Source organism: Hibiscus syriacus, unplaced genomic scaffold (genome assembly GCF_006381635.1).
Source record: "Hibiscus syriacus cultivar Baekdansim isolate YM2019G1 unplaced genomic scaffold, ASM638163v2 tig00111582_pilon, whole genome shotgun sequence".
NCBI classification, from domain to species: domain Eukaryota; kingdom Viridiplantae; phylum Streptophyta; class Magnoliopsida; order Malvales; family Malvaceae; genus Hibiscus; species Hibiscus syriacus.
In genome coordinates, this window is record NW_024063126.1 from 151,834 (window position 1) to 223,922 (window position 72,089).

General features: G+C 35.6%; 1 protein-coding gene and 3 pseudogenes across 2 annotated transcripts; 1 reads left to right on the forward strand and 3 right to left on the reverse strand.

The window, feature by feature from the left end:
* Positions 1-8,868: 8,868 nt before the first annotated feature.
* Positions 8,869-11,358, forward strand: LOC120165139. 2 transcript variants are annotated; one of them, XM_039174724.1, is made up of 3 exons: positions 8,869-9,332; positions 9,447-9,527; positions 10,727-10,861. In XM_039174724.1, the coding sequence occupies exons 1-3, from the start codon at positions 9,038-9,040 to the stop codon at positions 10,756-10,758; spliced, it is 408 nt and encodes a 135-aa protein (XP_039030655.1). In that variant the 5' UTR covers positions 8,869-9,037; the 3' UTR covers positions 10,759-10,861. The 2 variants fall into 2 exon arrangements, with proteins under 2 accessions (XP_039030655.1, XP_039030653.1); XM_039174722.1 differs by lacking the exons at positions 8,869-9,332; positions 9,447-9,527 and adding exons at positions 9,670-9,755; positions 10,994-11,358 and having other exon boundaries at positions 10,727-10,898.
* A 67-nt stretch (positions 11,359-11,425) lies between these two features.
* Positions 11,426-13,042, reverse strand: LOC120165194 (annotated as a pseudogene).
* A 2,292-nt stretch (positions 13,043-15,334) lies between these two features.
* Positions 15,335-30,222, reverse strand: LOC120165195 (annotated as a pseudogene).
* Positions 30,223-31,338: 1,116 nt separating this feature from the next.
* Positions 31,339-49,906, reverse strand: LOC120165502 (annotated as a pseudogene).
* Positions 49,907-72,089: the final 22,183 nt, after the last annotated feature.

Below are 72,089 nucleotides of genomic sequence, written 5' to 3' on the forward strand. Positions count from 1 at the left end.
TCAAAGGACTACCCCTACCAAATTTTCTATCTGATGATTCTCCGGTGGCACAAACATCTGCTTCCCAAGAATCTTGAATTTCTTCGTAAAATTCCAACTCCTTTCGATCCATCATGAGCTGGACTAACAATTTGAACTCTGGGCAATCTTGCACTTTATGCCCTTCTTTGTTGTGGTAACAACAATGGTTACCATCTTCATTTTCTGTCGTATCTGGATATTGTGCAAGAAGCCCTGCCTTCACCATTTGGCTCCATACCCAAGCCAAAGGAGACTTGATCTCTGAAACACTTGATTTAATTCTCCTTCCCCTTCAGTAGTAATGGCATTGATTCCTGTCTCCTGATGATTGGGCAAGGGATTCTGAGCGACGTTTGGTGCTCCGGAGTTGAAAGTGATCCAATTCTTGTTTCTCATTCTTTGCACAAGTCTCTTGAATGCAAGACAACTTTCAATCGAATGCCCCTGCACACCGCCATGGTATTCGCAGTGAGCGCTCTTGTCATACCATTTCGGGTAAGGGGGATTTATTGGATTCATAGGATAAGGCGACACTGCATGAGTGTCGAAGAGCTGTTGGTATAATTCTTTATACGTCATGGGAATGGGGTCAAACTGCTCCCTTTCCCTTTCTCTTCTCGGTTCTCTCTGGTTCTGTCTAGAAGTACCGGATGGTACAGCTGCTGTGGAATTTGAGCTTGAGATTGTAACCCCCTTGTTGACGTTGTAGGTGTTCACATTGTTGATCTCTCGCTCCTTGTTTTTCGTGGGAGGCCTTTTACTGGAGTCTCCTCCCTCAATCTTTCCTTGTTTAATGGCCAACTCGATCATTTCGCCGGCCATGACTAAATCTGAAAAACTCCCCGACGTGATTGCTACCAAATGCCCGAAGTAAGGTGCCCTCAGGGTCTGTACAAACAGCTTTCTAGTTTCCTTTTCATCCAAAGGTGGATGAACTTGCACAGATAAATCCCTCCATCTCTGTGCGTACTGTCGGAAACTCTCATTGTGTTTCTTCTCTAGGCTTTGTAACATGACCCGGTCTGGTCTCATATCGTTGATATGCTTATACTGTTCCAAGAAAGATTTGGCTAAGTCTTTCCACGTCTTGATATGAGTCCGGCTAAGCTGGTTGTACCACCGAATAGCTGAACCGGACATGCTCTCTTGAAAACAATGGATAAGGAGTTGGTCATTCCCGCCATATCCTGTCATCTTTCGACAGAACATAGTAATATGGGCTGAAGGGCAACTGTTCCCGTCGAACTTCTCAAACTCAGGAATTTAAACTTTGGTGGAAGCACCAAGTCTGGAACTAGGCTTAGCTCCATTGCGTCCACTCCATAATAATCATGGTCTCCCTGGACCATCTTTATTTGATCTTCTAATATTTTTATCTTTTCTTCCATCTTTTTGGCTTTATCTTCCTCGTCAAAGTCTGGGACATTATAATCATCCGGATGATCATCAGGGATGATTGTAGAAGTTTGTATCTTCACAGCAGGTGCAACTTTCGCTTTGGTAGCGAATGAGTCCCCGGGTAGTGCTGCTTTCCCTTTAGTAGCAGATGCGTCCCCGGGTAATATTCCAGGTGAGAGAACCACTTGCGGGGTTGGTGGTATGGCCACCCCTCGGAAGAGATGCCCCCTGATGCACTAGCTTGCTGTAGACCTGACAACTTGGCTACGATTTGGTCGACCAAGGACTCCTGATTTTTCTTGATGGACTCAAGAGTACTTTCACTGTTCTGAGCCATCTTATCTTCTAGCTCCTTTTGAAGTCTTGCCATGTGTTCTTCGATCTTCTCCATTCTGGCTTCCATTTGTCTCTTTTTTGCTCGAGTGTTGTGCGGGTGATGTGTATCTGACGCTTGTGGTGGTAAGCTCGGTGTCTGAGACATGTTCTGTTAGTTAATACGAATGTAAAAACATGGAAAAACATAAATAAACAAACATGAAATATAAAATGCAAGAAATGCAATGCATGATGTATGCAATTGGAGGCATTGATCCAGAAAAGTGTCCATTATTATAAATAACCCTTGTTCAGACAAAAATGTCTTATCTTTTAAGAGACATAAAAACAGATTAAAGGTACATTGGACTAAATCCTCTAGACCCCGAACAGCTTCCAGTAGGTTGACAAGTCTTCTGCCTTCATCTGTCACTGGTTGAATGCCCTGTCGAACCACACCCGCTTCCCTTGCTAGGCCGTGAAGATGACGGGCTGCTTTTTGCACTTGATCTAGGAAATCTCGGATGGTTGCGTCTCGGGCCCTCACCCTCCGCTGTGCTTGTTCCCAACGGAAACGCCATTGTAATCCTCCGTCGAAAGGCACTATCTGAAGCTCGTTTGCTTGCCTCTTGAACCCCTCTATAATAGCTTCTAACTCAGCTATTGTCTTGCCATCTTTCTCATGTTGTTTTTCTAAGTCAGCTACCCGAACTCTTAAGCGTTGGTTCTGATATTGACTATCTGCCAAGCGTCTTTGGGCATTCTTCATCTGTTCCTTCCAAGCTTTCTCATCAGACCCCTCAAACTTCCTTTTCAGGCTATGAGCTTCGTCTTTCCAGTATTCAGAGGTTACCTTCAACTTGGAATTATCCTTGACCTTATCCTGATACCCTTTTCTCAAGTCTTCGAGCTCAAAACGGACTCTTTTTTGTTCTTTTTCCAGTTTCTCTGCCCGATCTTTCTGAGAGTCAGCATCGAGCTTCCACTGATAACGTTCAGCTTCAAGTTCCTTTATTCTTTGCTTCAGCTCATTATTCACGGCTTCAAACTTGGTCTTGGCTATCTCGAGTTCAGAAGGGACATGCATGAGGTGTTCTTCCATGGTCCGGGTGTCATCACGGTCGGGCACAGGGATGTTGTCATTCTTTCTTGACCTTCGCCACTCCACATAATCCGGAGTGAGCATGCTTCTGGCAGCTACAACATCCATCCGGAATACTTTCCTCCACGAATCGGCTGCTTCTTTGATCATCTTCTTATAGCTGTCGCCGTGATACTCAAACTCTGACTTAGCCAACCCGCATGTTGCTGGGACAAACTGACGTGCTCCGTACTGTCTAATGCTAATAGCGGAGCATACCCGACTGCTCCCCAAAGTCCAAGTAAGGTCACAGTGTCAGAGTCACCACATCGGAAAAGAACGTCACTGAGAAATAGCCAGGGGGCTCTCCAGACAATATCCTGATCCTGAAGATGCGTAAAAACCTTCATCCATTTTTCTTTCGAAGCGCCTTCATGCCATTTCAAGGTGATGAATTCACCTAGAGGTGAATAGGTGGTGCTGAAACGGCGGTAGGCAACCCCGTTAGTCTTCCAGAAATGGCTGTGAATCCAGACCTGAAGGAGCTGAATACACCCGGTAAATCTTCCTCCGCCAGTTCTTCGACAATGGTTGAGCGATCGAAAGGTCTCGGCCAAGATGGCTGGTGCTGGGTTAACTCGTTTAGAAAGTTGCTCAAATAGTTCCACCACGGCAGCGTCAATGCACCCCAAAGCTTTCGGAAAGATAATCAAACCGTACAGACTCAGTGCAAAAAGGTCTATGGTCTTCCACTCATCAGGGTGGTTTTTCATTAGTTGCTTTATGTGGATCCATTCAATTCCTTCTCCACTGCCTCTACGCTGAGTCCGATCGATTACCCATTTCTCATCTACTCCTGCAACTTTGGCTAGTGCATTCTTGAAGGGCTGGCTTTTGATGTGTTTAATGTAGGCTCGCTCAAGCTTGATACTTTCGCAGTGTAGTAGAGTAGTATACTCTTCGATAGTAGGCATCATGTCTTCCTGGTTAAAGGTGAAACAACTATATCCCGGATTCCAGAATTGAATTAATGCTCGGAGTAAGGGCTCATCAGTCTTGACATGGAGTAAGAGGGCGATATCACCATATCGTTGGCTGAACTTCTGCTTTCTGTCATTCTTCCAACTGTCCCAATGTTTCGCAGCTCCTGGACATTATTCTGTTCAGGCTGACAGCGGCATAACTAACCATTCTGACACATAGTTTCCCTGAAGACTGTCTCCCTTCTCTTTCTGAGCCTTCTCGGACCATAGTCGTGCCTCAGCGTTTTCAATCTCTTGTATTACAACACCTTTGTCCATTAACTCGAATTATTTTGTGTATAACGAACGCTTTTTAGGGATCAATAGCCTCTTGTAATGATGCAAATGCTAGAAAACAAACATAAAAGCAAAAACGTTAGTAAAATAGAAATAGATAAAAATAAATAAAAATAAATGGTAAACATAAAAAATAAAAAGGTTAGGAAAGAAATGTCCTAGGTTTTGGAATGTGGTTTTGGGGTAGGCTCTATTTATTCAAAGCCTCCCGGTTTGGGTTCTAAAAACGGTACTCGAGTTCTCCTTGCTGGCGCCCCCTTGGACCGACCAGACCCTTAGTCCGAACCCATCACAGGCTTGTGTGGACTAAGTTAAACTCGAGAGGACACATTCCCTTATGCCCATACGGAGAATAAATTCACACGAAGGCATAAGGTATATGAATCCCGAAGGCTACTTGCTAGGCCCATACGGTGAATAAATTCACACGAAGGCGTCGCTTTCACCCCCACTTAAAACGGGTTCGGAGCTCGGGTTTAGAGCCTTAGATGAAAATGTTTGGAAAGCTGAAATCATTAGAAAACGGTCAGTCCAACTATTTACTCGAAAAATATAATCAAAAATAAGTAATAAGGATCGAAATATTACCTTAAACTTTAAACTTACCCTTTTCGTTAAAAAGACAACTGGAAATTACCTTAGCCTGACTCACTTACCTGTGGTCCCCAGCGGAGTCGCCAAGCTGTCGGAACCGTCTTTCGGTTGGGCCCCGGAATTGGGCTACGACTTGAAAATGTGGATTGGAGTCGCCACCGATCATTTATTTAAAAATAAATGGGTTGATCGGATACCCTATTTCTTACCTGATCTGCGTCTTACCAGAGATGTGTCGGATTCGGGAGTCGGTTACAGTCAAGGAAGGGCTAGCACCCTTGAACTGCCCTTTCGGTACTGTAATTTCCAGTTGTCTTTAATTAAGAAATTGAAAGTTAAATTAAAAGGTAAATGTTGATCCAAATTGCTTACCACTGATTGTTTGAAGTTCTCTCAAAAAGCCAAGGAAAGGGTTAGGTAATGGAAGTAATAAAATAGAAAATAGGGCGAACAAACGAAACAATATAAAAAAAAAATAATGTAAAAAAAACGAAATATGACTAAATAAAAATAAAATATGCAAAGGAAAAAAAACGAAAATACAAATAAAGAAAAAGAAGAAAATATAATAAAATATAAATGGATAAAAAAATACACATAATAAAATAAAATATAAAGCAATGAAAATGAAAAAAAAGAAAGAAAAAAACATGCGTAATATACATATAATAAAATAACAATTATAATAGTAAAATAGTAATGAAATAATAATGATGAAAATAATAAATAAAATATATATGTAGAATATAAAAAATACATAAAAGATATATAGAAATAAAGAGTAAAAAATGAGTAATACATATACGTATATAATAATAAAATATAATATGATAGCATAAATAAATAAATAATAATAATAGTAAAAAGTAAAAGGGGAAATAAATAAAATAAAAATGGAATAAATAATTAATGAATGAAACAAGAAATATATATATATTAAAGTATTAAAAAGGAAAAATATCAATAATAGGTAAAATGAATATATATATATATATATATGTATATACATATGTAAATACCAAAAAGAAAAAAAAAATATTAATAGAAATATAATTATAAGATAAAATGAGTAAGATTGGTAAATAATAAAAAATACATAATGTATAAAATTATAAGATGTAGTAGCTAGATAAAAAAGGTTAATTAAAAATATATATGTATTAACACTAAGTATATAGATGAAATATATAGAAAATACGTACATATATATATATAATTACATGATATGGGATAAATAAAAAAGGTTAGTATAAGTATTAAATTGAATCAAAAAACAAGTTAAGTGGCTAAAGTGAAAGAAAATCAGAATTAGAGACCAATTCAAAAGCAAATTCGGGGTCAAAATAACTCTTTAAAAGCTACGAGGGACCAAAAGGGTAGTTTACCCTAATTTATTGCAAACGCGGATCTGATATAAACGGATCAAATGCTTTTTAATTTCATTTTCTCTTCTTCTCTCGCCCGAGAGCAACCCCATCTCTTCTTCTCTGGTTTTCATCTGTGTTCTTCATAATGAAGAACACAGTCGCCCCACACCCAGAAATCCGATGGCACCGCCTCACCGACCGCCTCTGATTGGCGCCGGCTGCCAGTCATCGGCGGCAAAACCCAAAAATTTTACTTTTCCAAAAGCTTTTTGAATTCCCTCTTCAAAAATAAACATTGTTTTTGCAAAATGGCCTCAGAGGAGAATAGATCTGGGTTTTAAAACCCCGAACCTTCCTCTAGAGTTCATCGGCCGAGCCTCCTTGAAGGTGTTTTCCTTGGTTTCAAATGAAATGAAAACATCAAGCATGCAACGAAAGCCAACTAAAAAACGAAGGTAAAAAAAATACCTTTCTCTTTTATTTATCGTTTCAACGAGTACAAATACTTTAGCCTTTTGGTCGATTTGTTTGCTTGTATTCCTGTGCCTAATCCTCTCTGGTATTTCTCCTATAATCCCTCTACCATTCTGTGTTGATTTCCACATTTATTATAGTACAATATAGGGCTCTATTTTTTAAGAGTTTAACTCCTAATGAAACACTAATGTTATTGTGTTTGTTGGTGATGACCGAAACTCTCGCGCCGGATGGTTCGGTGGGTTGAAGCGTGTTGGTTGGAGTCCCACACGTCCACGATCTTGGCTGTTGCCGAGAAGCACGGGGGATAGAGGCGTGTATGGCGAAGACTCGTGGGGGCTGTGGATCAAGGAATTTGGTCATGGTATCCTTGAGCAGAACGGCGCTGGATGAGATCGAGGGAGGGCATGCGGCGCTTAGGGTTTCTGGAAACCCTAAGTCTACACGGGTTTGACGTGGGTTTGGACCTGGTGCTGTTGGGCCCTGAAAAGAAAAGAAAAATGTAATAAATATATAATATAATTTATAATATAAATATATATATATAAGGACGAAATTTAGTGTATTCAATATATTTTAAGACATTTTCGGTAATATTATTATTTGAATTGCAGCGTGCTGTGATGGATTCGTCCTTTTGGCAGCCTTCTGCTTTTGATCCCAGATCAGTCCTGCTTTTGGAACTGCACTTTATAGTGGAACTGTGTAAATGAGGAAATGATTAAAAAAATGTATTATCAGTTTTAATATACGATTAAAAAAATATATTATCAATTTTATTATTTAAATAATAAAATTAATAAAAATTTATCGAAAATATTATTATTTTTATTATTTTTGTTATTATTAGAAATTTTATTGGTTTTGTTAATAAAATTAGTAAATCGCTATAGATTTTATTATTTTTTCTATCAATTTTTTTATTACTGGATAATTTATCGAAAATGTTAAAAAATATTAATGATTTAAATAGAATTAATCATGTTTTAAATAATTTTTTTTTATCAATTTTATTATTTAAATAATAATAAAACTGATAACATATTTTTTTAATTATATATTAAAAGTATTAGTATTCTCGTGGAAGTGCGCATGCCTAACTATTTCAATATACGTAGGCTCCCAATGAAACAAAAACGATCACGTTATAATATCACGGTGCTACCAAAACTCATATTCAGAACCAAGTTATAAAATCGTACATGTTTAGATCAGACTTTACTGTCCACATTTGAAATTAAGGTATATTACGTGTTTAGTATTTAAATTATTAGTTTTAATATATTTTAGTATCTAAGCTTTTAATTCTTTTTAAAATAATACATAAAATTTAGTTTTTATTTCATTTAATATCCTGTTCAAAATTTAACTTTAAGTTTTGGAAAAAAATTAAAAGTTAAATGTATTAAAACGGATCAAAACTGATAGTTTATGTATTAAACACGTTAAATTTTTAAAGGAAGGGTGCGAAAATGAAATAAAAAGTAAACGTTAAATATGATTTAAAAAAAATTAAAAATTTAAATACTAGAACGGACTAAAATTAATAATTTAGGTACTAATCACGTAGTTTATCCTTGAATTTAACACAAATTGATGGTTTGTTTCTACTTTCCTATGTGCAGATTGACTGCTGTCCGTGTTCCCTTCTCTTTGTGGTGGCCTCTTGGTTTTAGTGGTCACCGCCAGTTTTGCTACTCTTCGACTATTATAGTCCTATTTATAAATATAATCTAATTTAAGTCAACACATTCAGTAATGTTTACACTATAGTATTATATTGAGGTCTCCAAACTATTATCAAATGAAATTTTTAAATTTTAAAAATTATAAAATAATTATTCAATTTTATTATAATATTTAATTTTACAAAATAATTAAATAAGTGTTTTGACCATTAAACTTTTTAAAAAAAATATAAAATATTTATTACAATATTATAAATAATCATTAGATTTATCATAGTATTATAACTAAAATTTTGTATTATTTTAAAAATTAGATGGCATTATTTTTTATGAAGATTTGTAATGCTTTTATTTAGCTATTATAATTTTTGAAATTAAAATTTATAATATATTAATTAAAAACATACTTATAAATTTAAATAATTTTATTTGAAGCGTCATCTATCAACAGGTGGATTTGTTTGGGCTCAGCCGAGATATTATTATGGGAGTGGAGGATAAGGTGGTGCGTCAATTCCTTTCATCGGGCTGCTAACGGCATTAGCAAAGCCCGTTTGTTTTGTCCTTCACTGCATAACGTATCTATCTCTATCCACAACGCTCCAATACTGAAAGCCAACACAATGCTCCTTCTCCATTCCCAAATCCTTCCCATTTAACGAAATCCCATCCCCATTTCCCACTTTGATTCAGTCATACAGTGAAACCCCAAAATTCGGAGCTCCATTGTTGTTATACAAATATAAGGTCAAAACCCCCACCAAAACAAATCGAGAAATGTTACCCTCTCTCGTTCAAAGCAGCTTCCTTTCACCTTCAACAACCTTCTCCAAAATCCACTCCAACTTAAACCCCCTAAAGCCCTCCCTTTTACTCCCCAAAGACCTTTTCCCCATCTTCTCTATCGTACCTTCCCACAGAACATCACCGCTCTGTCTCTCGCCCGGGTATGCTACTTCCATTCGTGCTTCCATGCTTGAGGCTCCCGTCCTCTGGGCCGGTCGCCTTTGCATTTACTACGCTCTTTTGAAGTCTGGGTTAGCTGGATCTCAGGCTAACCCACTTATCTCAGGTTATCATTCTACATTTTGTATCGAGATCGACTTTTTCTTTGTTTTTTTTAACTACTTTCTGGTTATTCTTTTTTGGGTTTTAATTTCATTGCTTTTATGTTTTCATTGGTTAGGGATGGAGGGTGGTGAAACTGTTGGGGAGAGTGCTGATTTGGGTTTCTCTAAGTGGTTGGAGAATATACGAGGGAGACCAGGTTAATTTATGGCTTTTTTTCTTTATTTTTCTACCAATTTTATCAATTGTTTCAAGCATGTTGATAAAGATGTTTTTGCAAATGTAAGATCAAGATCAAAGGTTAATTGTTTAATTGCCTCCACGTTTGAGACGTGCAAGTTCAATGAAACAGATAAATGAATCCTGTTAGAGGTTTGAGTTTAGTTTGGATGAACAAAACATTTCTCCAAGATTTGAACCATTGGAGGTAAAAATCCCATCCCCTTATATGAAGTCTTAAGCTCTACTAACGTTTGCTCAACCCTTTAAATGAATGCAGCATTGCGATCATCAATGCACCAATGGTTTAGTGTTTTTCCATTTTGTGGTCAATCAAATTATAAGATAAAGGAGTACCGATAACTATGAAATTGTTGGAAGGATAAGCAGTGATTTTAATTGAGTTTACAAACCTGTGGAATGGCTTTATTCGGCCATTTGTTGTTGTTGTTTCCATGTGCATCTCTACTGAGAAGTTGCAGGACACTTATTCTTGTGTTAAAATAGTTTATCACCCGAACCTTTTAGACATTGTACCTCTTGCGGCTGATAAGAGAACCAATTACAACACATAGGTGTTCTACTTTGATTTTAAAATGTTAGAATTGCTTTGCATTGCAGTTGTGAATGATATCTTAAAACTTAACAAATTTGAGAGTGCCAGAGTTCTTTTTTGTGTCGATGTATGACAAGAATATTGATGTTAATAAGAAGAAAAACAACAATAATCAAAAGAAATAAGGCTGAACACACTGGTAGGAAAGATGGAACTCAAGTAGAACTTAGCGTTAAGGGAAACCTCTTGTGTTCTTTTAATTCAAAGAAATAAAAATGATAAGTTGTGGCTGTAATATTTTTACAGCTTATTTATACTAGGGTTACAAAGATGGAATTCAAAACTATTGGAGCACCGAGTCTATGGAGTTTGTATTGCATAGATTCTTGGTTTAAACAAGTAATTATTTTGTGCTTGTTCCTTCATGTAGCAGACTGCATGCTGATATTAAACTGTTAATGCACATGATAATTTGAGGTAAATCTAATTGTAGTACAGCTTCTTAGGGATTGCTATTGGCACAGCTTTTGAGCTTTAAAAGCTGAATGGGCAAAAAAAATATTGGTTGCTTCAATTAAATCTACTTCAAATCGTTGTAACAATTAACTTTGTTTTCCTTGTAGACAAGGAGCAGCTGATAAAAGAAAGTTGGTGAGCAAATGGCATCCAACCACAAAAGGGACACTTAAAAGAAACTACAGGGTCCCTTCCAAATCTGAAGGCCGACGACTACTTAAAGCAGTTGCATCCCTTCTCTCTGATGATGATCATTTCACTGACGCCAGTTCCCACAAGGTGATAGAAGTCTAGAACAATAGCTTTATCACTATCCTTTCGATCTTGGATACAACATGGAACCACTTAGTTTGAAACATTGTATTTGTCTGCAGGGTTGCCAGATAAGGAGGGAGAGTGCACACGGCGAAAGTGTATGTTGCAACAACGTTAGAGCTCTATTTGACGAGCTTCCAACCCCTCATCTTACTGTCGAAATCACCCCTTTTCCGGCAGGCCCTCTCACTGAAATAGATTATATCAAGGCTGAGAAATTGGAAAGGGTTCTAAGGTCTGGCCCTTCTGTTTAAAAATTTGTAATCGTTCATTTTGAATGTATTATGTACATATTTAGAATCGTGATGCTCAAACTGCTTTTGCCTCTTTGTATTTTCACAACTTGACAATGAGGAAATGAGAAAAAAACAATGCACTGAATTTTTAGAGGCATTGTTGGTAATCTAAGAAGTATTATCTTTGATATCCAGGTTTTTTTTTTTTTTGCATGTTGAAATTATATCAAGTATCCAAATTCACTATCCATTACATGACCCAACTTATGTTTCATTACTTGATGACCACCATAACTACATTGACAAAAGGTTGTGAAAGCATACGCATGAAATACCACGGAAAACAAAAGTATTGAAACATTTATCTAAAACTTGATTAGGGTTATTCAATGATTGACCATAAGCTCCCCATTTTTCTTCCTGGTACTGCTCCAATCTTGGTTGTGCCTGAAAATCCATCTCCATCCCTTGAAACTTTTTCTACTCCTTTTGATCCCTCTTTCATTCACTGTTACCCTACATGAACCACCACCACAAAATATCCCATTATCACCAACCAAGCCATTCTGAATAGAATTCGAACCGCCATCCACAGCACTCCTCATGCTGCCAAAAGCAGGGGTATCGATATCTCCTTTGGATTCCAATGGGAACTCGAATTTCAAGTCGATGAAGCCCGAATCATCCCCACCGGTGAAATAACTCTCTCTCAGAGAAAACACACGCCTGTTGCTGTACTGAAACCAGCAGCATCAAGATCCAGCACACCCCCGGTTTTCTCATTGGTTTGATATCAGCAGCAACAACGTCCGACTCCACGAAAGTACCGTCTCTTCTGTCACTGTCGAACCCGCTTTTCCTCGGCTCTGCTTCGCTGAACCCGCTTTTCCTTTCGGGGTCAACACACAGACCACCGTTCACACTGGAACTCCGAGCAGCCGAAATCGAAGAACTCCGAGCAGCCGAAAAGCTCATCGAGTCACCTCCATCTTCCGAACCGAAGAACCCACTTCCCCTGAAACTACAGAGAGACCTTGACCTTGACACCCCATTGTAATCAACGACCCACACATCGTTCTTCTCGTTGATCATCCCTTTGTCCCTCTTCTTCCTAAACAGCCTTCCGAATCTCCAGAACCCTGTCTTCCTTTGATCTCAACGCAGCTACTGCTACTTTTTGAGAAAGATAACATCTTCATATTTGTCTCCACTATTGCTTTTGTGCTTCGGGTTGAGAAGAGATTGGTCCCTGTTCTCATTCTCTATCAAGAACGAGACACGACCAACACTGCCCACTTCACCGGTGCATAATGTACGAGGGTTGGAGGAGATTTCAGAGCAGGAACATGAAGACAGCCGCTGCTCTCCACAATCGGAGCAAACCAGCTTCACTAAACGCTCCTTGAGACAATAAGCACATATACCGATCGAGATGATTGTGGATGTTTCTTACAAGGAAGATCCGATGGAACGCTATAATCTTGGACGAAACCGTTGCTATATACTTCCACGGCTTTGCCTTTCATGGTTAGAAACAGCGATTTTGTAACAAAAGGATACAAAAATCAAAAGCTAAGCTTCTTCAATGAAGCGAAAGATTAAAACTTGAAGGCAAACATATAAAAGGTGGGATTTTTCAAGCATGCAAGTTAGGTAGACGCAAAGACATGGAGAAGACGTTACCTTTACGTTTTCTTTGCAAAGAACAGTGATGGAGCAGAAAAAAAAAGAAAGCAGTGATGTCACTTGTTTCTGTAGGTATGATTGTGTAGGGGAAACTGGGAAAGTGACTGCAACACCAAATGTTGAGTAAAAGCAGTGAATCGATGGATTGCCAAAAAAAAGAGCTAAGTTGAGCCTAAAGAGCTTGCTTCCATTGATGTATAAATTTCTGCTTTCTACAATTTTCCACTGCCATTTTTATATAACTCAACAGTGATCGTATGCGCAAATCCCATCAATCTGTCATCAGTTTTCGTCTACCTTTTTGCTATAGATTATATTTTCTTCACGCTTCTCTCGTGTTTGACTTCTGTCCTTGCTTACTGATATTTGGAAATCAACAAATTTAATTACAAACGACAAAGGGTCAAAGACACTAAACTGAGCCAGGTGTGGTCGTATTGATTTGTCGACATTCATGTGCAATGTAGCATGGTTCATGCAAGATAGTTGAGACATATTATTATAACAACCGTTTTCTTTGTAGATCTTGAGCTGCATGGACATGGAGATGGAGGCCTAAATTGTTTGGCATTTTACTTTAGGAATTTTGTGTTGGAGATAAAAGAGATCGTGATATACCAGGTTATATGGGAAATGGGATACATATTATTAATAATTGGATATTATATGATTTTCGTTAATATTAATTGTTTGTATAAAGAATTAAGGTGAAATTGTATTAGAGGCCATTATATTAAAAAAACTAATGTGATTATTTGATTAATTTTTTTCGTCTTTGAGTAACTGACGTTCTAGTTCACAGTGCCGATGTGACAGTTCACGATATTGATGTGACAATCTACAATAATTGATAACGTGGTGGATAACATAATAGATGAGTTAAATTGATATCTCAAATACGACAGATGAACTACCACGTTTGCATCGAAAATCATCACGTCAATACCATAAATTATTATATCATCACCGCAACGATGAATGACGAAAAAAACATTGATTAAAGGACCATATTAAAATTATTTTTTGAGTTTGAAGATTACATCAACAAAAAAAAAATACAACAACTACATTGGATTTTTTAAAAGTAAAGAAAACTCTAATGATTTTTTTATTTGTCAAGAATTAATTTGTTTTGAAAAAAAATAAAATTTTAAATAGGAATGATTTAGACTATATATAAATAGAAGAAGATAATGATTGTTGGTGGACTTTACAAGTGTCACGTTTCATCAAGTGTTTGTTCCCTCTTATAACGTGTCGTGCTTAATCACTCATTCTCTTCGTACTGTCATTTCATCACTCTATCCATAAGTATCAAAACATTTTATTCATTTGTTTTTATTTTGGATAAAATACACTTAAGGTCATTAAATTAGTAATGACAGTTAAAAATGAAATATGGATATAATATGATCAAACAAAATAGCAGTTTTAACTTTTAAAATCTATATATTCCAAGAATTTAATTCTTTTTATAATACTAACAAATAAAACAAGTTAATTCTTTCACGTATTTGCAAGCATATTTATACTTAATCTATCAAAAGCACTCTTAATATAATTATAAATATTTTTATGTAAAATCGCGCACATATAACAAGAATCCCCTGAGGATATAAGTTGACGACTTGAAATAAATAAATATCAACCTTTTAAGAGTAAAGAATCAATGTCTAACTAGTCGAAGTCAAAATGATTCAAATTAAATTATAATTAATAAATTTTGATTTTATAGTTTATAAGTTGATTAAGATTAAATAATAATTTTATGATTACTAGAAGTTTAAACATAGATGTCTTCTGGCTCTCTCCATGACGACCGATGGCAGACTAATGGGGGAAGGCGGCACGCTCAGCGCATGCATCATTGATGAATTTTCAGACAAAAACAATTGACCTATGTTTTTTCATTTGATTTCCAACAGTAACAGTGATTAAAGAGGCTAATAATGATTATGCCCGAGACATTTGTTGTATCTTCCGCTAATCAATTATTAACGTGTTTCCAACACTAGTTAATAACATCTTAATCCTCGAAAGACATTGAACTTTAGGGTTGTTCAAAGATTAAATTTAAGATCAGTGTCTAAAGGCTCTAATACAAGTACCCCCGCCACTTCACTCAAAGATTATATGCTACAAAAAGTCTTAAACCCCAAATCACCAACATTTACAAGAATTTGCTCCCTCATGAATGTAAAGAACTAACCTCATCAATGGCGAACCACCTCACCTGCACTGCAATGCACCATGGGATGACATCCACGCCGGTCTTCAACATCTGTAAACTTCCCTTGGACGACGACTTCATTGTTCCACTTCTTCGAGTCAATCACGAGCATTCTTAATCAATTCCCTCCCCTGGTTGGTCACCGTCGATATTAATGAATGGACATTTGAAATCCGAACACCGAGGCATGACGATTCTAAACGAGGAAGGAAATTTCAACATGGATAAATAAATCTTAATCCCCCTCCTCATACTTGAAGCACCTGAAAATGAACAACATGACTTCTCACGCCACTTCGGCCTGCTATACTTGACCATATATTTGTAAAAAGTCCTCAAATGAACAAGGGCATCAGCCTCCAAGGCTCGAGAACTTCCTAAATGAAGCTTACTATCAATAAATTTATTCCATGAATCTGTGGCTCCATCGTACAACCTAAGCTTGCATCCATCACGCCAATATAGGGCGTAGAACTGTCCATTTAAAGACACACTAGGGTTGCGCCAACCAGAAATCATTCCACTACTAACAGGAGACCAGGAATTAGTGTAACACCCCCAACCCGTACCCGACCCGGATACGAGTCCGAGATGTCACATTGACTTTTTAAACAATATTCTTAACAAAATATCAAAACATTTGGACTTATATTACTAAAATATGATAATATACATAGGTTTATACAAAGTTCACCAAAATGCTCAGAGCATACACAACTTAACTATTTGATTACATGCCAACATTTATTTACATAACAAAATGACCTACTGATTAAGTTGCTTCTGATCTGGTAGTTACAGGAGTGATACTGTCCCAGTTGCTTAACCTTGCTCGTTTACTTTCTCGGATCCTACGTGTGAAACACTCACACGCTAAGTCATCGACTTAGTGAGGCAATATAATAATAACAATGGAATATAATAAAAATGCCAGAATGATATGGAGTGCAATGAGATCACATATATATATTTAACCAATGCAATATACATTACCATGTCTCTTACCCATAAGCTTATCAAATTAACAATCATGAATTCTTCTTAATAAGTTCACTAGCCCATGATACCATACTGAGAATCTAAGGTATGTGAGTATAGTGAGGTTGTGCACTATGCTATCACCACAGCTCGTATAACTGCACCGAAGTACCACGTAGAATTGCACCGAAGTGCCATGTAGAAATGCACCGTAGTGTCATATAAGATGTCCCTAAGGACCACATAGAAATTCCTTAAGAATCATATATATATACACCAAGGATCAAGTATGTGTCTCAAAAGACCTCACACATATTCCAAAGAATACATATATGTTCCGAAGGACTGCGTAGACCCTCTACTCTTGGCATTCCAACTATACCTATAGTTCTCATCTACTTAACATGGGTTTTTCTCAATTTACATAGTATATCACATAAACATATCATTTCCTTATCTTCATCACATAGCTCATATAACTTTTCAAACATATTCATTTAAAACATGTTACACAATGAACATAGTATGATTTCATATAATGTTTCATGATATAAAATGAGTCATGCCTCAAGGTATTAAATCTAGACTTATCATAAGTCTAGAATTGAATATGCTCCTAAAATAATGCTATGCACATGCACTCACCTAGATCTCTTTACTTTTCCCTCGATCGTTCTTACTTCCCAAATGTTCTGGAATTACTTTAGGCTTAGAATCTACATAAATATACATTTTCAGGCAAATATCAGATGCCTAAACATTGTAATTTGATGCTAATAACTTAAACGAATTTAAATTCACTTTTTCCTTTAGAGGGTATCGATACACTATGTGTGTATCGGTACCCAAAATAGCTTCAAAATTTCCATGTATCGATGCATGCCTGTGTGGATCGATACACATGTATCGATACACCCCTGAATATATCGATACACTATGTAGTTGTTCTTCAAAATTTAGTCTTAGTGTATCGGTACCCATTTATAGTGTATCGGTACCTATTTATAGTGTACCGATATACATGCTCAGAATAGCCTGTTTTCACCCGAAATTCATCAATACTTCACCCAAATTTTCATGTATAAAACCCTTATTATGCTATCAAACTAATCTATAACCACTTTAACTAATTTCTATCATTCCAACACCTTATAATCTCCCATATTCATTCAAACTCTTAATGCTAAGAATCGTACTAAATTTTCCATGTTATCCAAACTTAATTCTAACACTTATAACTTCTTATTCTCATACATAACAAGTCAAATTCAATTCATAAACTCATTTAAACCTTCCTATTCAAGTTTTCACTTAAATGCTTAGTATCTTAAATCCTCCATAACTTGCTATTCTTTAAGTTTCCAAGTCTTTTTTTTCCTTCCATAATCTTTCCTAAAGCTTTATTAATCAAAACCATGCTTAACTCTTAAGAATTAACCAAAAGAAATCCATCTTACCTTTGCTTTAATGCTTCATGGTGGAGAAGAAAAATGAGGAAGAAGAGAAGTCTGGAACTTTATTTCCCGTAATTGCTTTCCACGTGGGTTATAAGAGAACCTCAAATAATATTTAATTATCTTCCTTGCTAAAAGACCCATTTTCCCTCTTAACTTTTCCTTATTTGCTAATCCATCATACATGAAATATTTCCATTAAGTCCTTTAACTTTTAAATTTAACTACTTTGGTCACTGAATTTTGGAATCTTTTAATATGACCACTAACCCGGTATAGAGGATGTTACAAATCTCCCCCTTAAGAAAATTCATCCTCGAATTTTCATTGCACGAACAGATGAGGGTATTGAAGTCGCATATCTTCTTCACGTTCCCACGTGGCTTCTTCTACCTTATGATTTCTCCATAGCACTTTTACCAACGAAACCGTTTTATTCCTTAACTTTTTGACTTCATAAGCTAATATTCTCACTGTTTCTTCTTCATAGGTCAAATCAGGTTGGACTTCTACTTGTTCTGGTGTAACGATATAAGAGGGATCAAACCTATACCTCCGCAACATGGACACATGGAAGACATTATGAATTTTCTCCATTTCTGGTGGAAAATATAACTGATATACCACTGGTCCTATCCTCTTAACAACCTCATATGGCCCGATGAATCTAGGACTTAACTTCCCTTTCCGACCAAACCGTAATACTTTCTTCCAGTGAGATACCTTCAAAAACACTTTATCTCCCACTTCAAATTCAATCTCTTTTCTTTTAAGGTCAAAATAGAACTTTTGTCGATCAAATGCCACTTTGAGGTTATTCTGAATTTCTCAAACTTTCTCTTCCACATCTTGAATCAAATCCGGACCAAGAACGCTTCGATCTTTGAGCACATACCAGTTAATGGCGTACGACATTCCTCCCATATAATGCCTCATAGGGTGCCATCTTGATACTGAAATGATAACTATTATTGTAAGCGAATTCTGCCAATGGTAGGTACTTCTCCCACGACCCTTTGAACTCGATTATACATGCTCTCAACATATCTTCCAAGATTTGAATTGTCATCTCTGATTGCCCGTCAGTCTGAGGGTGAATGGTCGTACTAAAATTTAAGCGAGTCCCCAATGCTCAATGCAAGTATTTCTAGAATCTCGAGGTGAATCGAGGGTCTCGATCAGAAACTATAGAAATAGGTACTCCATGCAATCTAATAATTTCTCTAATATACAATTCTGCGTATGTTTCCATAGATAAATCAGTTCTGTCAGGAAGAAAATGTGTTGACTTAGTCAATCGATCAACAATTACCCAGACTGAATCTCTTTTGTTCGGAGTCAAGGGTAACCCCGAAACAAAATCCATAGTCACATTTTCCCATTTCCATTGAGGAATGAAAAGTGGTTGCAATAATACTGACGGAACTTGATGTTCGACTTGAACTTGTTGATATGTTAAGCACTTAGACACAAATTTGGTGATGCTTCATTTCATCCCTGGCCACCAATACCGATCCTTCAAATCCATATACATCTTGGTTCCACCCGAGTGCATTGTCAAGGGAATACAATGAGCCTCTGTCAATAAATCTTTCTTCAACTCTTCATTGTCAGGTATCACAATTCTTCCCTTATAATACAAATTCTCATCTGACTTAACCTCAAAATCTTTGTCCTTTCCATTCTTCAATTGCTCTATTCTTTTCAAACACATTTCATCTTTACTTTGTAGTTCTCCAATTTTATCTAGCCATGTTGGTTTAAGCTTTAACTCTGTACATAGACCACCATCTTCAGTCAAAGATAATCTTGCATCCATAGCTCGTAAATCTACAAACGTCTTCCTACTCAAAGCATCTACTACCACGTTAACCTTTCCAGGATGAAAATCAATGACAACGTCATAATCCTTTAAGAATTCTACCCATATTCTCTGCCTCAAATTAAGTTCTTTTTGAGTCATCAGATACTTCAAGCCCTTATGATCCGTATACAAGTAACAACATTCTCCATATAGGTAGTGACACCAAATCTTGAGAGCGAACACTACATCAGCCATTTCTAAATCATGGGTGGGGTAATTCTTTTCATGTGGTTTCAACTGTCTCGATGCATACGCTACCACCTTCCCTTCTTGCATTAATACACACCCCAACCCATTATGAGACGCGTCATTGTACATTACAAAATTCTTACCTGTTTCAGGTTGAACCAATACGGGAGCTTCTGTCAAAATTTTATTTAAAGCATTGAAACTTTCTTAACACTCCAACGTCCAAACAAATGGTACGTTCTTTCTTATCAGCTTTTTTAAAGGCAGCACTATCATTGAAAAATTCTTAACGAATCTTCGATAATAACCGACAAGTCCAAGGAAACTCCGAACTTCCGATACATTCTTTGGGACCTCCCATTCCAGAATAGCTTTTATCTTTTCAGGATCCACCTGAATCCCATATGCCAAGATCACATGCCCAAGGAAAATCACTTCATTAAGCCAAAACTCACATTTGGACAATTTGGCCTAAAGTTTCTTATCTCTGAGGATTTGTAAGACTATCCTCAGATGAGTACTATGTCCTTCATGAGATTTCGAGTATACCAATATGTCATCAATAAAAACAAATACAAACTGATCCAAATAGGGTTGAAATATCCTATTCATGTGATCCATGAAAGAAACAAGTGCATTCGTTACTCCAAATGGCATTACGATGAATTCATAGTGGACATATCTCGTTCTAAAAGCGGTCTTCGGAATGTCTTTTTCATGAATCTTCAATTGATGATAACCAGAACGTAAGTCAATCTTCGAGAATACCGAAACTCCCTTTAACTGATCAAACAAGTCGTCAATGCAAGGAAGGGGATATTTATTCTTGATGGTCACCTTATTAAGCTATCGATAATCAATACAGAGACGCATTGACCCATCATTCTTCTTAACAAATAAAACTGGAGCTCCCTAAGGCGACACACTTGGTCGAATAAATCTCTTCTCTAACAACTCTTGCAATTGATTATTAAGCTATGGAAGTACATAGGACAATTTTTGATATAGACACATTGAAAAAGATTTAAAGTTGTATTTTGGTCAAATGATGACGAAATACAAGTTTGGTATGGTTATAAGGTAATTAAAGATTGATAAAGAATTTGATTGATTAAGGATTTTGAGTGATAAGAACTGATGCTATTGGTTATAGGATAAGTAACATGATAAAGATGTATAAAGGAAAAAGGTAGTTGAAGAACTAAGAGAAAGAAGGATTAAGTAAAAGAAGTAACATAAGAACATTAGAAGATATGTTCTTACTAAGTTGTTTAGTGAAAAATTCGAGGACGAATTTTTTTAGAAGGAGGGGAGATTTGTAACATCCGCAATACCGGGTTAGTGACCAAATTGTAAAGTTTCAGAATTTGGTGACTAAAGTAGAAGAATGAAAGAATTCAATGATTATTTGAATATATATTGAAGGTTATTTGGTAATTATTAAAGGAAATTAAGGGTATTATGGTCATTTGACCAGAAAGATTTTTTATAATTTTTTTTAAGGGTAATAAGCACGTATGAAGAAGAGTCCAGAGCATTCTTCAGTCTTCTTCTTCCTCCTCTCCACCGTGAAGCTTGGTATAAGGTAAGTGAGTCTTTAGTTGGTTAATTCTTTCGTTTTAAAGCTTGTTTTGATTCTTGGGATATTAAGAAAGATTAAGGAAAGCTTTAGGGGGCTTAAACATCAAAGATTAACAAGTTATGAGAAATTAAGAAAATGAGTTTTTAAGTGAATTTTGATATGGAAGGAGTTAATAGATTGTGAAGTTGAATTTGACTTGTCAAGGATTAAATTAAGAGGTAGGAAGTGTTAGAATTGGAATTAGAACACATTGGAAATTTGGTATGATTTTTGAATCTTATATGGAAGATAGAATTTTGAGGTTTAAGATGAAATAAATGAATATAGATTGGTTTAAGTATGTGTACTAGAGTTAAGGATGAAAAGGGATGATATATGAAGTGTTTGAGAGGAAATGAAGTAATTTTCGGGTTGAAAATATGATTTCTGGGCAAGGGGAATCGGTACCCATTCAAGGGGAACCGATACCCCTTCAAACGAACAAGAATTTCCAGTATGTCATAGGGGAACCGATACCCCATGGGGGGGAACCGATTCCCCCTAAAGGAAATTGGGGATATGGATTTAATAAGTTCGTTTAAATTGATAGTATCCAATTACAAGGTGTAAGTATCTAATGATGGTCTCGAAATGTACATTTATGTAGATTCTACGCATAAAGCAATTCCGGAACGTTTAGCAAGTAAGATCGATCAAGGGAAAGATAAGAGATTGGAATTGGCTAGTGAGGCCAGGTGAGTGCATATTAGTTAGTTTATGGTGCTAAATGGAAACAAGACTTGCGACAAGTCTATTTCCTATGTTGGAATGCATGAATATATGATTATACGTATATGAATGACATGAATGTATGTATGCATGAATATATGTGTTGACATGCTTTTGAATGTAATGTTATGAGAAGTATGTGCTATATAAGGTATATATATATACATATGTGAAACTGAACTATGTGACTGCATGAGAAAGATATGAGCCATATGACATGATATAGGTGAACATGAGAAAGCAAAGTATGAGATATAAACTATGTGATCATAGTAAAATATAATTATATTTTATATGATAAGTGAAATAAACTGGATAATATGATCTATAGATGAAGTGAAAATAGTACACCAACTAGGGGATTTGAACATAAATGATAAGATGAACGTATAAGATAAGCTAGATGGGAAAGATTCATAGGTTAAATAAAACTATAACACATGGGTTGAATGATAGAAATTTGTGAAGTTATATGAGAAGATTATAAGAGCTATAAGAAATTGAATTAAGTAACAGATTAGATTATATATAGAAATAATAGAAGTGAGATATGTTTATAAGTCTGCCCTAGATGAATACGAAATATAAGAGTGCTATATGATTTATATTAGGATAATCTTGAGGATATATATATAGATAGATATGAAATGAAATGAAATGAGTTATATGAATACCCAATTATGTGATGAAATGGTGAATTACCTGAACATGTGAATATATATGTTTAAGAGAAGGCATACGATTAAGATATAAGCAATGTGACTATAAGTATATGTGCTTTAAGTGATATGACTTATAAGTATTTCTATTATAATGTTACATGATATGTTATGTATGTTAAAGGAATTATGTGATGGCATAAGAATTGATAGGAAATATATATGTGAAAACAAGTATATGATACGAGACAAAACTTATGACTATAAGCTACGTGAAAGTGTTCTAGGTGTTTCGATATATTATATGAAGTATATGATTTTAGGTGAACAAGATATGATAAGTATGTTTATATGAATAAAGGTGATTGGGTGAGAAATGATAGAAATTATAGGAAAACATGACATATGTGACATGTGAATTATATGGAAATGATCTACGGGTAAGTGAACTACGTGACTATGTGATCATATGAAAAGAAGCTATGTGATACGTGATATGTGAAAGTGAATTACAAGTTTATGTGTATATTTGAAATGAAATAAATGATAACGCCCATGTTATGTGTCATGAGAGCTAGGGGTATAGTTGGCATGCCAAGAGTCGAGGGTTTATTCGGTTCTTTAGGACATATGTATATCCTTTGGAACCTGTGTGAAGTCTTGAAAGACACATACTTGATCCATAGTATATATATGATTCTTAAGGAATTCTACGTGGTCCTTATGGACATCAATCTACGGCACTACGGTGCAATTCTACGGGCACTTCGGTGCAATTCTACGGGGCACTTCGGTGCATTTATACGAGCTGTGGTGACAGCATAGTGCACAACCTCTATAGACTCACATATCGATAGTTCTCACATATGTACATGGGCTAATCCAGAGATATGAACAAATATAAGTTAGTGGTATGATAAATGCTATAGAAATATATGATATTGTGTGTGTATAGTGTTTGATTGAAATAGTATGTGATTATATGATAAACTGTTAATGATGAATTATGTGTATGCATGTATTTACTGCAATTATTCTGATATGATTTTATACGATATGAAAAATGCATGAACTTGCTGTAACATGATAGAACAAACCATGCATGTATCAATATAGGTTTTAAAGTGCATTATAAGTGGTTATGCCTCACTAAGTCTTCGACTTAGCGTGTGATTGTTTCACACGTAGGTTTCGAGAAGAGTAAGGAGTGATGCGGAGCAAGACAGGTCAGTTTTCCTTACCAAAAGATCAGATCAGAAATATTTGATAAAGTATGTTTTTGGTTATGTATAAAGTGTTGGCATGTAATAAGTCATTAAGTACGAGCACTCTGATAAAGTCTGTATTTTGTTTTAAATAAAGTTTTAAATTTCCCGGGATTTTTCTGAAGAGTCAAGGTTTGAAAAGTCCATGTGACACTTCGGACTCGTATTCGGGTCGGATACGGGTTGGGGGGTTACACATCCAATAAGGTGCCATTGCGATCGGAGCTGTTCCCGATATTACTTCAATTTGAAATTCTACCTCTCTATCTGGAGGTAATCCCGACAACTTCGCAGGAAAAACATCAGGAAATTCTCTGACTATCAGAATCTCATCTAACCCTTTCTATTTAGCTCTCGTATCTACCACATTTGCAAGAAAACCTTAACATCCTTGTAGCATCAACTTCTTTGCGGACATTACTGATATTACATTTACTAAAGGATTACTTCTCTCACTGATCACATTTACTTCTATTCCTTCGGAACTTCTCAGAGTTACCTTTTTCAATCAACAATCAACATTCCCATAATAACGAAACAACCAATCCATTCCCAGAATCACTTCGAACTCATCAAAGGGTAGTTCCATCATATTAGCAGGGAATTCAATTCCCTGAATCCTTATGGGACACCCCTTACAGACCTTGTTTACCCGAGCACTATGCCCTAAAAGATTAGTTACTACCACCTCATTACTTGTAGCTTCTAATGAGATTCTCAATTGCTTTAGTAATTTACTGGTAATATAAGAATAAGTGGAACCCGGATCAATCAATACCAGTACTAATTTGTCATACAGTTGGACAATACCTGCTATAATATCGGGATCATCACGGTCTTCTCTTATCTTTAAATTGTATACCCGTGCGGTTGAGCGAACTTCAGGTTGTGCAGAGGATTCAGATTGGTTCCTTCCTCTGCCTCTTCCTCGTCCTCTCTGTGAGGCAGAACCAACTCTCTCAGATGGTGCATACTCACTAACCATCAAAAGACAATCCTGAGTAAAATGTACGGCATCACCACAACGAAAACAAGTTCTAGAAGCCATCCGACATGTCCCAAAATGATTTTTCCCACAATGCTGACACTGTCTCGCTTGACCCTAATTAGATCTCCCAGCACCAGATCCCACTGATTGTGTCTGTCTAACTCTCGCCTTACTTGCTCCTCTAGCAGATGATGCAACAGATTCAGATATAGTTTGAGGTCGAAATCCTGAATCTTTTTCTTTTTTTGGGGGTGCTGAGTTAGAAGAAGCACCCGTCCTCTTAGATGTCTGAACTCTTGAATCCTCGAATCTCTCATTTTGAGCTCTTTCAAGAGTTTTTGCACGATTGATAACCTCCTGAAACGAGGACAAGTTCAGTATTATCAGCATTTCCTTAAACCTAGGGCGCAAGCCCTCCACGAACCATTCGCAAGCATCTTTTTCAGTAGGCACAAGCTCAGTTGCAAACCGACTCAGCTTGTTGAACTCGCATTCATACTCATATACAGAGCGGTTCGTCTGTTTCAAATTCATAAACTCGTGCTTTATTTACCGAATAAACTGATCTCCAATGTATTTGTGTTTAAACTCCTCCAAAAATAGAGACCAAGTCAATTGCTCACTGGGTATCCTTATGGTGACATTCATCCACCATATCCGCTTGTCCCCTTAGCAAAGACACTGCTCCATCCAACTTCTCCACGTCAGAACAGTGGAGACTATCCAACATAATTTTCAAATCGTTTAACTAGAGATCTGCCGTAACCAGATCCTCCTCGGCTTCTCCCTTAAATTCGGGAGCTCCTAAACCTCTCAACTCTTTTGTTGCATTCATTCTTTGAGTTGATGGAGCAGGAGGTTGAAGACGCGTCAGAATAGCGTCCAACGTCCTGAAAAACGTATCTTGGTCTTGTACATACACTCCCTGAGATGTCTTTCCTTCACCTTGCCTGGCCAGGGCAGGTGAATTACTGCTTTCAGCAGACCTATCTTCTCCCACTTCATTTTGGGAGCTACTATGTCTGGACATCTAATAAGAATAAACACATCTTTCTATTAGCAAAACAGTATACTCATTACTATACCAGATCAAAAGTTCTCACTGTATGTTGGCATGTATTCAATCAAATACACTCTAGACTCTGGTTTATGCCTAGAATCGGCTAAACCATAGCTCTGATACCATTAAATGTAATACCTCCAACCCGTACCTGACCCAGATACGAATCCGAGATGTCACATTGACTTTGTAAAACAATATTCTTAACAAAATATCAAAACATTTGGACTTATGTTACTAAAATATGATAATATACATAGGTTTATACAAAGTTCACCAAAATGCTCAGAGCATACACAACTTAACTATTTGATTACATGCCAATATTTATTTACATAACAAAATGACCTACTGATTAAGTTGCTTCTGATCTGGTAGTTACAGGAGTGATACTGTCCCAGCTGCTTAACCTTGCTCGTTTACTTTCTCAGATCCTACATGTGAAACACTCACACGCTAAGTTATCGACTTAGTGAGGCAATATAATAACAATGCCAGAATGATATGGAGTGCAATGAGATCACATATATATATTTAACCAATGCAATATACATTACCATTTCTCTTACCCATAAGCTTATCAAATTAACAATCATGAATTCTTCTTAATAAGTTCACTAGCCCATGATACCATACTGAGAACCTAAGGTATGTGAGTATAGTGAGGTTGTGCACTATGTTGTCACCATAGCTCGTATAACTGCACCGAAGTACCACATAGAATTGCACCGAAGTGCCGTGCAGAAATACACCGTAGTGTCGTATAAGATGCCCCTAAGGACCACATATAAATTCCTTAAGAATCATATACATATACCAAGGATCAAGTATGTGTCTCAAAAGACCTCACACATGTTCCAAAGAATACATATATGTTCCGAAGGACTGCATAGACCCTCTACTCTTAGCATGCCAACTATACCTATAGTTCTCATCTACTTAACATGGGTTTTTCTCAATTTACATAGTATATCACATAAACATATCATTTCCTTATCTTCATCACATAGCTCATATAACTTTTCATACATATTCATTTAAAACATGTTACACAATGAACATAGTATGATTTCATATAATGTTTCATGATATAAAATGAGTCATGCCTCAAGGTATTAAATCTAGACTTATCACAAGTCTAGAACTGAATATGCTCCTAAAATAATGCTATGCACATGCACTCACCTAGATCTCTTTGTTTTTCCCTCGATCGTTCTTACTTCCCAAATGTTACGGAATTGCTTTAGGCTCAGAATCTACATAAATATACATTTTCAGGAAAATATCAGATGCCTAAACATTGTAATTTGATGCTAATAACTTAAACGAATTTAATAGACCAATATTCACTTTTTTCCTTTAGAGGGCATCGATACACTATGAGTGTATCGGTACCCAAAATAGCTTCAAAATTTTCATGTATCGATGCATGCCTGTGTGTATCGATACACATGTACCGATACACCCTTGAATGTATCGATATACTATGTAGCTGTTCTTCAAAATTTGGTCTTAGTGTATCGGTACCTATTCATAGTGTACCGATGCACCTGCCCAGAATAACCTATTTTCACCCGAAATTCATCAATACTTCACCCAAATTTTCATGTATAAAACCCTTATTATGCTATCAAACTCATCTATAACCACTTTAACTAATTTCTATCATTCCAACACCTTATAATCTCCCATATTCATTCAAATTCTTAAAGCTAAGAATCATACCAAATTTTTCATGTTATCCGAACTTAATTCTAACACTTATAACTTCTTATTCTCATACATGACAGGTCAAATTTAATTCATAAACTCATTTAAACTTTCCTATTCAAATTTTCACTTAAATGCTTAGTATCTTAAATCCTCCATAACTTGTTATTCTTTAAGTTTCTAAGCCCCTTTTTCCTTCCATCATCTTTCCTAAAACTTTATTATTCAAAATCATGCTTAACTCTTAAGAATTAATCAAAAGAAATTCATATTACCTTTGCTTTAGTTCTTCACGGTGGAGAAGAAGAATGAGGAAGAAGAGAAGTCTGGAACTTTGTTTCCCACATTTGCTTTCCACGTGGGTTATAAGATAACCTCAAATAATATTTAATTATCTTCCTTGCTAAAAGACCCATTTGCCCTCTTAACTTTTCCTTATTTACTAATCCATCTTACATGAAATATTTCCATTAAATCCTTTAACTTTTCAATTTATCTACTTTGGTCACTGAATTTTAGAATCTTTCAATTTGATCACTAACCCGATATGGAGGATATTACAATTAGATTCAGGATCGTATGCTTCACTCATAACCTCACGATGGAATCCCATTCCTTTTACAAATCACTTCCCATCATAAACTATCCCAATGAAAGGTACCATAACAGTGCTCATATCTTGAACAAAACTACATCTGTTCTTGTTAGGGTCATAAACTTCAGCAGATCGTAAAGTCTTATAAATTCCCTCACATTCTCCGCCAGCCACATAAAGGCAGTTATTTATTAAACAGGAACCGAATAGATGACGTTTTCGAAGCCTATCTGGTGCTCTGTGCCACTTGTTTGTCCGATCACTGTAGAAAATAACACGTCTCATTGAACTCCTTTGTCGATCCTTTCCTCCAAACAACTACAGGTAGCAACCACTTAGAACAACACAAACAAAACCAAGGGCCTCAAAATACTCCCTTGGAATTGGAGGAAGTGGCTGCCACAACTGATTGATAGGATCAAACGCATTCTATGATATCTTCCCATCACGATCACGTTTGAAGATATAAACCCACTCTTCTGCCATTCCAAGACTTTTCCTAAGAGAATAAAAGAAGTTACCAGCCAGAAGGCGATACCATCTCTTGCAAACTATGCAGAGTTTTCGGTGTTCAGCACGAGGAACTCGAATCAGACAAGCAATGGCAAGATCATCAGGAAAGTCGGGGAGGAGAGGTGGCTGGACTCGAGTCCTCTCTCAGCGGGAGCTTCTACTCGTGTGTGCATTGGGATTGATATCAGGCTGGATACAAAGCTTCGATCCTGGGACAAATTTTCTTGCCTCAGCTACTCTCTTCAATCCAGAATCCACTTTACAATAGCACGATACCGAATCAACCTGCAAAAAACAACTAACATCTGACTATGATAAAGATGTAGAACAGAAAAAAAAGAAAAAGAAAGAAATTATTCATATCAAATGCATCATCGATTATTCATTGTGCTTTCCTTACTCCTGATTCGTAAGCTAACAAGGAATGTCAACAAAAGCAACAATTTGTATCATTTCCAGACCACAACCAAAGAAAAGCTTTCAAATTTTCTTGAGACAAATCAGAAATTACTAGTTGATCAACTCCTACCCTGATTATTTGTTTGGTTCTACGAAAAGCTGTTCAATTTAACGTGGCATGTGCCAGATGCCACATTGTGATGAGAATTCTACCTAAAGCTTCAGCTACTGAAGCCATGGTGCGAGTTCGCCGGAAAGCTCTTTCTCTGCAATTTCTTCTACTGTACTGAGATTGGAGGGCATCCATTTTACCAATTTCAAAACTACTTACGCATCATTAGCTTTAATCCATGACCGCAATATAAGAGTTCATCTTCACTCCTAGAAACTTTGCGTCTCAGATTTTTCCAGAAATAATATAGAAACTGTAGTACTAGTCCAAATTCCTTTTGAACCAATCCCAAATTACCGCCAAAAACAATGATAGATTGGTTCTAAAGTATTTGATCTCGAACTCAATAGCTACCCCAAAGAAAGAACAAGTCAGTGAAAAGAGCAGAACTCCCATCATCAATAAACAATACAACTAAGCTTTCAAAAAAAAAAAAAAAAACAAAGAACACATTGTAGAGAACACTAAGCCTTGTCAAAGTCTCATGTTATAGAACACCAATTTCTCAATTAAGTAAATTATCCATCTGGGTATCTTCAAATTTACATTAAAACCAAAATCACAGAGAGGAATCTTCAAATAAAGTTTCCAATACATTCATCAGCTGTATATCTCTAAGAAAATCATAAATTTCATAGAAAAGGGGACGTTGGAGCTTACCAATGGAGCTTGAACTCGAAACCCTCTTAAAGAATTAGATGAGTGTTGTGAAATAGATTGTTCCATCTTTCAAAAGCAAAAATTCATAGAAAAGAGTCAAAATCTAATACAAAAGAACCAGTTATAAGAAACCCAGATCGAGACCCCAATTCAAAGAGGAAAAAAAGTAATCAGAATCTCATTATCCGACCTTCAAAATTGAAATTTTAATCTTAGTATGTACAAAAGAAAACCGAGTTTACTTGCTTCTTTGTTTGTTTCCTTTTTTTTTATAAAATAGCAACAAAATTTTTTTTCCTTTAAAAAATATCTCTCTCAAACTCAGAAGTCTTAACTGAAGGGCAAACACGCAGGCGTCATAGCTGGACCTAAGAATTTTGCACTGTCCTTTCTTCTCTAAAAATTATAAATGTTTATTACATAAATGAAATTAATTTGCATTTTATTCGATAAAAATGCAACAATTTTTTTATTGACATGCTGGACCCATGGCTTTCACCAACTAACTTCTTTAAATTATGTTTCTTGCATAAAGAAACTAATTTGTCAATTTAATGTTGGTTTTGTTGTCAAACTCTTGAGTGAATTAATGTTCAAGTCTTTTTACAAGACAGAGGTAGTTTTTTTAAATTAATCTGGCCAAGTAATGTTAGTATTGTTGTCAAACCCTTGAGTGAATTAATGTTCAAGTCTTATCACAAGACAAAGGTAGTTTTTTTTATTAATCTAGCAAGTATAATACAATATATGTTTAAAAATAACTCTCAATCCTTTGATATTGAACGCTCACACCTCTGACATTCATGGTGCTCAAACCCAGATCCTCAAATAATACAACAATTCATTTATCATGAAGGTCACTTGGTTCGTACGATAAAAGTAGTTTAAATACTTTGTTTACAATTGTTAGGGCAAAATCTCCCTCCTTTTTTTCTCTAAATTTATGCTCTACTATTTTTTTGTTGTGTTAAAGATGTTATATTTGACAAGTTCTTTAATGTTATATCTATTATTTTTTTTGAGTAATTAATGTTATATCTATTAATATGTCATTGATTGTGTCAATCAAGTCTTAAATCAATTATTTTTTTAAAGGTTATGAGCTTGAATACATTTACACATAGTTATCATCTAGTGCAAAGAATTACAAATAACACAACCACCAATTTATCATAACCTAAATTAACCATTATAAAACACAATCCATTGTATGATTAAAATACATGAAAACATAGACAAACAAATCTAGAAATAACATATAATTTACATAATTATTTTCATTTAAAATTCATTTCATAGCAAAATTAGTACGGCATTCATGATGTTCCTGGTTTCCAGGGTCGGTTCTCAGAAAATAGAAATAGTCTAACAAAAGAAAATGGGAGTGGAAATAAGATGTAATCAACATGTTTTTTATTCCCTCCCTACAAGGTTTCAAATTTTCAATAATACCACCACAGGTTTGTAGCAAGTGACACAACAACAATAATAAACAAGAAATTCAAAAGACTGAACTGTGACCAACTCCATGTCTGATCTTAAAGAACCCCACAAGATTTCATTTTTCACAAATGATACCATTACAGTACAGTACAGTACAGTACGACTGATACTAAAACACGACTCAAACCACTGCCGCCACCACCATTATCACCACCACTGGCGGCGACGAGAGGAGGTATATATGAAATGGAATGGCAGACAAGATGTTCTCCTCTCTTCCATGACATTCTACAACCCATTACATCAGCTAACAAAATTACCAATAAATGACCAAAAGATGACAACAGCCAAGGAGAATGAAGTGATCCCTATTTTTGGTTAGAATTTCTTCAGCAATGCCCCTACTAAACACAATACACACAACTTCGACTCTTTCAAACACCATCATTCCGCCAGTCATAAAAACCCTCCTAATGTATGAAACAACAATGACTAACAGCAAAATATAAGTAAACCCAAGAAAATATAGTCCCTATGGTTGAATGGGAAGCTCTGCTACTATTAAACGCTCAAAGAACTAAAAAAGAAATGAGAGATTATCAATCCCATCCACTGGCAACATTTGCACTGTAGCCACCACCATACCCACCTGCATTATTGCCTACACCATAGTAATCTGATCCTCCCCTGTTGAAAGATGAATCCCTCCGAAAGTCACGACCACCAAACCGGCCTCCTCCAGGGCGACGATTCCTCCCTCCAAATGAACGAGCTGCATATCGAGTGAGCCAAGCAGGCACCTCTTGATTCGCTTCTTGCATTAGATCAGCTAATGACTTTGCCAAAGAACCATTGTTATCATTGAAGAAAGCTGTGGCCAAACCAGTTTTGCCTGCACGCCCTGTTCGTCCAATTCGATGAACATAGTCATCAATGTCATTAGGAGGTCAAAGTTCACCACATGTGCAACATGAGGAATATCAAGACCACGAGCTGCCACATCAGTAGCTACTAGGATCGGGTAGCACCACTTTTAAATGACCGCAATGCTTGTTCTCTTTCCTGCAATTTACATGATAAACGGGTATCTTAACAAGAGGCAAATAACTGTGAAGCTAAACAGCCAAAACAATACCTTACAAGAGTAGAAAGAACATGTAAAAGAAATAACTGCTCAAAATATATACGAGACAGAGATGATGATAAATGTCAAACCTAAAGTAGGGACTACGGACACATCGTGGTTAAGCAAACCAAGACTATTTCAAAGCAAAAACAAGGCATAGCTAAGAATAGAGTAGTGACCACTACCAAATCAATGGATGACAGTGAGCATAAGAGGGGAAGAAACAGGAATCTAAAAGGGGGAAACAATGACTTCATCTGGGCAGAGCATATAAAAGGGGAAAAAACACCAAAAGCACTTACAATGGATTAGCTAAGAATTATGTACCAACCCCTAAGTAGAAGCTAATAGATTTGCGGTTTGCTCACCCCCCCCCCCCAAAAAAATAAAACACACACACACAGAGAGAGAGAGAGAGAGAGACCAAGAACACGTTGACACATATAACATGTAAGTTGCAAATATCCATCATGCCTGCAGCAACACCCCTTTGGTTTAAGAAAATAGAAAACAATGAAGAAAACGTGTTTGGTTTATATTTTAGAAAATGAAAATGAAAATGTGAATAGAAAACAATAAAAAGTTGTTTTCATTGTCTTACACTAAAAATGTTACTTAGAATTGAAAAAGTCGAAAGATGAATTTTTCTAATTTAATGGATTGACCCAGTTTCAAATCCATGTAAACAAAAACTCTTTTCTTCAACAATTTTTATATATTAAATCTTTAACACTGATTCAAATCCATATGAATGTAAGGATTTTCTTTATGATGTTTCTAATATAAGAAGATATATGAACAAATGTGTTTTCATATTTTCATTACTGAAAACAACTTTTATTTTTCTTATCAAAAAAAAGAAAACTTTTATTTCTATCTACTAAACATGTTTTTCAGTTTCTGGAAAATAGAAAATAAAAATTACTTTTAAAAAATATGAAAATAGAAAATGTTTTGGGAAACTAAACATGGCCCAAAGCTCTGTTGGAAAACATAGAAGCCACAATAAAACATCTGGGGCTTTATATACACTTTTTTTTCTATGAAACTAACAGTTCAATTTAAAACAAATACCATGCATAAAAACTACAAAATGAAAATAAAACAAACATATCTTACCTGCTGGCTTCTATCACCATGAATGGTAGTTGCAGGAAAACCATTCATGCAGAGCCAATGTTCCAGTGAATCAGCTCCCTTTTTTGTCTCAACAAAAACTAATGTAAGAGCTTGCTGCAAGATTAAAATAAAAGGAAATATACTAAGTAGAAAGAAAGCTTCAGTCAAATTCACAAAACCAAAAATAGACATGATTTACGAAGACTGCTCATCTGGTTCATTCAGGAAATTTCATTACATCATTAGGATAAAGTACCACAAGTACAAAATAATAAGTACCTTGCCCTGGGCACCATTTGCTCTCTGAGCATGAAGAAGGTCCATAAGGTGACTTCTTTTGTCTGACTCTTGAACAAATTCTACTCTTTGGACAATCAAATCAGTACTTGATCCAACTCGCCCCACAGCCAAGAAAATATAACTGACAAGAAAATCAGAGGCCAGTCTCTGCATGCAAAAATAATGGAAGGGTAAATAGTTACCAGAAAACTAGATACACAAACTCCAAATAGTGTACTAAGTACCAATTTGGTTGCAGTTTAAGTAGCAAGAATGCAATAGAGTTTCGCTAAAAAACCTTTTTCGCTGTAGTGCTCTCACTTTAACATATGAAAAAGTAAAATTACAACACAATAATGCAAATGTAACAAAACATAATCTTAAATAATCAGTACAACAGTAAATGCATGCCATGTATGAATCTAATAAAGAACTTCATACAGTAGAGAGTTAATGCATGAGAAAGTCATTGAAAACTGATAAGAAACTAATCAATGTAAATTCTCTAGCAGGGTTCATTACAAAGAGAGGATCAACCTGTATCTCTCTTGGAAAGGTGGCACTGAATAGCATTGTTTGTCTAACACCAGGTGGGGGCATGTCCATTTGTTCCACAATCTTTCTTATTTGAGGTTCAAAACCCATGTCCAGCATTCTGTCTGCCTCATCAAGGGCCAAGTACTTGATCATCTCTAGAGAAACTCTAGCCCTCTCTAGCAAATCTACCAATCTTCCAGGTGTTGCCACAAGAATATCAACACCTCTTTCCAGTTCCCTCAGCTGTTCAAATAGAATACCATCAACTTACTCTAAAAAAATTCAAACATACAATTTAAGACAAAAATGATGACAAAGACTCAGCAGCAAAATGATACTAGAATGTCAAATATTTGAAGACGAAAAGTGCATCAGACTCTTTCAGGGACAGTTCATCTGATAAGTGCCTGGGTGTGATTTTCCTCAAAGGTGGTAGGCATAAAATACCTGCCTAACTAAAGTTCTTTTTGATTTCTTTTAACTTTTTTCATTAGACCTAACTTCACTGGTAAGGAAGGCAATAATATCAAACTCTACTTGATAGTTACGCACTCAAAAAAAGAGAAAGCTATACCTATCAGTTAACCAAAACAATTTGCATGTTTTATAGATGAACTATGCCACTATAGTTTTTGTTATCATAATCATATATCTTAAGCTAGTCATACACATATACAAAAACACTTTTTTTGCGCCTTGCATCCAAGGCAGTTTATGGATTCTAGCAATTAGAGTGCACCTTGCCCCCCCCCCCCCCCCCCTTGACAACACTGGGATGAGCATAAAACTTAACATATGCCAAAGAATGTTACTACTTTCCCCAAGAGCAGATAATTCCACCTCGACCAGCAAAATTAGAGTGAAACTCTTTTTTTAAGATAGGGTTAATGCATCAAAATTGTCGCAACACTATATTAGAAATTGAGATTAACTTAAATGATAGGTAAACAGAAAAGAAAGGGAAATAGAGAGAAAGGTTACCTGTTGGTGAATAGGAGCACCTCCATAAGCAACAACCACCTTAACACCTGTTTGATAAGAGAACTTCCTCGCTTCCTCATGTATCTGCACTAACAGTCACTGAATATAAATTCCAAGTTGTTTATAGAATCACATCATTTGAATTGTCAAAATAAGACACCCACTTGCATTGAAAGCTCCCTGGTAGGAGAGAGAATAAGAGCTAATGGGAAAACTGTGCGCACTCCACGTAATGATTTTTGTGGAACCGGGCCTCTCATAATTCCACTGATAATTGGAAAACAGAAGGCAGCTGTCTTTCCAGAGCCAGTCTGAGCACATGCCATCAAATCCCGTCCTGCGAGTGAAATGGGTATGGCATACCGCTGAACAGGTGTTGGCTTCACATACTTGCACCTTCGGATGTTTAGATTCAGAGCTTCACCCAAATCAATCTCTGCAAAAGTATTAACAGGTGGTGCAATATTGTCACCACTTGTCTCCACAGGAATGTCTTCATAGGCATCAAAGTTGATTGCGGCGTTCTCTTGTTCGCTAAACGCCTGCTCTGTATCATCATCATTTCCAAATGGATTAACTTCCCTATCCCTCCCACGATCCCAATCACCACTTCTTCCACCCCACCCACCAGGTCGATCACCACCACCATACCCCGATCGGTTGTTATAATCATTCCTAGGAGCAGCCCAACGATATCCCCCTTGTCCAGGTCGGTCATTGCTTGAAGCAGGGCCAGTGAAAGTAGGAGCGGGTGGGTCTGCAGATGGTGGGCGATTACGGAGATGCGGAGGCACATAAGCAGGTCGACCACCACCTGAAGCAGAACCAGCAGCTTTGTTGCTATCAGATGAAGAACCAACATCTACATTATCAGCAACAGAATTTGCAGCCAAATCTGCCCATGATGTTCGTGTAGTCATTACAGTTCACAAGCACCCGAGATTCCAATTTTTTCAACAAAACCCTTTTTAGTCAAAATCCACCAAGTTAACTTTCCCAAAATGAAATTTGTGAAGCCTGAAAAAATCATAAAACCCATCAAAATAAATGAAGCAACCGTATCTTACTTCAACAGTCACCCAAATGCAGCACGTCAATGTAAACAATCACCTCAAAGAAATAGAAAACATAACCCGAAACTTAATATACAAAACAGAAATAACGATTTATTCGATTGATTGAAAAAAATGTCTCTGTCGCATAATTAACAAAAACCCAAAGTGCAAATTTATCAAGATTTTTCTAAAGAAAATTTGTAAAAAGGAAAAGAAAAATGAAACGAAACCGATCTTATCAATACTTTGAACAAACAAAAGGAAAATACAAAAACCTCATAAAAGGTTCAAACGCACATACAAGTTTGAGTAATTATTACATCTTCAGAGAAAGTAGCGAGGAAGAGATAGATTGAAACCTGATAATGAGAAGACCCTGAAGTCTGTTGTTGAAAATACTCAAGACCCGAACAGAAGAATAGAGAAAAAAGAAAAGAAAAAATAAACCCTAATATTTATGCAGACATAAGCCGAGAAGTGTTTTAGAAAATATACTTTATTTTTATTTTTTTAAAAAATAGAAAATATTGAAGAAAATATATTAGATTTTAAAATTAGAAAATAATTTTTAGAAAATAAAAATAAGTAAAAGTATGAAAATATAAAAAATATTTTTAGTATTTTATTAAAACTATTTTGAAAATTTAAAAAAAATAAGAAAACACGAAATTTAGGTTTTTAATAATGTTTTTTATTTGATGATATATGAAACACTCAAACTTTTGTAAAAAAATATTAATATGGTCTATGAATTTTTTTACACTCAATTTGGTCCTTAAACTAATTTTTTAAATAATTTAATTTTATAGTATTTTTATATTTAATATATTAAATTTCTTAAAAATTATTTATATTTTATATTTTAAATTTAAATATTTTATTACTTTTTCTAAAAAATTAATTAAGTCTTTAAACTTTTTAAAAGAATCAACAAGACCGTCGAACTCAGCCAAAAAATAAATTAAGCTCCTCTATTATATCATTGTCCATCATGTATTATCACAACATAATCATGAGCTATCACATTAATATTATATATTATGATATAAGTTTTGTGAACTATCATGCAAACATCGTGATAATTAACGTTTGATTAGTTAGTCAAAGGGTTAAATTAATTATTTTTCATAGTTTAAGGTAGCATTGAGTGTAAAAATGTTTAGGGCTACTCTAGTTTTTTTTTTTAAAAGTTTGAGTGCCTTAAATACCACTAAATATATTTTTATTTTAATGACGCTTTTGTGTATTATTGTTTGTAATAATAATTTTTTTATATTTTTTTAAATTTAATTGATATCCAAAATACATTAACATTATATTTTTATTATAAACTAAAATATTCTATTATTATAAAATTTATTATCAATTTTATTATTTTTTTTAAATTAAAAGGTGTCAGTTTTTATTAAAGTGAATGGAAAAAGCAGTCCAACAATTACAACAACAAAAAAAACGTGTAAAACCCACCACAAAGTAAAGAGAAGAAAAAAGAAAACTCAAATGAATGGAACATTGGCCCTTCAAATTCCTCGGCTCTTCGACTGAAAACCTTTGAAAAGCTTCAGCAGAGGAAAGAAAAAATCACAGAATCGAACATTTGCAAACAACGACAGCCCTCTAAGACGGAGCCATCCATATTTTCTTTTCGGTCGCTTGAGCTTCAGCTACTCCTAGAATCTCTTCCACCCAGTACCTGTCCAAACCATCCCAACTCCGGTCAGTAGCCACCAGTTGACCCACCATGTTTTTCTGCCTTTGTACATAATGAAACTCACATGCATGGAAGTCTAAAGCTCTCATTTTCACTTTGCATGTCAACGCACTGATCACTGAGAGATCAATCGCCGGCGAGATGATACATTCAGTAACCGATTTGTTATCCCCTTCAACGATGATCATTTCGAAACCCATCTCCTTCGCGAAATCAATTGCATGCACAACAGCCAAAGCCTCGGCTTGGAATGGTGAGGTAATATGAAACATCTCCCTTCGACAAGCCCCTAAAACAAATCCCTCATTATCACGATCAACAACTCCTAACCAACCTTTGCTTTGGTTTTGTAAGAAGCACGCATCGAAATTTATTCACTTTCAGAGAAACAAGAGGTTGCCAGCGGGAGTCCTCCGAGAAACACAACCCCGATGCTTTGAGATTTACAGCCAAAAAGTCCTGACATTGTGATCGGACTAAGGTAACTACATCTTCGACCTTTATTTGAATCCCCTCATGGTAGGATCTATTTCGTGCAAACCAAAGTGCCTAAATAATTACTGTGATTTTTGCATGCTTAGCACAAGGGCTAAGATTGAATAACTACCGTAACCAAGATAAGGAATCCCCCATGCACTGACTCGGCTAAACATAACCCAAATAAGACCAAACTAATTTGGCTAAATGACAATCACGAGCAAATATGTTCCACAGTCTCACTTATGTTCGTACATTATAAACACCATGGATTAGTAAGCAATCTCTTAAAATGTAAATTCTGCTTTGTGGGAACATAGTTATGGATAAAATGCCAAACCTGGATTTTTATTTTTCATTGACACTCGCACATCCATAACTGTTTAAACAACGACTTGTTGTCTAGAGGGGCCTCTATTCCCGGGTTAAGTAATCTGTACCCACTTCGCACTATGTATTCGCCCATTTCCTCGTCGCTCTAGACTTTGCAATCTTCCGAAAGAAAGCGTGAAAGAGGATACTCAAAATCATAACAGCTTCTGATGCAAAAAAACAGAGCTAACTACGTCATCCTTCCACGTTCTAGTGTTATCATCGATTAAGTCACTAATCGTAACCACCGCATCATTTATATTTGACTCCACCACCTTAGGAATGTCATACAGCAACCAATAGTGGCTAAACTCTCGAGATAACGTTCTCGAATAAATTAATTCACGAGATAATGCACTCCTCAGATTAATTGCTCAAATAGGGTGAAATCTACAGTGTTGGTCGTAGGTCGCCATGCCATCCGGGCGACCTACTAGGTCGCCATGTCTTCCCGGCGAGCTATGAGAGAGATTGCATGTGTCATGCACGTTCCAACACGTTGGGCATCCGAAGCCATCCGACCGAGGGCATCCGACCGAGGCCATTCGAGCGAGCTATGCGAGGGCATCCGAGGGCAAGAGGAATCACGCGAGGAGCAGGAGGAGTGCATGGCGACCTACAAGGTCGCCAGGAGTGCATGGCGACCTACAAGGTCTAGGAGTGCGGCGACCTACAAGGTCGCCCGGAGTGCATGGCGACCTATGCTGGGAAGCTGCCACGCCGTAAGTCGCCCGGAAGGCATGGCGACCTACGGCCAACACTGTGCAATTCGCCCTATTTGAGCAATTAATCTTGGGAGTACGTTATATCGTTAAATAAAAAATTCGAGAACATTATCTCGAAAATTTTGCCACCAATAGTCATTCTACACTGAGATAGATCTCCCTGTACCTACCTTTCACCTTAGTCCAGCAAAGAGCAAACCTTTCGCGCTCCAGACACTGCGCCAAAGTTAAGATGGTGAGCTTCCCAGACTCAATCTCAGGAAATCCGAGGTCACATAATACTTGGCTTGCATCAGTCGTGCTACCAGAGAGTTTGGGTTATTGAAAAGGTGCCAACCATGTTTGTCCAACAAAGCGATGTTGAATTTTTCCATGTCCCTGAACCCCTAGATCACCATTCTCCTTTAATTGACATAGCTGGTCCCAAGTACACCAATGAATCCCTCTTCTATCTTCTTATTTTTTCAACCAATTACGTGCCATAGTCCGCTCAAAATCCCTGCATAAACCTATCGGCAAAAAAAAAAAAAACAACTCATAACGAATAGAGGCAACGCTTGAAGAACGAACTTAACGAAAATCTCATTCCCACCTTGAGAGAGAATCCAAATAGACCAACCTTTAATTCTACCGCGGAATTTGTCCAGCATGTTCATGAAGGCTTTGTTTCTGACAATTATCGCCGGAAGACCCCAAATATTTTTCTGGGTTTGATATTGTTTATTCCCAAAATGCACCTCCCCTCCCCTATTTTCCTCAAGCACGTTCGAACTAAAGTAAATCCTAGATTTGTTGAAGTTGATTAATTGCCCTGAACTCATTCATATCTCGCCAACAAATCTTTAACCCTTGATGCTGAAGAAGCAGTTGCTTTGTCGAAGACCGAACTATCATCCGCAAAAAGCAGATGGGAAATTGACGGAGCACTTCTATTAATTCGAACACCTGGAAACTCTCTTGTTCTTTCAGCCCGTCTGAACAAAGACGAAATCCCCTCACTACAAATGAGAAATAAATAAGGGCTTAGAGGATCACATTGCCTCAGTCCTCAATGGGGCACACACGACTTGATGACTGCAATCCACCTCTCAGAAAATCTTATCCGATCTATCATCACCCATAGAAATGACCATTCAACTCTATCATAAGCCTTGCTCATATCCAACTTTAAGGCAAAATAGCCTTTATGACCCACATTTTTTTGTTGGAACGAGTGGAGCATCTCGTAAGCAGCCATGATATTGTCCGTGATTAATCTCCTAGGAACGAAAGCACTCTGAGCCTCGTCGATGCACTTATGAAGATGCTTCTGCATTCGAATAACCTCCATTTTCTAAATGATCTTATATAAAACATTATAGAGGCTTATTGGCCAAAAATGAGTCAAACGGGTAGGCCCCTCAACCTTTGGTATAAGGACAATATGAGTATGATTGATTGTCCTTATATCAAATCTCATCATAAGCGTTGGTAGAATATAGCTCTCATACCATCATCTCATACAGCTTTCAAAGGGGACATTAAACTTCACTGCATTATACATCTCATCATAAGACCACTCTTTCAAAAGAAAGTTGTTTGTCTCATCATCAATGCACCGGGACACACCTTGTAAAATTGAATCATCAACATGGGAATAATTGGTTGAGAAGAGCTTCTGGAAGTACTCCCTCGCCACCCTCTCAAGACCTACTTCCCCCTCAATTCGACTACCATCATCCGTTACCAATGCATTAATTTTGTTTCACCTCTTCCTCTGAGTGGCATTCCGGTGGAAAAAAGTGGTGTTATTGTCACCATTCTTGAGCCAATTTGCTCGATCCCGTTGTTCCCAATAAATTTCTCTCTTATCCGCTTCAATGTTAATCGCCAACTTCGTCTCAAGGATATCCCTTATAACATCATCTGACGGTACCATCTTTCTTCGAAATAATTCGTCGAAATATGCTCAAACCACTGATCTAGTCCCTTCGAAATATACCCTAGCTTCTCTGGCACAGAACCCATAGCCTCTGCCCACAACCTTGCAACTTCTTCTTCACATGAAGTTTCAAGGAGCCACGAAGCTTCAAACTGAAAATGCCATCTACAGTTAAGCCTTCCATTTGTCGAAGTATTTAATAACAAAGGACAATGATCTGAAAAATAGTGCACAAGATGTTGCAAAGTGAGTCTGTAAATAAATGCAACCAGTAGTACCTGCCAAACCTTTATATAGTTTCTCTCGAATATTGTTTTCTACACGATTCCCTCTTTACCACGTTTACCATTGACCAAAATACCCTATATCCGAAAGCCCACAATCATCAATCATATCACAAAATGCCTTCATTTGTCGAGCTGGTCGAACACGACCTCCACTCTTCTCAAACGAGTATATAATCTCGTTGAAATCCTCGATCACTAGACACAGGGCTAAAGGTGTATCCTTTAGTCTCTCAAAATATCCCACAATTCGTGGTGACGACCTTCCTCTGGGTCTCCATAGAAATCCGTAAACCTCTACTACATCCCATCTGCATCCTTCATAATCAATAAGTTAATATGAGAACTAGAGAATGATCTCAGAACCACATCACAATCCTGCTTCCACGCTAAACGAAGACCCCCACAGGTTCCTCGGGGATCCACCTTAATACCATTTAAAAAGGCACAAGATCCTTAAACTCTACTCATACGTGAACTCTGTGATTTTGTTTCCATGAAAAAATTACAGAGGGGTTGATGTATCTCAGCAAAAGCCGAAGACGACAAATTATCCGTGGTTGCCCCAAACCCTGGACATTCCAACTTATAATTTTCATTGCTTCCAGCTGGCCTAGGATAACAGGCCTACCGATATCTCATTGTGTCCTGCTTCCGTCCCCGCACCACCCTTAGGAGCATCAAGTTCACTCCGACTTATCCATAAGCACCTTCTCTGCATTGGCTGACATTAGAATGTCAAAATTCTCCACTTGCCTTACCCTACTATCCGAGGATTTGAAAACATTCTCAACCCTACCCCCACCTTGCAAATTATTCGATACTCTCCCTGTCATCGTAGTATCGCCTTTTTCAACATTAAACTTCATACTTGAGTCATCTTCATGCAGCCACAGGATGGAAAGGACTCCCTTACGTCAAACCGAGGCTTTAAGAGAAACATCCCACTGAGGAATCAACACCCTATTTTCCTGTAACACTCTTTGTGGGCACACTCTTTGTGGGCAAAACTTCTTACCATGACCTAACTTTCCACAAAGGAATAAAAAAATGTAGTTTCTCGTACTGGAATATTGCATAGGTGACCAATCCATTTGATAAAACTAGTTTTTTCTTTCTCTTCAAAGGTTTCCTCGTATCTATACTGGCTCTCAGGAGAATGGATCATCGATATCCCAACTGAACCGCACTCTAATAATCATATTCAACAAAGACTCCCAAAAAATTTCCAAACTGCTTCGCCACTTGTTCTGATATATAACCTACCGGCGAGTCAGTCACCAAGACCAAAAAAATCTACCATATCCAATGCTACTGTCATGGGATCCTCTTCTACTTTCAATCGATGTAAAATCAACAGATGTGAATTGAATTACCACGGTCCCTCAGACACCAATCTATCCGCGTCGATCTCATTGTATAATCTAAACAGAAAATATCCCTCCCTCAAATCTGTAATCGTGATCCCCCCGATTGGGTGCCAAACGTTACCTGAAGTAATAAATCTCCCAACCAGACAAAACTCAAGAGAAATCTGAGTAGAATTAATCGACCCTTCCACAATAAATGCCTCTTCCTCCTCATCGTCCAATTGAAGATTGTTTAAGTACTTTTCAATATCTCCCGTCCCGAAAAATACCCAACCTGCAACAACACCCTTCGAGGAAAAATAAAACTTTCGAAGAACTGAAAAAACTGAGAAAAAAACTCAGAGATACTGTCCAAACAGTAGGTGGGATAATACGTGCCACAAAAACCCTAGCACAAAGGCTCTCCTTATCAACTTTATTGTTTTATATTTGCATAACTCATCTATTAAATTTATATAATGAAATTTTTAATGATTATATTTTAATATAATTATTTAATGACATTTATTCATCTATATTATTAAAAAACAAATACCAAATAAATTTTAAATATTTTATTTTTGAATTGAAATTTTCATTTATAATAACCAAACATGTTTTATAATTTTCAAAAAATTGAAAATAATTTTATTATTTTTTTGTTTCCCTTCAATTTCAAGGCTTCACCATGACTAATCTGGACCAATCCGAGTCGCACACCTAGCTTTGGTGGGTGTCTCCCAGCGGATGTCGACTCTCGAAGAAACCCTAATATCCTCTGCGAGTGCTAACTCTACAAAAAACCCTAAGAAGACAAGACGACTTGATGATGTCCCCCGATAAAGGTGGCTCTGGTGACAATCTAGTCCTGCTCTAAACTACATGTTAGGCTTGATCGATCAACTGAAAACCGCTAAGAGGGGGTGAATTGGCCTTTAAAAATCTTTGTTGTGGTAGAAATAAAAGATAAGAATTAGAAAAAAGATTTATAGTAGTTCAACTTTCTCAATCAAAGTCTACATTCACTACCTTAGCTCCACACTAAGGATTTCAACAAATTCACTATTTTTTCTTTCTTTTTCTAGGCTCAAGAGTAACCTTTACAACTCTCTAGTTTTCAAGGATAAACTATAATCACTCCCCTTTTACAAATGATAAGAAATGTAAACAAGAAACCTCACAAGGTAGGTGTTTACAAAGATTTAAGCTCACAAGAATAAAAACAAAAGATATTCAATTAAACTCTGTACACTTATGTGCAAGATAAAAATGAAGGAAATATGAATAAAAACTCTTTTCTCTTGATCTCTAAAAGATAAGAATTAGAAACAAGATCTATAGTGGTTCGACTTTCTCAATCAAAGTCTACAACCACTATCTTAGCTCCATACTAAGGATTTCAACAAATTCACTAATTTTTTCTTTCTTTTTCTAGGCTCAAGAGTAACCCTTACAACTCTTTAGTTTTCAAGGATAAACTATAACCACTCCCCTTTTACAAAGGATAAGAAATGTAAACAAGAAACCTCACAAGGTAGATGTTTCCAAAGATTTAAGCTCACAAGAATAAAAACAAAAGATATTCAATTAAACTATGTACACTTCTGTGCAAGATAAAAATGAAGGAAATAGGAATAAAAACTCTTTTCTCTTGATCTCTAAGCTTAGAAAGGTGTAGTAACCTTCTTCAAGTGTCATTGGAGTGTTTTTATTGTGTGGAATGAGTTGCTAGCCGTTTATGACCGTTGGGATGAGTTATAGCCATCGGGAAGCTTTAAAAACATGCAATAATGGCCACATGCACATGCAATTTCAAAACTTTGAAGAAAGTTTCGAAACTTTTGAGAAAGTTTCGAAACTTAATGAAAGTATCAAAACTTTTAAACACATTGTTCTTGAAAGTTTCAAAAATTTGATGAAAGTTTCGAAAATCTTACTAAAAAATATGATTGTTGAAGAAAATCGGCCCGTTAAAACAATTTATGGGTGCAAAGTTTTGAAACTTTTGTAAAGTTTCGAAACTCTTAATAAAGTTTCAAAACTCTTACAAAGTTTTCAAACTATGAACAATACTCAGTATGAAAAGTGTCATGAACAGTGTCAAATAGTGATTGCATAGTATTTTCCTATTTAAAAAGTTTTAAACACATTTTAAACACTTTAAACATATTTTAATTAACTCAAAAATATTTCATATATATAAAGCAATTAAGAATACATATTTTTCAACTTATTTTGGACTTTGAGTTATTTTTGAAAAATTTGATTAAGTCCAAAATCAATTTTACAAATATTTGTTATATCAAAATATAGGTTCAATAATCTCCCCCTTTTTGATATAACAAAACTTCCTTGAAAAATTGTTTTTGATAAAGCCACCCTTTAGAAAAATATATTTTGAAAAGAGAATTTATAAAAAATATTTAAACTCCCACTTTTTCTTTGAGAAATTTAATTTTTCAAACCAATATTTCTCTCTCTTTTTGTTATATAAAAATAATTCAAACTTTAAAGGTACAAAATACCATATAGTGTAAGTAGAAATTTTTTAATTAAAAATCATTTGAAAAATCAAAGCTCCCCCTTAACAAATGCATTCCAAAAACAAATTTTGGTTAAAAAACTTTGACACTTCAAAGAATATTGAATTTCAATAAGATAAGAGAGAAACACATTAGTAGCACATGAAATTCAATAAATCCAAGTCCAAACTACTTTATGCAATATTAATATGAGACTTTAAAATTCATATGCATAAAGCTATTAAAAAATGTTATGCATTTGAAAATTTGATATCAATTGTTAGAGATATATCATTTGCAATAAAATCACATGCGTAAACATTCAAATTTAAGGTCAAAAATAAGAAAAAATTGTTTAAAACAACATGAAAAACAAATTTAACCAAAAATCATTATGATGAACAAGAAATTTATGAAAAAAATCATTAAAAGATTTAAAATGTTCACCATAACACATTTTAGCATACATGAGATTGAAAAATAACAAATGATCATTTATGTTAAAAAACTCATGCATATATAAAACAAATAGGCAACCAATAATGTAAAATAAAAAAAAATTAAGTTTAGAGGTTACCCATTCCTCATCTTGTGTGGCTAGAGCTTTTAAATTTCTTCATTTTTGTAACATCTCAATCATCAGGTCAGTGACCAGAATGTAAGAATTTTAAACTCAGTGGTTGAATTAGAATAGTTTGAAAAGTTCAAGGATTTATTTTGTGATTTTTTATGTAGGGCTTATTATCAAATATGGGTTATTAGCAAGGACATTATGGTATTTAGCTTGTAAGGATATTTTTATTTACTTTCTTAATGGATAAGTACATGGTTAAAGAGAAAGAAGTCTGGAACCTTTTTTGTTTTTTCCTCGTGCCCGTGAGTTCACTTGTACAAAGGTAAGATATTTGTAATTTTGTTGGTTCCTTAAATTCTGAGATGGTGTTGAAAGTTTGGGTCTTATATAAGCTTAAGGAAGGCTTGTATAGGATTAAAACAACAAGATGAGTGAATTAGAAATGAATTTTGTAAAATGGGTTTTAAGATGAATTTTTTATATGGTGTGGTTTATAGAGTTTTAGTAATGAATTTGACTTGTCAATAATCAAATTAAAGAGTTAGGAGTAATATGTATGATTAAAGACTTGGTTGAAATCATGGTATGATTTTTAGATGTAAGAGTTTCTGTGAGATTTTGTATGTTCTAGAGTAGTAAATGAAGACAAGTTGGTTTGGATGTCTAAGGTTGAGTTCAAAGGCTTAATGAGGGATAAAAGTAAGAGATTTAGGATGTTTTTGGTTGATTTTCGAAATGGAAATAGTAATTAGGGCATGGAGTATCGGTATTGGAAGAACAATACCGATACTTCAAGGCAAAAACAGTGGAATTCAAAGGGTGGTACCAGTACTAGTTGAAGGGGGTATCAGTACTAGTTGAAGGGGGTATCGATATTGAGTTGGGAGTATCGATACCAAAGGTATAGTATCGATACCATTTTCAAGATAAATTTCCAGAACGTCAAAATGGTATCGGTACCATAGGGGGTATCGATACCATTGAAGGGAAGTATCGATACTGTAGTGTTAGTACCGATACTACTAAACATGAAATGAGAAATTAAGTGTTTCTTTCAGCAGTAATTATTATGATTGGATATAAGTGATTCGAAGTATGATATTGATTTTCGATTATTTTGTGTATTTATTGAACATAATCAACTTCGGTCAGTTCGACATTATAATTATTAAGGACTTCGTTAGGACTTTAGTGAGGCAAAGATGATTGCAACTTCTAGATTTCGTATTAAAATTGGGGAAGGCTTTCGATGAGCCAACCTCAGTGTTTTCGATCGAAAACCTTACAAATTCTTTATGTTATATTTACAATGTTTATTCAATTTATATTATATAAGCTATGTGTATGATTATATATATATATGATTATGGAAATGCAACCTTTGAACATGAGTATCTGAAAAGACTCAATGTGAAAGTGCATATGTGAATAATAAATACTTTGAATAATGAATAACAAATAATTATGTGGTTAAAAGCTCAAGGTATATGTATGAGGATTAGAGGTATAGTTGGCATACCAAGAGTCGAGGGTCTTGTGTGGTCCTTAGGGACAATTATGTGGCACTTCGGTGCAAACTTATGTGGTCATTCGGGACAAATATGTGGTACTTCGGCGCAAACCTATGTGGTCATTCGGGACAATTATGTGGCACTTAAGTACAAATTAAGTGCCGTGGTGACATTATTAGTACACAACCTCAATGTACTCAAATATCTAGAGTTCTCAATAGTATACGTTGGGCATTTGGAAATAAAGTTGTATAAACAAATAATATCCATAAGTATACCTTTTTGTGAGGGAAAATAATTTGGAATTCTTTATGAAATGTTTCGATAAAATATAAAGATTTCATCTATAAAGTTTAGTACTCTTTAGTTTTGCCTCACTAAGTCATCAACTTAGCGTGTGATTTCCTCACGTGTAGGTTTAAAGAAATCTGAAGGTTGAAGTCGTTGAGGATAGCATACTTCCGTGAAGATCAGATCAAGGCAAATTGAATGTAGGTTTTATCTTTGAAAGCTTGTAAACTGTTGGCATGTACTACACATATAATTTGAAATGTTCTGATCTATTTTTGTAAACTAATACTTTTGTATCTATGTAAATTATTAAAGGCATTTTTGAAGTATGACTGTTAAATTAATATTTTAATTTAAGTCAAAGAGTTTTACTTTGTTATTATGCATAAAAGTTAATTTTTTCACTATTTGTTATGAATCAATATTTTGAAAAGTCAATGTGACACCTCAGATTCGTATCCAGGTCGGGTACAAGTTAGGGTGTTACATTTAATAGTATCAGAGCTATGGTTTAATTAGTTTTATGTTCAAAATAAAGTTGTTTTTGATTTAAAAAGTGTACATGCCAACTTTTAAGTAAGTCTTTTTGATATGATAAGGTGATTAGTATGTTATCCTTGCTAATACATTAGTGAATTGATCTTATTAGATAACGGATTTTGAGGCTCCCGAAGTGAAGCGGAGATAGAATGAAAGAAAGTAGTAATTCTCCTGCCCCGAGTAGGCAGGGTGAGGAACAGGCACATCAGGAAGTGTCTATGCAAGATCAGGGGACCTTCTTCCAGATGTTGGAGTGATTCTGACGCGTTTCCAATCGTCTGCTCCCTCAGCCTCTAAGATGAATGTTCTTAAGGAGCTGAGAAGCCTATGAGCGCCTGAATTTAGAGGAGAAGCTGAGGAAGGTCCAGTTGCTATCGATATGTGGCTCAATGACCTTAAGATAATGTTAGAGAATCTCCATTGTTCTGAAATAGAGAAACTGGATGGTGTAGTTTTGTTGTTGCAAGGTTAAGCTAGAATTTGGTGGTCTAATGTGACTATGAGAGCTGCAAGGGACTATGAGAACAAATACATCGGGGATAAGTTCATTCGACAGATGAAGCAAGAATTCATGAGCTTGAAGAAAGAATTCATGAGCTTAAAGTAAGGGAATCACACCATATATGAGTTTGAGTGTTAATTCAAAAAGCTGAGTAGATTTGCAACAGAGTTGGTTCCTATAGAGAAAGACTCATATGATTGGTTTGTGGAGGGTTTATAACCTCAATTGAAAGAGTTACTGTTGGCACTCAACCTCTTTCTTTCCAAGAGGTAGTGAACAGAGCTAAAGCCCTGGAGCGAGCTTAAATCGAGAGGTTTATGGAGCAACATACATAGTGGAATAAGAGAGCTTAAATCTAGTGTGTCGTCCAGTGCCTCCCAATCAAAGAAAAGTAGAGGTTCGAGTTCTTGACCTCATACTAGAGCAGAATCCTCTTCAGGTAGAGGATCAAATCCAGGAAGAGCCAGACAAACTTACTCAGTGGTGTCCGGAGTGGATAAGCCAAATCAATGTTAGGACTGTGGGAAACATCATAATGGCGTATGCCGATGAGTTTCTAGAGCTTGCTTTAAGTACGGAGAGGCATTACACTTTATTCAAGACTGCCTATTGATGACGGGAGAGCATGCCCAAACATAAAGATCCACTGCTGCACATATGAGAGGTAAAGGTCGAGGTTGAGGAAGGAATCAATCTGAGTCGACTGCTCAGCCTGAAGTGCATTCCACCGTTAGAGTGTACAATCTAAAAACTGGTGAAGATTGTGATGATCCTAAAATCATTGCAGGTTCTTTTCAGATAGCTGGTAAATCTGTTTTATTTCTAATTGATCCGGGATCAAATTATTCTTATGTTAGTAGTAAACTGGTGAAAGACTTAAGAATTTTGTTAGAACCTATTAGTAGCGAGGTCATTGTGACAAATCCATTAGGACATAGTGCTCGTGTGAAACAAATCTGTCAAAGGTGTCCCATACGGATTCAGGGAATTGAATTCCCTGTCAATCTAATAGAATTACCTTTTGATGAGTTCGAGGTTATATTAGGTATGGATTGCCTATATCATTATCATGCTAATGTGGATTATCGATTCAAGTGAGTTATGTTGAAAAGTCTTGATGGATTGGAGGTTAGTGTGGTCAGTGAGAGAATCAATTCCTTAGTTAATGTGATATCGATGATGTCAGCTTGGAAATTAATGCTACAAGGATGCCAAGCGTATATTTTTAATGTAATCGATAATAGAGCCAAAGAAAGGAAGCTTGAAGATATTCTGACAGTTAGAGAGTTTCCAGAAGTATTTCCGGAAGAATTACCTGGTTTACCTCCAGATAGGGAGGTTGAATTTCAGATTGAAGTGATGTCAGGATCAACAACGATTTCAATGGCTCCTTACAGGATGGCCCCAAAGGAATTGAAAGAGTTAAAGATTCAGTTAAAGGAGCTTTTAGATAAAGGATTTATCAGACCTAGTGTGTCAACTTGGGGTGCTCCAGTGTTATTCGTAAAGAAGAAAGACGGTTCGATGCGCCGTGTTTTCAAAAATCAATTTACGTTCAAGGTATCATCAGTTGAAGATACAAGAAAAAATGTTCCAAAAATGGCGTTTAGGACTCGGTATGGTCATTATGAATTTGTAGTAAAGCCATTCGGGTTAACTAACGCACCTTCAATGTTTATGGGCATGATGAATAGAGTTTTCTAACCGTACCTTGATCAGTTCATGGTCGTTTTTATTGACGACATTTTAGTGTATTCAAAGTCAAGGGAGGAGCATGATGTCCATCTTGTGTGGTTCTTCAAATGTTGCAAAACAAGAAACTTTATGAAATGTTCTCTAAGTGCTAGTTTTGGGTAACTAAAGTGGCATTCCTCGGACATGTGGTTTTTACAGAGGGAATTCGGGTAGATCCTTAGAAAGTTAAAGCTGTATTAGAGTGGGAAATCCCAAAGAATGTGTCGGAGGTCGGAGTTTCTCTAGTATCGCAGGTTATCATCGAAGGTTTGTCAAAAACTTTTCGATGACAGCTCTGCCTTTAACCAAATTGTTAAGAAAAGATGTTTCTTTTGAGTGGACTCCTGATTGTCAGCAGAGTTTTGAAACATTGAAGAAAGTTTTGACAGAAGCTCCGATGTTGGTGCAACCAAAATCGAACACGAATTTCATGATTTTTAGCGATGTTTCCTATAATGGTTTGGGATGTGTTTTAATGCAAGATAGAAATATAGTCGCTTATGCTTCAAGACAACTTAAGCCCCATGAAAAGAATTATCCAACGCATAACCTTGAGTTAGCAGCGGTGGTCTTTGCATTAAAAATTTGGTGCCACTATTTATATGGTGAACATTAATATATTTATACTTATCACAAAAGTTTGAAATATTTGTTAACGTAAAAGGAGTTAAATTTGAGGAAAAGAAGATGGATGAAGTTACTTAAGAACTACGATGCAATTATAGATTATTATCCCGGAAAAGCTAATGTAGTGGCTAACGCTCTTAGTCAGAAGACTTTTGCGAGTTGAAAAGAGATATATTGTATTAAGAACATTATAGTCCCTTAAATATGCACCCTGGAGGAAACAAGATGTATCAAGATTTGAAAGAGCGTTTTTGGTGGCCAGGCATGAAAAGAGACATTTATGAGTTTGTATCAAAGTGCCTTAATTGTCAACAAGTAAAAGTTGAACATCAAGTGCCTTCGGGATTATTGCAATCGATCTCAATTCCTTACTGGAAATGGGAAAGAATTATAATGAATTTTGTAACAGGGTTGTCTTTGTCTTCAAGCAAAAAGGATTTAATTTGGATAATTGGGGATCGCCTTACAAATACTGCGCCTTACAAAAAGGATTCTATGGAAAAACATGTTGAATTGTATATCAAAGAGATAATGCGACTTCATGGTGTTCCAATTTCAATAGTTTCTGATAGAGATTTTGTTGAGTCAATCGATCGGATGAAATAACCAAGAGGGGGTGAATTGACAATTAAATTTTTGGTGGAAGCTTGACATAAAATAAAAAAATATTTGCACAGCGATTTATAGTGGTTCGATTTTCTCAACCAAAGTCTACGTCCACTACCTTAGCTATCCACACTAAGTATTTTCCACAAATTCACTAATTTGTCTTTCTTTTTTAGGATAAAGAGTAACCTTACAACTCCCTCAAGAATTATACCTCAAATTCTTGAGACATTGTCTCTCAAAGAGAAAATTACAAATTTCTCAAACTTAGAAGAAAAACCTCACATGGTAAGATTGTTTGCACAATTTAAAACAAACAAGAACACTCCAGAAATAAATACAAATGAGCACAAATTGTGTTCTTGGAAAGCAAAATGAATATTAAAGGATGTTAGCTTGATTTTCTCAAACTTGATGTTTAAGGCTTTTTCAATTGTTTTTCTAGCTTCTCTTAATCACCAATGGCTTCAAGACTTGTTTAAATACTCCTAAGATCAATTCTAAATTGGGGATGATCATGGAGTCAATAGAGTCGTTGTTGTATGTTTTCCACTTCAAAAAGTTACTGGGAGCATATGGGTATCGGTACTCTACTCATGGGTATCGATTCTACCTGTTATAAATTCAAATATTTCGACCATTGCAACTCAACGTTATCGATACTATCCAAGGAGTATTGATACTACTTTGTATAGTAGTATCAATACCGTCCAGTAAGTATCGATACTACTATGTATAGTAGTATCGATACAGAACATGGTATCAATACCATTTTGGCATTCTGTTAAATCTCGGAGTCAAAACCAAAGGAGTAGTATCGATATTGTGTTTATGGTATCGGTATTACTATAGGCAATGGTATCGATACCGTGTAGGGTATCGATACCACTTTTGCTTTTGATGTAAGGCGGTATCGATACTGATAAGGCATTATCAGTACTACCCTATTGAAATCTTAATTTTGATTCGATTGATGTTCGAAATACTTTGTACAAATTATTTCAAAATTGTTTTTAGTGTGAATCTCAATTTTTAATTTAAGTAAGGACTAAAAATTGATATATGTAATATTCAAATAATTGAATCGAATATAATATTTAAATCAAAATAAAATCTTAAAGAAATATCAAAATATTTTCAACAATCTCCCCCTTTTTGATATAATAAAACATTTTAGAAATTTTAAGATTTTCTTTTGAAAAATCACTTTAAAAAATTACTCCCCTTACTTTTGGATTTCTCCCCCTTTTTTCAAATAAAAAATACTCATTATATTTTAAACAAGATAGCCAAATTGATAAATATATAGCTGCTAAGATCATGAAAGCCAAGAGAAATGTTAGTCAACATAATCAATATTCATACTCAATATGTGTAATTCAATCAACATAAAATTCAATTTAAATTCAATAATACCAAATCATTCAATCATTCAAAAAACACACAAATAACCAAAACATCCAAATATTCAAACAACCAAATATCCAAATCATTCATCAAAATGTTTAAACAATTTTTAGGTTCAAAGACATAATTCAACTTAAGAAAACTAGCAAGGTAGGTCAATCATCTGTAGGAGGGTCGGGATGAGATTGATGTGTTCTTAAAGAAGCCACATCTCGTGCAAGTACATCGAGCCTAGCGTTTAGTTCGTCATAGCGAGCTCGAGATTCCCGTTGCTTCTCTAAATGTTGAGCGGTGAGTTGGGACTCCAAGGATGCAAACCTTAAGTCGAATGTCTCCATAAAGGACTGACTGAAAATATGGAGGCATTGTACTATCTTGCCTAGCTGGCTCATTGTCGGGTTGGTTTATAGGATCGTCGATATCTCGTAAAAGATATTCAAGTTTGGAGCAGGGGCTGGAGCCGAAGTTGCTCGTGATGAACTAGCGCTGGGAGTTTTCTTTGTAGTTCGAACCCAATTATCCTTATCTCCTCTCCATCCCCATTTTTGTAGATATTTTAGGTTGATTTCAGTGCCTAAAGAGATGACTATATAAAGTCTACCCTAAAACTGACTTTGATGAACATATTGCTAAGTAGACAACCATAAACTAAAGTTTCAACTCGTTTGGAAGGCACATTGTTTACGGTTTCTACTAATTCCCCAAAGATAATTTAAGGGAGATTTATTTTCTTATTTTTCTGGATACAATGGATCCACCATATGTCAATAGCTCAAAAAGTAGATTATTTACCTCTGGATGGTCTAAACCACCAAGAGATCATTAAGTGAAGGAAACACTCTTGATAGTCTAACACACTCACACTCTTATCGACCTCTTATGGGGATGGCACAAAATCTTGCTCATTATCTATCCCTCTATTATCTAATCCAAAGGCCCTAGCAATGGAGTCCGAGTCTATAGTAATGTATTGGCCTAATAGATAGGACTGAATACTTTCGGTGGTAGTTTAGGACTCGTTTTGTAGACACACACCATTGGAATATAAAATACGTACTAGTTGCTGATAGACAACTGGTTTACTTTAAAAAGGTTATCAAACTTCCAAGCTTTGAGGGTAGGGAGGTATTTGAAGTTCATCTCTTCCATAGCCTGTAGAGACGGGAGACGCTATTCCCTAATATTGTATGACTCAAAATAGTTAACGTACCTATTGTAGAGGTTTCTACGGTTAGGTTCGTTAAAACATGAATTAAGAATGGTCATATCAGGTTCATTGGGATTTAGATTTGGAGGTGGAATAAGAGGTGGGTTTTGTGGATGATTGGAATGACTCGATGAAGACCTAGGACGTTTAGACATGATTTAGGGATATCATAATGAAATAGAGTACATGCAATTTAAAAAACAACATATGTATGCAAAATAATTAATTCCCAAAACTCAATATGAGTTCCTCAAATTCAAGGTTCTCTAGACTAATGTCTAATGGGCAAAGTTTAAAAAACATTTTGAAAAAAGAAGTTGAAAAAATATAATATGTATAGTTTTTATGAAAACTATATAAATATAATCAAAACAAAAATAATATATAAATATTTTTTTTAATTTTCGAAATTTATAGTGTTTTTGAAAAATTTGTTGTAGATTCTAGTGTAAAACTACAATCTACGAAATGCCCATTAACTAATTTGAACTAAAACTAGTCCTAGATTCAAAAATTAATAAAACAGTGTTTTAAAAAAATTACCTTAAGTCTTAGGATTGAGAGGGAATGTGTTGTTGATTGCACAAATTAATGAGACTAGTAGGATTTGGAGTTGAAAAACGATTGATTTCTAACTTGAAACGTTGGATTCAAGGCAAAGTGGAGATTTGAGTAGAGAGGATATGAAGAATGACTAAGTGTTTTTAGGGTTGATGTTTTGGTATAATGTAAAATTTTAGGGATTTATAACCTAAAACCAACTAGTAGTATCGGTACTTCTCGAAAAGTATCGATACTTCAAGACCTTTTTTAATTGTATTGGTACCTGGGTATCGATACCCATTCAAGTAGTATAGGTACAACATGAACAGTATCGATACTCGATGAGTGAAGTATCGATACTAGGCTAGTAGTATCGATACCTAGCAAGAGTAGTATCGGAACTGGATGACCAATATCGATACCAAGTGCACAAAATGGTCAAAAATCTGCAATTAAACACTTTGCATGCAAAATTTATCAACTCTAGTGGTATAGGCAACTCTTATTACGAAAATTAAATATGTTCAATCATGCAAATCACACTTAATCCTAATTTGAACATATTTGTTAATTTTCACTAAAGATCTTAAACTCCCCTTAACTATTAGTATAAAAGGCATTTAAAAATGTCATTTTATATGCAATTTCTTTTATTCTTAAAAGTGCTAAACTTATTTTAAACACTAAATCAAGGTAAGTTGGTTAAACCTAATTCTCTCTTAAGTGTCCAAAATCTTTCTTTATCCAAAGGTTTTGTAAAAATGTCCGTTAATTGATGTAAAGTATCTACATATTCTAGAACTATATCTTCCTTTGTGACATGTTCTCTAATGAAATGATGTCTAATCTCAATGTGCTTAGTTCTAGAGTGTTGGATGAGATTTTTAGTGAGACAAATAACACTAGTATTGTCATACTTGATAGGAATGATACCTACTTCAATTCCATAGTCCAAAAGTTGTTTCATTCATAAAACTTGTGCGCAACAACTACCGGCTGAAATGTATTCCGCTTCAGTGGTAGATAATGCAACACTATTTTGCTTCTTTGAAATCAAGAAATTAACATGTTTCCTAGGAATTGATAAGTACCGGAGGTGCTTTCCCTATCTATTTTGTATCCTCCATAATCCACATCCGAGAAGGCATACAAGCTAAAGCTAGAGTCTCTAGAATACCAAAGTCCTATACTAGGAGTATCCTTAAGGTATCTAAAGATCCTCTTAATGGCTTGTAGATGAGATTTCTTAGGGCATGATTGAAATCTAGCAAATAAGCAAACACTAAACATAATGTCGGGTCTACTTTCAGTTAGATAAAGCAAAGAGCCAATCATAGACCTATAGAGTTTAACATCTACACATTTACCTTCTTCATCTTTGTCAAGCTTTGTAGATGGGCTCATAGGAGTGGCTTGAGGTTTGACATTTCCCAAACCAAAATTCTTGAGCATATATTTGACGTACTTTGCTTGATTGATGAAGATGTCATCTTTCATTTGCTTAATTTGGAGCCCCAAGAAAAATGAAAGCTCCCCCATCATGCTCATCTCAAATTCACCCTGCATTATCTTAGAAAATTATTGGCAAAGAGCATCATTAGTAGAACTAAATATTATATCTTCAACATAAATTTGAACTACTAATAAATCTTTACCTTTTCGTTTTAAAAACAATGTAGTGTCAACCTTCCCTTTTGAAAAACCTTTTTCATTTAAAAATTTGACAATCTTTCATACCAAGCTCTAGGAGCTTGTTTTAAACCATATGAAGATTTTGTCAAATTAAAAGCATGATTGGGAAATTTTGAATCCTCAAAACCAGGAGGTTATTCCACGTACACTTCTTCTTTTATAAAACCATTTAAAAATGCACTTTTAACATTCATTTGGTACAATTTAAATCCATTAAAGTATGAAAATGCCAATAACATTCTAATTACTTATATCCTAGCTACGAGAGAATATGTTTCATTAAAATTTATTCATTCTTCTTGAGTATACCCTTGAGCAACAAGTCTAGCCTTGTTCCTCACTATGTTACCACTTTCATCAAGCTTATTCCTAAACATCCATTTAGTACCTATAGTAGATTTATTACTTGGAATTTCAACTAATGTCCATACTTTACTTCTCTCAAATTGATTTAACTCTTTTTGCATAGCCATAATCCAATTTTCATCGGTTCATGCTTCTTTGACATTTTAGGCTCTATGCATGAGATTAATGCAACATAATTACAAATATTTCTAAGAGAAGATCTAGTAGTTACCCCTTTGGATGAATCACCTAAAATCTCACCATCCTTGACATAGTTTTACTTTCTTGGGTATGTGACTTCCCTTTCTTCATTAGTTAGATTCTTGAAGGCATCTTGAGTTTCCTAATCCTTAACTTCTTCCTTTGATGATGATTCACCCATGTCATTTGCATTCAATATACCTACGTCATCATCAACATAAGAATCCTTCCTCGGAAGGGGATTATCATCAAAAACAACATGGATAGACTCTTCTACCACTAAAATTATTTTATTAAGTTTTTTTATTAAACACACGATATGCTTTAGAATTTAAGGAATAACCCAGAAAAATTCGTACATCACTTTTAGCATTGAATTTGCCAAGATTATCTTTACGTTGTTTAAAACAAAACATTTACATCTAAAAGGATGAAAATAACTAATCTTAGGCTTTTTATTTTTAAAAAATCATATGGAGTTTTCTTTAAAATAGGCCTAATCATTACTCGATTTATCACATGACAAGCAGTATTTATGGCTTCAGCCCAAAATATTTTTGGCAGATTGTTTTCACAAAGCATGGTTCTAGCCATTTCTTCGAAAGTTCTATTTTTCCTCTCAACAACTCATTTTGTTAAGGGGTTCTAGGTGCTGAAAAATTATGGCTAATTCTATTTGAATTACAAAAATAAGTAAATCCAAGATTTTCAAATTCAGTTCCATGATCACTCCTAACACTTGAAATGGAGTAACCTTTTTCATTTTGGATTACTTTTGAAAAAATGATAAATTTTTATAAAACTTCATCTTTAGTACTTAAGAAAATAACCCAAGTAAACCTAGAATAGTCATCTACCATTACAAAAGCATATTGTTTTTCTCCCAAGCTAGTAGTTCTAATTAGCCTAAAAAGATCTATGTGGATCAATTGCAATACTCTACTAGTTGATACATCATTAATAGGTTTAAAGGAAGCTCTCTTATGTTTTCCTTTTTCACATGCATCACAGATTTTATCATTATCAAATTTTAGTTTTGGTAAACCTATTACTAAATTGCCTTGATAAAGTCTTTGTAAAACACTCATACTAGTATGTTCTAGTCTCCTATGCCATAACCAACTATCATGCTCATCTTTGGCTACTAGGCATAAATTAGTCATATTGATCGAATCCAAATGCACCATATAAATGTTCCCTATTCTATGTCCAATAAGCATAATCCTATTAGATGCAATGTCAACAATTTTATAACTGTTTGATTCAAACAAGACATTGTATCCTTTATCACACAATTGACTAATACTTAAAAGATTATGTTTTAACCATTTCACATATAAAACATTTTCTATTTGTATGGGAGAGGTATTACCTATAGTAGCTATACCTTCTATGTAACCTTTTAAGTTGTCACCAAAGGTTACTACTCCTCCATTTTTATCGTTAAGCTCTGAAAACCGGCTCTTTTATCCGGTCATATGACTTGAGGTTCCACTATGAAGGTACCATGAATTTGAGCTTGTATTTCGTACCTTGAAGCAATGCTCTTTTTCCCACAAACATAGATTAATTTTTGATTTTTGGTACCCAAATTCGTTTGGGTCCATATTCATTAGTCCCTAAAAGCCTAGTCCCCTTGGGTATCCATTTGCTTAGGATATCCTTATCTTTAGTAGTATTGAGTTCTTTAGGAACCCATATACTCCTAATGATTTTACCATTCGAGGTTCTTTGGGGACCTCTATGATTGTAACTTTTAAAGTTCTTTCTAATATAGTTGGATTTTGAATTTTCTCATTTTTCAAAACGTTTTGATTCAACTTTATTGAAAGAAGCTTTATGATCATCAATTTTCTTTTGATGATCATCATTAACTCTAGAAAGTAAGTTTTGCAAATCCGAATTTTGTTTTTCAAAATCTTCTATTTTGACTTGCAAGTCTTTAATCTTACTTTCGAGTTCACTGTTGGTATTGGATATGAGATCTTTTTCATCTTTCAATTTTGACGTACTTTTCTTGTATTTTGAAAATAACTTCTTATATACCGATGCCAACTCATAATATGCCTCCAATAACTCATCAAAGGAATAATCTTCTAATATGGATGATTTAGAGGTTACCTGAGAATCCTCGTCAGTGGCCATTAAACACAAGTTTGCTACTTCTTGTTTCTCTTCATCGGATGATTCATCATCGCTCCAAGTAGCACGCGTGATTTATGCTTCTTCTTTAAAAGACCCTTTTCTTTAATTGTGGGCAATCAAATTTAACATGCCCAGGATTTTTGCACTCATAGCATGTGATTGGGTTATTCTTCTTAGACTCATTTTTGAAGCCTTTATTGCGTTGGAATTTTCTTCCTTTATTTGGCTTTATTAATTTCTAAGTATTTTGGCAAGCAATGCCATTTCTTCATATTTGGTTGATTTGAGAGCAACACCAATATTTTTATTCATCTCCTTATTTGCATCGCCTTTCTTCTCTTGATCTTCTCATCTTTGATCATCATTTCGTGCTTGAGGAGAGAACCAATTAGCTCATCGAGAGTTAAGGACTTTAGGTCTTTAGCTTCGATAATTACATTCTTATTTGATTGCCAAGCTTTTGGAAGAGAATAAATTATCTTCCTTACAAGTTTCCCATTAGGGATTATTTCTCCGAATCCCTTGAGACCATTGAAAATTACAGAAAATCTATCCGTCATAGCTTTGATATCTTCGTATGGTTTCATCCTGAAATTTTTATAGCTATGATTAAGAATATTTATTTTGGTTTCTCTTACCTCGTCAGTTCCTTCATGAGTGACTTGAAGCTTATCCCATATCTCCTTTGCAGTTGAATAAGATGATATTCTTCCGTATTAATTCGGTCCAAGTGCTCAAAATAGAATATGTATAGCTTTTGAATTGAGCTGGAATTGTCTCATCTCTTCTTCACTCCACATCTCCGGTTCTATTGATGGTGCAGAGTAACCTTTCATCATGATGTTCCATGCTCCCATATCACTAGCTTGATTGAAGAACTTCATCCTATTCTTCCAATAGGCGTATTTAGCTTCATTGAAGAATGGAGGCTTGTTGACGGGCTGAGAATTAAGAACGAACTCCAAGTTTGATGTAGAGGCCATGGATGACTTAGATAACGATTGAACTCTTCCAGAATCTTCTCAAGAAGTGTAAAACCTTCAAATGAGTCTAGCTCTGATACCAATCGTTGAGTTAATCGATTGGATGAATTAGCCAAGAGGGGGTGAATTGGCAATTAAAATTTTGGTGGAAGCATGGCAGGAAATAAAAATATTTGCACAGCGATTTAGAGTGGTTCGACTTTCTCAACCAAAGTTTACGCCCACTACCTTAGCTATCCACACTAAAGATTTTCCACAAATTCACTAATTTTTCTTTCTTTTGAGGACAAAGAGTAACCTTACAACTCCCTCAAGAATTATACCCTAAATTCTTAAGACACTCTCTCTCAAAGAGAAAATTACAAATTTCACAAACTTATAAGAAAAACCTCATAGGTAAGATTGTTTGCACAATTCAGAACAAATAAGAACACTCAAGAAATAAATACAAATGAACACAAATTGTGTTCTTGGAAAGTAAAATGAATATTAAAAGGATGTTGGCTTGATTTGCTCAAACTTGATGTTTAATGCTTTCTCAATTGTTTTTCTAGCTTCTCTTAATCACCATGGCTTCAAGACTTGTTTAAATACTCCTCATATCAATTCTAAATGTTGGGGATGATCATGGAGTCAATAGGCCGTTGTTGTATGTTTTTCACTTCAAAAAGTTACTGGGAGCGTGGGGGTATTGGTACTCAACTCATGGTATCGATACTACCTGTTATAAATTCAAATATTTTAACCGTTGCAACTCAACGATATCGATAATGTCCTAGGAGTATCGATACTACTTTGTATAGTAATATCGATACCGTCCAGTGAGTATCGATACTACTATGTATAGTAGTATCGATATCGAACATGGTATCGATACCATTTTGGCATTCTGTTAAATCTCAGAGTCAAAACCAAAGGAGTAGTATCGGTGCCGTGTTTATGGTATCGGTACTACTATAGGAAATTGTATCGATATCGTGTAGGGTATCAGTACCACTTTTGCATTCGATGTAGGGGTATCGATACTGATAATGCATTATCGGTACTACCATATTGAAATATGAATTTTGACTCGATTGAAGTTCGAAATACTTTGTAAAAATTATTTCAAAATTATTTTTAGTGTGAATCTCAATTTTTAATTTAAGGACTAAAAATTTATATTTGAATACTAGGAGTAATATTTGAATAATTAAATCGAATATAATATTTATATCAAAAATAAATTCTTAAAATTAATTTAACACATTTATTTGTTATATCGAAATATCAAAATGTTTTCAACAGATTCCAGATTTACTTCGAGATTTTGGAAGTCCTTAAAAGGAGCTTTGGGTACTTGATTAAGTTTTAGCACTTCTTTTCACCCTCAAACTGATGGAAAATCAGAGAGAACGATTCAGATTCTAGAAGATATGTTAAGAGTGTGTGTGATGATTTTACTGGATCGTGGGAAAAGTATTTGCCGCTTGTGGAATTTGTATATAATAACTGTTATCAATCAAGCATCAAGATGACATCGTATGAAGCATTGTATGGAAGGAAGTGCAAGACACCACTTAATTGGTATGAATTGAAAGGTCGGAAGGTTCATGGCCCAGACTTGATTAAAGAAGTTGAAGAAAAGGTTTAGGTGATTTAGTATAATCTTAAAGTGACATCAGACAGACAAAAGTCATACGCTGATTTGAAAGGAAAAGAAATTGAATTTCAAGTAGGTGATAAGTTTTTCTTAAAATTATTACCTTGGAAGAAAGTACTTCGCTTTGGGCGTAAAGCAAAACTGAGTCATAGGTTCGTTGGACCTTATGAAGTTCTAAAGAGTGTGAACCCAGTGGCATATCATTTATCATTGTCACCAGAGATGGAAAAGATTCACAATGTTTTTCATGTATCTATGCTTCGGTGGTATCGATCAAATCCTGCATACATCTTAACTCCAGATGAAATAGAAGTTCAATTTGACCTGTCATATGAGGAAGAACAGGTGCAGATACTAGCGTATGAAATTATTTAGTTAAAGAATAAGACGATTCCGCTAGTTAAGGTTCTTTGGAGAAACCATAAAGTGGAAGAAGCTACATGGGAGCGTGAAGAAGATATGAGGAAGCAATAGCCCCATCTCTTTGTGCAATGAAAATTCGAGGACGATTTTTTTAAAGGGGGAGATTTGTAATATCCCAATCATCGAGTCAGTGACCAGAATGTAAGAATTTTAAACTCAGTGGTTGAATTAGAACAGTTTGAAAAGTTCAAGATTTATTTTGTGATTTTTTGTGTAGGGCTTATTATCAAATATGGATTATTAGCAAGGGCATTATGGTATTTAGCATAGAAGGATTTTTTTACTTTCTTAATGGATAAGTACATGGTTAAAGAGAGAGAAGTTTGAAACCTTTCTTGTTTCATCCTCGTGCCCGTGAGTTCACTTGTGCAAAGGTAAGATTTTTGTAATTTTGTTGGTTCCTTAAATTTTGAGTTGGAGTTGAAAGTTTGGGTCTTATATAAGCTTAAGAAGGTTTGTATAAGATTAAAACAACAAGAGGAGTGAATTAGAAATGAATTTGTAAAATGGGTTTTAAGATGAATTTTTGATATGGTGTAGTTTCTGGTGTTTTAGTGATGAATTTGACTTGTCAATGATCAAATTAAAGAGTTAGGAGTAATAGGTATGATTAAAGACTTGGTTGAAATCATGGTATGATTTTTAGATGTAAGAGTTTTTGTGAGATTTTGTATGTTCTAGAGTAGTAAATGAAGACAAGTTGGTTTGGATGTATAAGGTTGAGTTTAAAGGCTTAATGAGGGATAAAAGTAAGAGATTTAGAAGTTTTTGGTTGATTTTCAAAATGGAAATAGTAATTCTAGGCATGGAGTATTGGTACTGGAAGAACAGTACCGATAGTTCAAGGCAAAAACAATGGAATTAAAAGGGTGGTATCTATACTAGTTGAAGGAGGTATCGATACTGAGTTGGGAGTATCGATACCAAGGGTATAATTTCGATACCATTTTCAAGATAAATTTCTAAAACATCAAAATGGTATCGGTACCGTAGGGGGGTATCGATACTATTGAAGGGAAATATCAGTACTGTAGTGGTAGTACCGATACTACTAAGCATGAAATGAGAAATTAATTGTTTCTTTCAGCAGAAATTATTATGATTGGATATAAGTGATTTGAAGTATGATATTGATTTTTGATTTTTTTGTGTAGTTATTGAACATAATCAACTTCTGGTCATCTCGACATTATAAGTTTCAATCAAAATTATTAAGGACTTCGTTAGGACTTCAGTGAGGCAAAGGTGAGTGCAACTTCTCGATTTTGTATTAGAATTAGGGAAGGCTTGCGATGAGCCATCAGTGTTTTCGATCGAAAACCTTACCAATTCTTTTATGTTATATTTACAATGTTTATTCAATTTATATTATGTAAGCTATGTGTATGATTTTATGTATATGATTATGGAAATGCGACCTTTGAACATGATATATGAAAAGACTCAATGTGAAAGTGCATATGTGAATAAGAAATACTTTGAATAATTAATAACAAAAATTATATGGTTAAAAGCCCAAGGTATATGTATGAGGATTAGAGGTATAGTTGCTTGCCAAGAGTCGAGGGTCTTATGTAGTCCTTAGGGACAATTATGTGGCACTTCGGTTCAAACTTATGTGGTTCTTTGTGACAATTATGTGGCACTTCAGTGCAAACCTATGTGGTCTTCGGGATAATTATGTGGCACTTCGGTGCAAATTACGAGCTGTGGTGACATCATTAGTGCACAACCTCAATGTACTCAAATGCCTAGAGTTCTCAAGTAGTATACGTTGGGCATTTGGAAATAAAGTTGTATAATCAGAATAATATCCATAAGTATACCTTTTTGTGAGGGAAAATAATTTGAAATTCTTTATGAAATGTTTCGATAAAATAAATAAAGATTTCATCTATAAAGTTTAGTACTCTTTAGTTTTTCCTTCCTAAGTCATCGACTTAGCGTGTGATTTCCTCACGCGTAGGTTTGAAGAAATTTGAAGGTTGAAGTCGTTGAGGATATCATACTTTCGTAAAGATCAGATCAAGGCAAATTGAATGTAGGTTTTATCTTTGAAAGCTTGTAAACTGTTGGCATGTACTACACATATAATTTGAAATGTTCTGATATTTTTGTAAACTAATACTTTTGTATCTATGTAAATTATTAAAGGCTTTTGTGAAGTATGACTGTTAAATTAATATTTTAATTTAAGTCAAAGAGTTTTACTTTGTTATTATGGATAAAAGTTAATTTTTTCACTTTTTGTTATGAATCAATGTTTTTAAAAGTCAATGTTACACCTCAGATTTGTATTCGGGTCGGGTACGAGTTAGGGGTGTTACAATTTTTATCACCATTATTCTCACACACCTATAAGAGACATTTATTTGGATTTTAGGATCCTTGATTGTTAGTGCGCTAATGTTCCTTATTCCCTTAGGAACCTATACTTGCCTAATTTTAAAATGTTTTCCAAGTTTTAATGGACAAGTAAGTTTCACGTGACCATGAAAATGACAATGTGAGTATTTTACAATTTTTAAGCATAATGAATTGTTTTGAGAAATTAATTATTTTTATTTTGCTATGCTTTTAAGCTTAACTTTCAAATCGAAGTTTTCTTTTTCTAAATCATTGGTTTTGATTTTTGAAAGATCAAAAACAATTTTCAATATTTTCTTTTGTTTTTCAAAATCAACTTTTACTTTCAAAATCAAATAATCAACTTTAAATTTTGAAATTAATTTCTTATATTTGAAATTCATGGTCTCAAATTCTAAATAAAGCTCATCATAGGCATCTTGTAACTCTTTAAATGAATAATAATTTAAATCACAAGAGTTAGAAGTTACCATTGAATCTTCTTCGATGGTCATGAAGCATAGATTAGTTACTTCATCATCATCGGAGTTGTCTTTATCACTGCAAGCCACCACAAATGCCTTCTTTTTGCTAGATCCATTCTTCTTTAGGAGTGGACATTCAAACTTGCCATGTCCTATCCTTTCATACCTGACATGTCCCATCTTTCATACTTGACATGTCCCATCCTTTAGCACTCAAAGCACACTGGGGGACCTTTCTTCTTACTTGATTCATGCTTCACTTCTTTTCCTTTGGAATACATGAATTTTGTGAATCTTTTGAAGAGCTTGGCCATCACTTCTTCTTCATCTTTTCCATCATCTCATGAGTGAAAAAGGAGCCAATAAATTTATCAACCAATAGAGACTTTAAGTTACTCGATTCAATGATTATTGCCTTCTTTGATTGTCAAGATTTTGGAAGAGAATATATCATCTTCCTAACAAGCTTCTCGTTAGGGATGATCTCTCCATATCCTTTGAGACCATTGACAATCAATGAACATCTATTTTTCCTAGCTTTGATGTCTTCATCCGGTTTTATCTTGAAATTCCCATAACTATGGTTGTGAAGATCGATTTTTGTTTCCCTCACTTCACCAGTTCATTCATGAGTGACTTAGAGCATGTCCCAAATCTCTTTGGCATTTGAACAAGAGGAGACTATTCCATATTCATCTGGTCCTAATGCACAAAACAAAATATGCATGGCCTTAGCATTGATTTGGAACTCTTTATTCTTTATTTCATTCCATTCCACCATTGCTCTAGTTGGAGTAGAATGACCCATTAGAATAGAGTTCCAAATATCTAGATCGATGGCTTAAATGAAGAGCATCATCCTATTCTTCCAATATACATAATTTGTTCAATTGAAATAGGGTGGCCTGTTGATCGGTAAGAATCTTCGATGTAGTAAGCGCGGAGGAAAAAGCCATATTCTTGGTTGAGTTGAAAATTGATAGAGCTCTTTAGATCTTCACAAAGTTGTTAAACCATCGATTGTGACCCACTTTGTTACGAATTGTTAGGCTCGATTGATTAACCAAAAACCACCAAGAGGGGGTGAATTGGCCTTTAAAAATCTTTGGTGGGGAAACAATAAAAGATAAGAATTGGAAGCAAGATTTATGTTGGTTCGACTTTCTCAACCAAGGTCTACATCCCCTACCTTAGCTCCACACTAAGATTTCAACAAATTCACTAATTTGTTCTTTCTTTTTCTAGGCTTAAGAATAACCTTTACAACTCTTTAGTGTTTTAAGGCTAAAATATAACCACTCTGTAACACCCTAGTCTAGTTATACCCAAAGATCCATGGATTACAATATTATACGGGACTACCGAAATAGTGACACAAAAAATTTCTTTAAAATTGCTTGTAATCTCTAAATTTTAGACATCCATAATGTAATATAAAAACATAGAAATAAATTGGTTTTACAATTAATGGGGAGCTCTTAAAATATATCACAAAATAGTACAAAATATTGAGTTTCAAAAGAGTTACAACTTAATACATAACAACGTCCATAAGAGTACATGCCCTTTAAAGATGACTCATGACATACTCTGAAAGGTCTCTGGAAATATGCTCTACTACACTGGAATATCTGATAACGATAACTCCCCATAATCTGTCCCTAAGAACCTGCACACGGAAACACATTTTGAACACTGAGCTTACGAGCTCAAAGCCTCACTAAAAATTGTACTACACTATACGCAGTCACTAAATGAAATGGCAAGTGGCAAAGGTCTAAGTATACAACTACTAGACTACTATTTATGGCTATAATCAAGGTGCGGCTGAGGGATTCTGTATCTTGGAGCTCACGAATACCTCTAGAACTGCCGAAGCACCATCAGGTACTCATGGGTGAGATCCAGAATTCTGCACCGGGACTTATACCTACCGATTTACTCCGTCGAATCTTGGGGCATCTGAAGCCCAGTCGGCTGCTGTAGACTGTGGTATTGACTTGGATCCACTGACTGTCGTATTTATGCTAAAAGGAACTCGGGTGTCCTGATCATTTCCCGAGATTCAAACAAGACTAGTTTTATGTAAACCTAGCTATTTTTGTTTCTACTGTTATGATATTAATTATTTTCTCACATGAAGTCTTATTTGAGGATATACTGAAGTGTTGGGGTACCTCAAGTCTAATTCCCTTAAAAATTGGGTTTTTGTCCAAAATATACTGAAAGTATTGATACTAGCCCAAAAGTATCGATACTCCTGCAAAAGTTTCGATACTTTATATAAGTGCCGATAATTTTAAACATTCTGTTATGCCCATTTTTGAAACTTTCTAAGAGTTTCGAAACTATGACCCAAAGTATCGATACTCTTGAAAGAGTATCAATACTCTTGCTCAGAAACTCACGAGTTTGCCTGAGAAGAAGAACAAGATTCGATACTATCCTTCTAGTATCAAAACTCAACTTACAGATATCATAAAATAGGTGCAAAAACTCTATTCTACTATCCCAAAGAACTTAGTGAGGTCCTCAAACATTATTAATGTATTATGAAGATACAAAGGAGTATAAATATGGCCTTAGACATGTTTATAACTCTAAAATATGAAATCTACCATGGGAATGCTTCAAGCTTATGCAACTTACTACGTTTCATCTAAATGACTTACATATGGTATAGTTGAGTCAAAAGTGTGTTACCTTTGATGTTATACTGCTGAAAAAATCAAAGACTCAGCCTAAAGTAGACTTTTCCTTCCTCTTAGCTTTGGATCCTTCTCCAACCTCTTACACTAAACAAAACCAAATGCAAGGATTACTAACTTTTGCTGGGGATTAAGGAGGGTTTTAAAACACTTCATAAGGATAGAAATATTTGAAAAATGGGTTAGAACTATCTAGTTTCTTAAACCTTTTCTAAAACTCATTTTTACAAATATGACCAAAACTTGATCTTAAGGTCTCAAATGAAAGTTCAAGAGGTGTTGATTTTGGTTTTTACATTTGTTTGATGAAAAAGATTGAAACTAAACCAAAGCCTCCACCTTTCAAGAGAATGATGATGATGAAGAAGAAAACTTGGGAGAAGATGACAAATTTGAAGAAAAAGAGAAGTTGAAATTCAGACGGTGATATCACCAAATTTTAATATAAGTCAACTTTATTTTTGAACAAGGGTATAATTACTTCTTTAGTCCCTCCAATTCTGACTGCATATTAAAAACACAATTTTTTTATTCACTATTGGGCTTGCCTCAAGCCCAAATCCTCTTTAATTTAGGTCAAGGCTTCCTACAAGCTAATAAATTAAACCAAGGCCCATTTTGGGTTAGCCCAATACTTCTAACCCAGGATTCGGGGCGTTACAACTCTCCCCTTTCATGTAAAATTTTGTCCTTGAAATTTACTGAGAAGAAGAGGTGAAGATACTGACGTTGAATGTCCTCCTCAGCTTCCCATGTTGCTTCCTCGACGCCATAGTTCCTCCATAGCACCTTCACAAAAGGAATCCTCTTGTTCCTTAACGTATTCACTTAGCCTGCCAAGATTCTGATTGGTTCCTCTAAAAAGGTCATGTCTGAGCTGACCTCAATCTTTTCTAAAGGTATGACATATGAAGGATCAGAGTTGTATCCTCTGAGCATACATACATGGAACACATTGTGAATGTGCTCCAACTCTGGTGGTACAGCTAGTCTGTAAGCCACTGGTCCAATTCCCTCAACCACTTCGTAAGGTCCTATGAAACAATGAGTTAACTTGCCCTTGCGTCCGAAGCGGAGAACCTTCTTCCAAGGGTAAACCTTGAGGAATACCTTATCCCCAACTGTGAACTCGATGTCCTTATGCTTTAAATCTGCGTAAGACCTCTGTCTATCTGAAGCTTTCTTGAGACGGTTCTAAATCAATCGAACCTTCTCTTTGGTCTCTCTTATTAAGTCTAGGCCTACAATCTTACCCTTATTGAGCTCAGTATAACAAAACGGAGTCCTACACTTACACATATTTAGGGCCTCGTACGGAGCCATCTGAATGCTCGACTGGAAAATGTTGTTGTAAGAAAACTCCACTAATGGAAAGTGGTCCTCCCAACTACCCTCTAGATTGATGATAGTACACCTGAGCATGTCTTCGAGGATATGGATAACTCATTCTAAATGGCCAGCTGTTGAGGATGAAAAACTATGCTGAAGTGTAGTTGGGTACCTAGGGACTCATGAAGTGCTTCTCAAAAGTGAGAAGTAAACCAAGGGTCTCTGTTTGAAATAATAGAAGTCGGTACACCGTGCAACCTCACTATCTCATGGATATACAATTGAGCTAACCTCTCTCCATCCTAACTGGGAGAAAGTAAGATGGTTTGGTAAGGCGGTTTACTATGACCCAAGCTATGTCATGTCTCTGTCTGGTCATTGGTAACCTGGTCACAAATTCCATGGTCACCTTATCCCATTTCCACTGAGAAATGTAAATGGGCTGAAGTAAACCTGAGGGAACCCGTTGTTCTTCCTTAACCTGCTGACACACTAGACATCTAGCGACAAACTATAATATTTTCATTTTCATGCCCAACTAATAGAACAATCTACGAAGTTCCTGGTAAATCTTGTTACTGCCTAACTGTACGGAGAGTGGACTACAATGTGCTTTATGGAGAATCTTACTGCGTAACTAAGCATCTACGGGTATGTACAACCGACACTTGAAGTATAGCATATCTCTATCTCAAAGCTCAAAACCTAAGGCCTCACCCTAGCGAACATGCTCGATCCAACTTCTTAATTGGTCATATGAACTCTGTAGCCTATTGACTTCACCTACTAACTCTGGCTCTACTCGTAACTTGACTAGCAAACTACCATCACTGGATAAACTCAAATGAGCTAGGAGAGATTGTAACTCGATCATTGACTTCCTGATTAAGGCGTCTGCCACCACATTCACCTTTCTCGGATGATAATCTATCACCCAGTCATAGTCCTTAAGTAACTCAACTCATCTGCGTTGTATGAGGTTCAACTCCTTCTGAGTGAGAAGATACTTGAGGATCTTGTGATCGGTGAAGACATGACACTTCTCACCAAAAATAAAGTGTCACCAAATCTTCAAAGCGAATACTATTGTTGCTAGTTCAAGGTTATGGGTGGGGTAATTATGCTCATAAGACTTAAGCTGACGGGATGTGTAAGCTACAACTTTACCCTATTGAATTAAGACGCATCCAAGTCCTTACCCTACTCTGGTTGGGTCAATATAGGGGCTTGGGTCAAGATGACCTTTAACTGGTTAAAGCACTTATGTTACCTCTCATCCCAAACAAAGGGAACTCCCTTCTAAATCAATTTGATTAATGGGGCTATTATCATCAAGAAACCCTAAATAAACCGATGATAATACCTGCTAACCCGAGAAAACTGTGTACCTCAGACACATTCTTAGGGAACTCCCGTTCAACTATAGCCTAAATTTTCTGATGGTCAGCTTTGATACCGTCATCTGAAATGATGTGCCCCAAGAATGCAACCTCTGATAGCCAAAATTTACACTTCCCAAACTTGGCATACAATTGCCTGTCTGTGAGGGTTTGAAGTACAATACGAAGATACTGATCATGCTCGTCCTCCAATTGGGAGTACACCAGTATGTCGTCTATAAACACCACCACAAATTGGTCCAAGAATGGGTGGAAAATGCGATTAATTAGGTCCATGAATGTCGCCATGGAGTTGGTGAGTCCAAACGGAATCACTAAGAACTCATAATGACCGTACCTCATTCTAAAAGACGTCTTCGTTACATGTTCTCCTTGACTTTCAATTGATTGTAGACTGATCGTATATCAATATTTGATAAGACACATGCCCCTATGAGCTAGTCGAAGAGATCATCTATCCCGGGGAGTGGGTAATAGTTCTTGATGGTCAACTTATTTAACTGCCTGTAGTCGATGCACAATCTTAATGGCCCATCTTTATTCTTAACGAATAAGACCGGTGCTCCTTAAGGAGAGATGCTCGGTCAGATGAAACATTTCTCTAGAAACTCTTGAATTTAGGCCTTCAACTCCTTTAGCTCAGTTGGTGCCATATGATAGGGAGTAATGGACATCGAGGCTGAACCTGACATTACCTCAATGCCAAACTTAATTCGAGATTGGGTGGAAAACTTGACAACTCTTCTGGGAACACCTCAGGAAAGTCTCAAACTGTTAGGATGTCCCTCATTATGGGCAGTGAGATTCGCGTGTCGACTACGTGAGCCAAGAAGGCCTCACACCCACTGTCGATAATCTATTGGGCTTGCGAACTGATACAATCCTCGTCTGGTGAGATCCCTCTCTGGTCATCACTAACTTGGTTTCGTCGACTGCTCTGAGTTTAAGTCATCTGGCTTTGTACCTCAAACTGACATCGTGTTCGATTAGCCAATACATCCCTAA

Excerpts from the sequence above, each read along its gene's own strand:
- LOC120165139 (XM_039174722.1), top strand. The coding sequence starts at position 9,685 with ATGAATCCTGTTAGAGGTTTGAGTTTAGTTTGGATGAACAAAACATTT. Across the intron at positions 9,756-10,726 it reads CAAGATTTGAACCATTGGAG|ACAAGGAGCAGCTGATAAAA; the intron begins GTAAAAATCCCA and ends TTTTCCTTGTAG. Across the intron at positions 10,899-10,993 it reads CTGACGCCAGTTCCCACAAG|GGTTGCCAGATAAGGAGGGA; the intron begins GTGATAGAAGTC and ends ATTTGTCTGCAG.